The sequence below is a fragment of the Neofelis nebulosa genome, chromosome 3 (genome assembly GCF_028018385.1).
Source record: "Neofelis nebulosa isolate mNeoNeb1 chromosome 3, mNeoNeb1.pri, whole genome shotgun sequence".
NCBI classification, from domain to species: domain Eukaryota; kingdom Metazoa; phylum Chordata; class Mammalia; order Carnivora; family Felidae; genus Neofelis; species Neofelis nebulosa.
This window is the reverse complement of record NC_080784.1, coordinates 175,653,489-175,725,577: the sequence shown is the minus strand read 5'-3', so window position 1 is coordinate 175,725,577 and position 72,089 is coordinate 175,653,489. Positions and strand designations below refer to the sequence as shown.

Below are 72,089 nucleotides of genomic sequence, written 5' to 3'. Positions count from 1 at the left end.
CCTGGGGCCACAAGAACTTCTTTGTCCTTCGTGGACTCCCCCACAGCCCAGCCAATAGAGAAGCCGGCTCCAGCTCAGAAAAGGATTCTGCACTATGCAAGTGGAACGATACTGCTTAGGAAGGCAAGAGAATTTGTCAGGCTGAACAAAAACAAAACAAAAAACCCCAAAAATCTGCACAGAGGCTCATGCATTTAGACGCTAATATAAACTCCACAGCTTATGGGTTCTTTCATGTGTCCACCGTCCCTTACGTACCCAAATTACCCGTTTGCTTTTATTTTCCTTTGAAAGAGAAAAAGAGTAACTTCAATCCCTCCGCCTCCTCACGTCTAGATGGATCTTAAGATGAGATTTGGCTCCTCCCCACAATTTTGTGGTGGCTCAGGAGGAGAAGAAGCATGAAAGGGGAGACAAAAGCAAATAAAGATATAAAAATAAATGACCTGCTTTGACTATGTCCCCTTTCTTGGTGGAATCTGAAAACTTCCTTTATAGGTTCTTTTATGGCTGCTTCAAAGCTGTCTAAGCGGAGACACAGGTAAAGAGCAGAAAGGGACTGGGCTGGAAACCACAGTGATTTCCTGGGGAGAGAGTGCCCTTGGCTGGTCCATGGATCGTCATTGTCTCCTACCAGACACAAAGACTTCTCGACCTCAGATTAAACTTGAGCGTCAGAAGGGTCTGTTTGGAAGGATGCTTTGTATGTATTTCTTTTATTTATTGTTTTCAACATTACCTGCAGTTTCTGAGCATATGTGCCAAGATTTTGCAAGCGCAGAGAAAGAGCATTCTGGTTCTACACCTTCAAGGTCCTGGAAAACAATTTTAGCAACACAAACTGTGTTTGCATACTAGCTGAACAGCGCGGAGTAGCTAAACTGGTTGAGTTTCTACATACTTTTTAAAGGGCAGCGTTACTAATTTGACTTAAATGCTCAGCATGTTAAATCTAAACCAAATTCTTTTGCACGAAGTACTCTCTCAACACTCAATTGAGCATGGGAAAATTCAGATTTCTTACCTCTGTGACCTCAGTAATACTGGGGATTAGCAAAAAGTAGGACCGTACACAAAGAAATCACAAAGCTGATCATCTAAGAGTCATGGAACAAAAATGCTCTGGGAGTTTATAGTCTACCATTGCAGCCCATTTTGTTAGCAAATTGATCGTTTTGTCCCTAAATACAGCCAGATTGATTTATCTCGAAATCCGTCGCCCTGTTGGAAATAACCCCATGGGAAGACACTTGCTGGTACCTGTCTTGAAGTGAGAGATAGCAGATCTATGGGGTTTGGAGCTGAATCAGGGTGGTGTTAGCTTCTAGAATCACCCTGGCAGCTTTTGTGACAGGCTCTATTATCATGTGATAGTTTTAAAATAAAATTTTCTGATTAGAAAAGTACTGCAGTTTCATTGTAGAAAAACTAGAAAATACAGATGAAAATAGAGTAAGAGCCTTTTTATAACCCCATTATCAAAAATAATGCGCTCAACTTTCATATACATGATATCCATTTAAATCTTCTTTTTTAGGGGTGCCTGGTGGCTCAGTCAGTTGGGCGTCCGACTTCAGCTCAGGTCATGATCTCTTGGTTCGTGAGTTCGAGCCCCACGTCGGGCTCAGCGCTGACAGCTCGGAGTCTGGAGCCTGCCTCGGATCCTGTGTCTCCCTCTCTCTTTGCCCCACCGCTGTTCATGCTCTGTGTCTCTTTGTCTTTCAAAATTGAATAAATGTTAAAAAAAAATTTTTTTTAATCTTTTTAGGAGCGCCTGGGTGGTTCAGGTGGTTAAGCCTCCAATTCTTGATTTCAGCTTGGGTCATGACTCACAGAGTCATGAGATGGAACCCCATGTTGAGCCCTCCCCCCAACAAACCGGGCTCTGTGCTGGCACTGGGCTTGGAGCCTGCTTAAGATTTTCTCTCTCCCTCTCCCTGTGCGCCTTCCCAGCTCGCTCCCTCCAGCAAGCTCTCTCTCTCTCTCTCTCTCTCTTTCTCTCTCTCAAAAGAAAGAAAAATAATTTTTTTAATGTGAATATGGTGAAGTAGCAGTTGATTCAAAGTTTAATTCTAAAGTCAGCTTGGAAGGAGGAAAACCTTGCAAAACCATTCCTGAGCTGACCTCAAATCACTCAGAAGGTACAGCGTATACTTTTTATGGTTACAACCCTGGAAAGTGCTTCTTAAGCATACTAAGAGAATGGCTCAGCTAGACTGAAGGAAGAAAGGAAAGCAATATCTTAAAATAACCTGGGGAGAGGGATGGAGAATTCTAAAGTGGTCCTGCTTACTGGAAGTTTCTAGTCTGTTATGGTTTAATATTAAGCAACTGTAAACTTGATACATATTAATAGATTGGTTATTATGTAGATTAAACATGATAATGGAACCACACCTTCTTGGAGGCTAGATTCTACACTTAGTGCCAAAGATACACATATAATGCAATATGCTGCTCCCTCCCTCTCTCTCTCTCTCTTTCTCTGTCCCTCCCTTGTATATGAAAAAACTCAGGTCATACATACTGTTTTGGAGCCCACTTCTTCCATTTAGCAAGATATTTTAAGCATTTTCCAAGATAAATATTCTAAAACACGTTTTCTGTTTATAGTTACTGCTCGAAGTTTGTTTTAATATAATTATATTTCTGTTGCTTGCTATGGGAAGATGTAACTTATCTATTTGAACTCTGCAAATGATTTCCACCAGAAATCATTTGTACCTGGGAATCTAAACAAACTCTATGCTGCTCTGGCAGGGGGCTAAAGATCTGAGGTTGAAGGACATCTGTGTTTGAAGATGGAGTTCGCAGCAGGAAACGAGGGGACATCTCCACCCCAGCATTAGGATGAATGTTTCTGTTGTTAGTTTCTTACCACCATCTAAGACGCTTTATTTTCTAGCCACTTATTATAGCATTCTTATGCTATTTCTCCTTGAGAACAATTTTGCAGACAGATAGATAATCTATCTGCAACAGCTAGATAATCAACAAGCTACATGAAGCCAGACTAGGAGAAAAACTGAAGGCAGAGAAACAAGGCAATGATGGAAATTCCCAGAATGGCATGAAAGACATGAGCTTTGAAGTTGAAGAAGAGACTGTGTGAAAGTGGCAAATTTGAAGACCACAGACAAGAATAATTAGTAGGAATTGGTGATTAACTAGAGGTTAGTTAGGATAACTCAGTCATGAGGGCTGATCGTTATGATTGCCCCACCCCTCAAATCCGCAGCCTGAGAGGCCCTAAGCTCTCACCACGATTTTCTGCTCTTTCTGGAAGGCTGTGTCCTCCCAGCCATTCCTGCTCTGTGACCTCTGACTCTCCTATGAGCTGCTTCTGTTCGCACCGGATCAATTTCCAATATGAAACTCATCGCCCTCGTTCATTTCCCAAACTAGCTCTCCCCGCAGCCAACCTTTATGAGCTCAGCAGATGACCCAGCAGCAGGCCTTCCCCCTTGCCTGCCTCTGTGAAAGAGGATATTAAGGCTAATTATATCCTGTCACCCCTTGAATTCAGGGAGGCCATGTGGAAGTAGAAACCTGTTAGGGGTGTTTCCAGGAAAGATTTTACTTTCTTAAAAGAAGAACAGGGCCATCATTGCTAGACTTTCCCTCTTTTTCCTTCTTCCTGCCTCGATGCGTGAGCCCACAGCAGCTACCTGAGACCATGTGTGGAAAACGCGAGCAAAAAGCCCCCAGAATTAAGGATGACAGAGTGGAACTAGAGAAAGTTCCTGGGCCCCTGATGGTATCACTGAGCAGCTGAATCCATGCCAGCAACTACCTATCTCTGATTTTAAATAAACTCCCATTTATTTAAGCCACCAGGAGTCTGATTCTCTTACTACTTCACAGCCTAATACACCCCTAACAGTAGAGAAGATTTTTACTTGGGGGAACTAGGGAGGGAGAAAGTTGTACACTTTTGCTATCTTGCTTAGCCCACCTCCTCTCTAGTTCTCCCTTCCCCTGTCCCTTTAATTTCACCCTCTGGGCCAAAAAGCAAAGCAGGACGATCCCTTTGTCTCACATGCAGCATTTGTAAACACGAAGCCCCTTTTCACTTAAAATGTAACTTAGGCGTCTCTTCCTTCATTCCACAAATGTTTTTTTTTTTTTCAATAATATCAACTCTCTCCCTAAAAGGAATTTTGATGCCAAATATCCAGATTAAAATGTCCTCCACTTTCATCCATAAAATATAATGCATTTCTTAAAAGGATACCAGTGCTTACCCCTCTAGAGACTGAGAAGAGAACATTGCCAGTATTGATGAGGTCATTCTGCACAGCAACGAGAATCGATCACGGGGTTTTGACGCCATCTGAACGGAGAGCACTGCCCGTCAAAGGCTGAACGATCCGGTGTGCTCTCTCCCCACAGGGAAGGTCATTTCGGTGGGACTTAGTCAGCTAAGCGTGCTCCCCATGTAGTGCACATTCACTTCGTTTTATTTGTTGTTTTTAAGTAATCTCCATGCCCAACATGGGGCCCGAACTCACAACCCGGAGCTCAAGAGGCTCAGGCTCCTCTGACTGAGGCAGCCAGGTGTCCCCCCCTCATCCACTCAGAGATGACTTTGTAAACACTGAGAAGAGGCCCTCCACCCCGGCCAGCTTCCCCTACGAGCCTGCCCTGAGGCTGATAAGCCAGAAAATTCTCACCAGTTAAAAACGTGAGAGCCTGCCCCAGACTAGGCCCAGAACGTTCCCGCGCTCAGCCAGCAGGGGTCAGCTGCCAAGAACTTCCCAACCTTGGTTTGGGGAGCTCAAGAGAGCTGGTAGCTTTTTCAGAAATAATGTTTTGTGTGTTTTCTACCAGAAAGAGTTGAGACTACGAGGCATAAATGAGAGTGTATTTTGTTGTATAGGTGTTTTTAAATGTCTTTTTTTTTCCTCTCTGTGCTAACCCCACACTCTACCCTCATATATTTGATCCTTTATTAAACCTAGTCATGACTTAAAAAAAAAATACATTCGTCTAAATTAGCGTTTCTCAAGAGGGGTGATTTTTGTCCTCCAGAGGACATCTGGCAAGGTCCGCAGACGTTTTTGGTTATCACACTAGGGTGAAAGAATCCTACTGGCATCTAATAGGTAAAGGACAGAGATGCCATAAGCATGCCACAATACACAGAACGGCCCCAAACATCAGGGAATCATCCTGCCCAAAGTGTCAGTAGCACTGGGTTGAGAAACCCCAGTCAAACCCAAAGACTAGCAAAAATTAAAAGAGAGGGAGAGTTTAATTTTTAAATGTATTGATGCATTTTTAATATATCTGTTTTGTTATTAGTTGTCACTGCCTCTGGTTATATCTATTGTATCCTAATATAATAAATATATTTTTATAATCTTATGACATCCACTGGGTATTTAGAATCACTTGCCAATATTGATTTTCTTGCCTGCCTTTTTTGTATTACATTTTTGTTCTTTAGTCTTAAAGCAAAACCATCCCTTATCCTTTCTAAAGTGGAATCATTTATCCAGCCTTTTCCCCCCCTCTATCACAACCTGAGCATTTCACCTAAGAAAGACTACAGACTTGCCAATCAGTCAACACAATTGTTTGGCCCGCAACAGAGGGCCCACCACTGTGCTGCCTCCTTTAAAGCTGTTTCCACAGGCTTATGTCTTTACCAATTCCATGCTTGACAGAGAAATCATGTTTGGGGGGTGGAGGAGGGTGGGGGTAGGGGGGCAAGGAACAAAACTTTCCCACATACCATGTCCTCCTCTGACCCTTGTTATTTCAAATTCTTCAAATCTCATCTCCTTTTCCCTTCTAGAAACTTCTCTGAATTGTCTTTAATCAGCTCTCTCCCTTCAGAATTCTAAATGTATATTCTCTCTTCCTTTTAAACGGTGCTTAACAAATATACTTTATGATGGCTGCCATATTTTGGTCTGTAAAGTTATTAAACATTTGTTTTCTTTCCAACTACAGAAGCTCTTTTGGGGGACGGACCATGTCTCACCCTTTATTAAACCCCTGAGGTACCAAGCTATTATAGGGCCCGAACAAAAAGCCATCCAAAAAACAGTGTATTCGTAAATAAAATATAGATCATGGGTGTATATGCTTAAGACAGTATGGATATACTAATTTATGTCCTCAGACTCCTGATTTGGCAATAATGAGATGAAAAAAAAGCATCTTGTCTCCCTGAGAAAACTTTTCCTACGATAAAAGTCATGGGTAAGCTTGGCTGAAGTTCATATGACTAAGTCATGACCAAAAGGAAACTTGATCCGTGACCTTCAGTGAAATGCTCGATGTAGAAAATGTAAATGTGCTTAATGATTAGTGATGCTTGTTAAAAATTAAGTCTTTAAAAAATCTATTTATCTGAATTTTAAGGCTACACATACCTGGAGGTCATAGGTGATACCCTTCTGACCAGATTTCTGTTTCTAATACTTTTCTTCTAATGGCCTTCAAAGCAAATAGAGCAACTAAGTCAATGAGAAAAGCAACAGGAAACATATTTTCCATACATCTCTTGTCTAATTTCCTTTTAGACAAATCCTTGATCCTCAGACAAAAGACTTATCCCAAAATAACTTGATTTAAAATACCTCATTTCTGTAAGTTTCATAGTAAAACTATGTTTAGCATTCATATGGTATGAATGTTTATAACTTCCTTAAAAACTTTCTCTTTTGAGGGGTGCCTGGGTACTCAATCGGTTAAGCATCAGACTTCGGCTCAGATCATGATCTTGCAGTTCCTGGGTTCAAACCCTGCATCAGGCTCTGTTCTGTCAGCTCAGAGCCTGGAGCCTGTTTTAGATTCTGTGTCTCCCTCTCTCTGCCCCTCCCCCACTTGTGCTCTGTCTCTCTCTCTCAAAAATAAATAAAAACATTTTAAAAAATTAAAAGAGAAATAAATAAAAGTTTCTCTTTTGACATAAATGTATATCCTATTTGCTGCAGCCTTGGAGTTTGCCAGTTTATCAGGCACTATTTCTCTCTAAAATATCTTTGGGGACTCCAAATGGAAAAAACACAACAAAAGAAAACGTCTTATGGAACAGTCCACCATTAAGGAAAGAAGTACAAGGTGGGGCACCTGGGTGGCTCAGTCAGTTAAGCGTCCGGCTTCGGCTCAGGTCATGATCTTTCAGTTCGTGAGTTCAAGCCCTGCATCGGGCTCTGTGCTGACAGCTCAGAGCCTGGAGCCTGCTTCAGATTCTGTCTCTGTCTCTCTCGGCCCTTCCCCTGCTCACACATTGCCTCTCTCTCTCTCTTTCTGTCAAATATAAATACACATTAAGAAGAAGAAGAAGGAGAAGAAGAAGAAGAAGAAGAAGAAGAAGAAGAAGAAGAGGAAGAAGAAAAAGAAGAAGAAGAGGAAGAAGAGGAAGAAGAAGAAGGGGAGGAAAAAGAGGAAGAAGAGATCTGGAGCACATCCCTACTGCAGCCAGTGAGAGCCACGGTCCTTCCCCGAGTGCAGATGTTTTGAAGTAAGCATTGCTCCTCTCTTGTGCCCTCTCTTTTTTGCCATACTAGCTCCCAGTTTCATCCATTGGCTGACAAAACTTGAGCAGCTCATAGTGCTGGACCTGTAGTAAAAGGAAGACCTTCAGGCTGAATGTTAAAAATGCAGATTTTAGGACAGCAAAAGAACTATCAAGGAAAAGGTCAAGGAAATCCAGCATGAGGAGTAACAGACAATTAGGCATCAGTGGAAGAAGCCTTTTGACTTTGTAAAGGGCTTTAGAAACAGCACGACAGCCCAGCAAGGCTGACCTATGCCAGAGGACACAGTGGCCACAGGCAAGGAGTGACAGACATCAAGGGAGAAGGGCCCTTGCCAACGCGTGAAGGATGGATCTCGAGGACTGGGATGCCATGGGCCCGTGAAGAACTCAATGTCCCTTTCATTTAGAGTCCTCATTTCCAGGAGGGAGTTTCATTGTCCCCAGGGACAATTAAGAATATGAAATCATTTATTTTTCTTCAAATTTAAAAGCAAGCACCTTGAGGCGCCTGAGTGGCTCAGTCGGTTGGGCATCCGACTTCCCTCAGGTCACGATCACGGTCTGTGAGTTCGAGCCCCACGTCAGGCTCTGTGCTGACAGTTCGGAGCCTGGAGTCTGCTTTGGATTCTGTCTGTTCCTCCCCCACGCATGCTCTGTCTCTCTGTCTTTCAAAAATGAATAAACATTAAAAAATTTAAAAAAAATAAAAAAATAAAAGCAAGCATCTTTATTCTCCACATTCTTGTGTTCAACTAACATCTGTTAAGTGTCCTTTGCTGAAGACTGAAGCTGCAAAAGCAACAAGACAAAGGTTTCTCGTGAGAAGCTCACAGGCTCAGTGAGCTCGGTGAGTCTGGCTGGCTCAGTCAGGGGGAAGATGTGACTCTCGATCTCAGGGTTGTGAGTTCGAGCCCCACGCTGGGTGTAGAGATTACTTAAAAATACAATCTTAAAAAAAAAAAAAAAAAAGAGTTCACGATTTTATAAGGGCAGATACTGAATATTCCCCGTGGCCCCACTAGATCCATACACTACCCTGCCCAATGCCCCTGTGGGTTGACTTTCTGAACAGCATCAACCAGGCTTCTTTGGTCCCCCCGCTTTAGATAGTCTCAGTCAATGGGCAGCACAGTGGGAGGAGGGTAGGGGAGAAAATAGTAAAGCTTTTTATTGCCTTGGCTCCTTCTGCCCTCCCATGACTTGCCAGTGGTTGTACCCCCTTCCAGCCACAGCTATGACCTTCTCCTAGAGCCACAGACGGAGCCAGATCTTAGTAACCATTCTGTCTCCTTCAGCCCCAGGGCTGACAGTGGCTTTCCCCCTGATGTAGAGTGGGAGTGCCTCATTACCCCTTTTGGTTCTCCTTGATGTGTAAACATCCTCTCATTAAACTCTTTCATCTGTTTCCTCTAGGCTGATATAGGAGGCAAGCTGGACCACAAGAAAATGTCATAGAGTATCAAACCCAGGGTGAGGGTTCAAAGGAAGGAGTCATCAGTTCTGACTAGGAGATCAGGTGAGGCTGTGGTTTATAAAATCCTTTTCCTATTTACTCTTTCAATTGCCCATTGACATTTCCCTAGGGAGATGGAATCGGCCACATTATTTTCCAGCAACTGCAGTGGAAAAATCTAATGACACCATCAGGGAAAAGTTCAGCGGCCATGTGATTGACTATATAATGAAGTTCTAAAATGTATCTAAAAATGTATCTAAATGTATCTTAAAAAGTATCTAAAAATGGTACATAACATACTGGTGTGTCTGAAGGTTATATGCAATACACACAGAGGGTGAGGAAAACTTTTAAAATCCAACCCACTTTCTAGTTGACTAATAGCTAAGATGACTAATAGTTATGTATTCTCGCTAATGACTGTACTAATTAATATAATGTAGTATAATATAGTAATTATATATGGAATTACATGTATAGATATTATCCATAGTAATTACTTACCACATCACCATGGGATACTATTGTTCTTATGTCCATTTTAAAGCAAAGGAAACTGAGAATTAATGCCTCACGCAAAGTCAGAACAGCCTGTGAGTGACTGATTGGGGATTCCAAGCCCATTTACTTCCAATCTTAACCACTGTGCTCCCTAATAAAAAATTCCCTTAGGTTATACATTAGTTAATGTAGCATTAAATGCTATAAAAGACAAACTCCCAAATCTTAGCGATTATCCTGAAGAGTTATCTCACGCATCTCAAATCCAATTGGCAGAGGTCTGTGTGAGAAGGGTCTGCTCCATGTGGACAGTCAAGGACCCAGGCAGGTGAAGGCTCTGACATTTTCAGCATCTTCCTTCAGAGCTGCCCCAAATGTTGAAGTCCCAGTCAGCAGAAAGGGGAAGAGAAAGAGCGAAGGAAGCATTTTATGGATCAGGCCTGGAAACGCCAGGTATAAATTCTATCCATATTCCATTTGCCGACAATCCATTGTATGGCTGGGAAGTGGAATCCGGCTGAGTGTCTGGGAGGAAAGAAAAAGGACCTGATGAAGGGCTAGGCACACTCTGCTTCAGATTAGAACTCCCCATTTGAACAGAAGTGTTCTCAGATGACAGCAAGCTCTGAGTCTGATGACTTTGGAATTCACCTGAAGGTCAAGTGAATTCCACAATATTTAGTTTTCGCTACGAATATTAGATCAGCCAGGATCCTGTTAGAACAGCAAATACTTTAGGGCTTTCAAATAATGAGAACTTCAAACAATGAATTTATAAAAGGACTAGAGAAACTAAATATGAACAGTGAGACTACCCAGATTTTAGAGATATGGAGAACCGCCCCCAGGATGAGAAGGTCAATGGGATGAGATGTGTCGTCAGAGCCCCAAAGCTGGGACTTTCCAGTGGGAGATGCCCAGAGGGAGAGAGGAGCTAATGGGCAGGAAGTCGAGGTACAACTGTCATCAGAGACTTTACCAGAGAGAGAGAGAGACATGGTGGGGGGTGGGGGGGGGGGGGAGGGAAGAGAGTGAGAGAGAGAGAGAGAGAGAGAGAGAGAGAGAGATGGAAGGGAAGGATGCACAGACACACAGACAGAAATACCCTGGCTTCTCTTCTCCTCCTTGGCCCAAATCTTCCTTTAGTGTCGTCCCTTTAACTGAATTTATCAAGAAGCCAGTTGACAAGGTAGTCTGAGAACTGTAGGTCCCTGCATTAGAGAGCAGATCAGGGAGAAGGCAGAGAATGAATCTAAGAGCAAACAGGTAAGTAGTCAGCAATAATATCTAATCCCCTCCAAATACACCCTTTAAACCAGAAAGCAGACAAATGTACTGAAATTGTTTAGCTTATACCTATATAAATAAAGCAATATGAATACCTAGTTAATGAAGCAAAAATCTAATAAGACTGGGTTTTTTGGTCCCTGTGTCTCTGTTGTATCATACCTCAGATTCAGTCATTATCAGGGCAGATACTAAGCACAACTCTTTTTTAATAAATCAGAAACATAGAAAGCTCAACGAAAGGAAAAAGCCTATTTAACATTCATTCACTTACATATTAAGTGCTGGGCTCTCTGCTATGAGCTCGGTCAGGTCTAACACATTGAGCACCACCTCTGTGCCATTCCTGGCAGCCCACATTTTCTTTTGGTTGGTTGTCATTGAGGTATAACTACATGGTATCCATGCTTAAAAAACTTTTATGCTCCGCCTTTTTTTTAAATTTTTTTTTAACGTTTATTTATTTTTGAGACAGAGAGAGACAGAGCATGAACGGGGAAGGGTCAGAGAGAGAGGGAGACACTGAATCCGAAACAGGCTCCAGGCTCTGAGCCATCAGCACAGAGCCCAACGCAGGGCTCGAACCCACAGACCGCGAGATCGTGACCTGAGTTGAAGTTGGACGTTTAACCGACTGAGCCACCCAGGCGCCCCATCCGCCTTTTAATTTTAACTCCTCACATCCTACTCTCTGACAGTCTATCTTTCTAGGGTTCTCACTCCTGACTTTCAAAAATGCATCAAAATCTCCAGTCTTTTCTCTTTAAAAAAAAAAATAAATAAAGAGAGAGCCTAGTGGGGCTCCTGGATGGCTCAGTCAGAAGAGCATGCAACTCTTGACCCCAGGGTTGTACATTTGAACCCCGCGTTGGCTGTAGAGATTACTTAAATAAACTTAAAAAAGAAATCTCCAGTTCCTTTATCTCTTTTTTTCTCCAAGTTTTTCAACTACTACGTTTTCCCACATCTTTTCCTGTCATCCCAGAACCAATAGCCCAATACTCAACCACTCTTTTATTACAGTGAATGCGTTGTTTCTTGGTTTTCCTATTCAATGTGTCTGAACTGTCTTTCTAATCTGAATTTCTGTCTTTCTAGTCTGAATCTGCCATGAAGGAGAGACTCTTTCCACAATGGAAGCTGAAGGGGCCAGATACTTCTCCCTTCCTCCTAGAAATAGAAGTTGGACATACAAGGGTTAGTCACTTGGATGTTCCTGCATGAGGTCAACTCTTGACCACTGACGACAAATGGATAGCTTTGTACATACTTATGGCTGCAGAATCCAGACGAGGTGGGTCCAGCGGCAGGGGAAGGGTGTCCTGGTAGTAGTGGGCCACCTTGACAACAGCGGTAGCCGTTCCAGCAGGGAGTCCTGGTCATTCGTTCCCGTGTGAGCTGTCTGATCTCCCTTGAGTCCCACCTGTTTTTTCAGCCTGACTCTTTAACCTTCCCTTTGATCTATGAGCTATTCATTATATACTTAAGTTAATGTTTCCTTTCCGTTACTTTCAAGGGAATGACTGATGTATTTACCAACACCTCAACTCACATGTTCATTGTCATTCTTTTCATCTCTCGATAAACTCATAACTTGTGGTTATTGACTCTGCCCCCATGTTTTGCTCCCACATTCTGGCTTTGGATCATGCCAGGAAAAAAGAAATCACTCTTCAGACTGGAATAAATTCATGATCTGTAACTTCAGTCCTCGTCCTTCCCAGAATACTTGTTCTTTATCCCATCCCCCAAAGCAGCTACTTAAATTCTTAGCCTCCTCTGGTTCCCCTCCATCATCTGCCTTCCTCATTCCCAAGTGCTTCCAATGAACAACTCAGTCATCTGATTCGCAGAGGAAGCAGAAACCATGAGACATAAACCCAACCGGATAATCATTACATGAATGGTTTCAGCTGCAATCAGTATATGACTGTCTTATGCTTCTCCTTTTCACCTTTAGATTATTTTCATAAAAACAATTCCAAGTATTTACACAGACCACATTATTTTTTCTGCCTAGAGAATATGTGTATTATATATGTATATTATATATACATATACACATATATATGCATATGTATGTATATATGTATGTATGTGTGTCCCATATTTTTTCTCTTTGGTAAAATAAACTTTCTTTCCGTCTCTATTTATTTTGTGCTATAAATGGAGAAGTTATATTTGTGCTTTTACTACTGATGTCCTTTCCTGTAAGTTTATTTCCTTAGGGTATATCTCCAAAATAGAATTAATGGGTGGAAGGGTATGAATAACTTTAAAAAAATTTTTTAATTCATTTTTGAGAGACAGAGAGAGACAGAGCACAAGTGTGGGGGGGGGGGGCAGAGAGAGAGGGAGACACAGAATCTGAAGCAGGCTCCAGGCTCTGAGCTGTCAGCACAGAGCCCGACACGGGGCTCAAACTCACAAACCGTGAGCTCATGACCTGAGCTGAAGTCGGATGCCTAACCGACTGAGCTACCCAGTCACCCTGGGTATGAATAACTTTTAAGAGCCTGCTATATATTGGAAACTTATTCCCCAGAAAGAGGTAACTCTTCTGCAGTGAGAAAGCACATTTTGTTTCCTCACAGTGACCAAGTAGCCCTAGCTCCATTGAACATGCTAATTTTTATTAATTTTTGCTACCTTATTTTATATTCCTTCTTTCTATTGGCTTGTAGACACTGTCCATGAGACAATGCACTGTCTCTTGTTCTGGATGACCTTCAATGCCTACTAAATGAACCCTACCTGTTGATTTTTGCATTGATGTGCTGGCTATATCTGAATAGTAAAGCTTTTATCAGATGTTGTTGTCACATTTGTTTCTTCTATCCGGTTTGTCTTTTTCACTGTTCATTTCAGTATTTAGTATGCACACAAATTTTAGTCTGACTTCACGTATGTGATCATATGCATTGTATCCCTGGTCTTAGCCAATACTTCTTAAGCATCAAAGACTCAGCCCTCCTCCACAGCTGGATTAAATTTGGCATCCATTTTTCCAAGGTTTTTTTTTTTTTTTCTCGTTAATAGATTGGTATTAAATATTTAACTCTTTGATCCATCTGAGGTTTACTTCAGTAAATAATCTGAAGCACAGTTCCAAATGAATATCTCTCTCTACTATCCTGCTTGTCTGACAGCATTTATTAAACAGATTTATATCCCCCATGATCATTTTTTAAAACTCTTGACAATGATTTTCAGTCCAATTATTTTTTTAGTAGGCTCTATGCCCAATGTGGGGCTTGAACTCACCCCAGATCAAGAGTCGTATGCTCAACTGACAAAGCCAGCCAGGTGCCCCTCAACCCAGTATTTCCCATTGCTTCATTTACAGGAGTGAATTATTGTAGGAAATTCAGACCTGAAAAGCCTCTGAGAATCAGGAATGTGGGGATTCAAAAAACCAACTGATGGGCACATGGGGAGTTAGGGCTAAAAGGGATTTTCAAATTATTTGTTTCAATCCCTCCTTCCTAAGACAAATGAGGAAACTGAGGCATCAAAGAATTAAATATGATACAAATCACTCTGCTTCAGACTGTGGCAAAATATAGAGAATTAAAGCACATAAGCAGTAGTTAAGGAGATGGATTTCAGATGAAAAATGCATACAAGCATTAAAAATACCACTGACAAAAAACATACAGCTAATGATACACATAAAATGTATAGCTAATAATAATAACAAATATACAGCTAATAGAAATATACAACTAGCAATAACAGCAGCTTCTATTAATTGAAGATCTATTGTGTTCCAAGCACTATGCATCTCTCTCTCTTTTTTAAAGATTTTATTTTATCTTATTTTATTTTATTTTTGAGAGAGAGAGAGAGAGTGGGGGAGGGGCAGAGAGAGAGGGAGAGAGAGAGAATCCCAAGCAGGCTCTGCTCTATCAGCACAGAGCCTGACACGGGGCTCAATCTCATGACCGTGAGATCATGACCTGGGTTGAAATCAACAGTCTGATGCTTAACCAACTGAGCCACCCAGGAGCCCCACTATGCATCTCTTTTAAGCCCTATGACAACACTTTACAGTATATATTATTATTCTCATTTAGACCCCTAGTAAATTGCCCACAGTCTGCCACCAAGTGGCCAGAGCCAGCTCTCTGTTCTATCTCTCTCACTTGAAAGCTTTTTCCCACTATACAACACTGCCTCCCAGCTACCCAATGTTATAACACTGGGCATGCCAAGTGCCCGTGAAATCAAAAACTGCTTAAGTCCATTTGAAACTGGTTAAAAGAGTTATCTCAATTAGTAAAATTGTGTGATTTGGGACAAATCAAGTGAACACGTTAGAACTCAATTTACTCAGATGAGGGCAGCCGTCCTCAGTAGGGGACAACAGACAAGATAAACTTTCACATCACTTCTAGTTTTAAAATTAATAGGATTTGAGGGGTGCCTGGGTGGCTCAGTCAGTTAAGCATCCAGCTTTGGCTCAGGTCATGATCTCTCAGTCCCTGAGTTCGAGCCCCGTGTTGGCTCTGAGCTAAAGGCCTGGAACCTGCTTCAGATTCTGTGTCTCCCTCTTTCTCTCTGCCCCTCCCTGCTTGTGCCCTGACTCTCTCTCTCTCTCTCTCTCTCAAAAATAAACATTAAAAAAATCAATAGGATTCTAATTTCTGTCATCTATTTCTTGTTCTTCCACACATAATGAAAATAGCATATGTTTTTAAAAGCAGCACAATCCATTTTTTACTCAACATGTGTTTCTAAAACCATTTTACGGCCAGTAAAACCCCTCATAGAAATTCAGTTTATGGTAGCCACGAAAGAAACGAAAGATAATAACTCAGGAAATGTTTTGCAATTTTTCAAACTAGTGTATAATGTTTAAAAAGGAATTTTTTAAAGATTATTTTCAATACAGTGGTGGCATAAGGTGATCTGGGAGAATAAATACTATATTTAAAGTTAAAATGATAATAATCACAAATAAGGGCTTATTCGGTGAGTTAACAAAGGAACAAATTTAAATATATTGTAGTGGCTGGGTCAAAAGAATTGATTTATTAATCCCAAGCTACTGATGTTACAACTTCAACTATATTTTTAGTAATTAATGACTAAATGGTAATTTTTGTTCAGATCCTTTTTATAAACTGTAGTGTAGTACATATATTAAATGGAGGCATAAGCTAAATATTTGAGCAAACCAGAATAGTCCCCACAAGATTTTAGATCTAAATAGATTTTCCTTCTTTGAATAGAAATAGAATTCTGAAATATTTGCAAGAATATATAAGCTATTGCCAAGGACAAGAAACCCAGTCTTTCCCACCTACTGGTGTTATCACAGGCCAAGGGAGGCATCTCAGGGTAAGCATTTCTGTGGCTGTATCTTAGATCTTCCAATAAAGGACTCTAAGGAATTTCATATACTGATAAGAAATAGAAATTAGAATATAAAGGAAATGATTTAAAAAACTAAGCCAAGCCATATTATTAAACAAAAAATAGAAAAAATGCTTCCCTAGAGATTTCTAAAAATAAAATACTTCTGGCTGGCTAAGAATAGGTGTGAAAGACCTCACAAAGTACCTCTTAGTCATGGAATTCTATGAGCGTCTGGTATTTTTAAAAGTCTACGTTTGCTGTGAAAAAACTTTCACAACGTTGGACGTATTGCCAGAAGAGGGCACCCTTTCCCACAAAACCAAGGTCCGTTTGCTCAACTAACAGGTAAACCAACCTGTGGAGTAAAGCACTAAATTAACTTCGAGTTATCAGTAACAATGTTTTTTAAAAAATTATATTGCTAGTAATAAGTGTGGATGTATATGTATGTGTGTATTAATAATTAATAATAATAATCTATTAATAATTATTTTGACTATGTCTTGTCTAACCTTGGATAAACTTTCTTAGTTTAAGTTTGTCAATAGACAAGATCCTAGAAGGTTGATATTTTCCAGACCACATCTTAAACTACCATGCCTTGACCAAGGCCATGTGTATATGTATATGTATATGTATATGTAATTTAAAGTGTGAGAAGGAAAGGAACTTTTGCGTACCTGGCATGAGAACTCAGGAAATAGAAACATTCCATTAACTTGGAAGTTCCTTCTGCTTTTCTCTGCTTCTCTCTTCTTCATCCTTCCCCATCCCTATGGGAGCTGCTATTTTAAATTATGTGTTAATTTCCTTGACTTCCTTTATAGTTTTATCACCTACGTATTGCTTAATTTTGCCCCGCTCCCTTTTTTTTTTTGCCCTTAATGCAACTATCATACTGCATGAATTATTTTGTGATGTGCTTTTTTTGATCAATGTTCATTGTTTGGGATCTATCTGTACTGATACCTGTAACTGTATTTCATGCATTTTTGGCGCTTTGTAGAGTTCCATCCTATGACTATATCACAAACTATTGTTCATTGTCTATGCTTCTTTGGTCCACTTTTTATTTAGTTACTATTACAGGTGACACTGCTGGAAACTTAGCAAGAGCCTCTCACTACAGATGTACAACACTTCATCTAGGAAATTCCGCTGCCTGTTTTTGTATGGGCCCATTAAGGTGGAAATCATTTTTACATTTTAAATAGTTGAAAAAAGAAAGAGGAAAATATTTTGTGATAGGTGAAAACAATATGAAATTCAAATCTCACTGTCTACAAATAAAGTTTTACTGGAACATGAACACACCCATTCCGTTCCATGTTGTCTATGGCTGCTTTCCAACTACAGCAGCAGAGGTGAGTAGCTGTGATATCTTGAATATTAGCTACTGAGCACCTGGCATGAGTCTAGTCCAAACTGAGATATCTTGGCCCACAAAGCCCAAAATATTTACTATCTGGGTCTTCACAGAAGTTGGCAGACCTTTGCTGTAGATTATATTCCTAAACTGGAAGTGCTACAGCATAGAGTATGTACATTTTTAATGACACTTGTTTTCCAAGGTAGCTCTACAATATACCAATTTATATTCCCATTGCCAGTGCATGAACATTCTCAAGGTTCTCATAATGTGGACAGGAAAACTAGATAGGCTATGGAGATACAGAAGCTACGGTTCTGTGCGTATACGAGTTGTGGTACTCATTTGCAACACTTTTTAAAATTCTAAGCTGTTGCAATAAGCTATGAATAATTATTTTGCCTATATCTTGTCTAACCTTGGATAAACTTTCTTAGTTTAAGTTTGTCAGTAGACAAGACCCTGGAAGGTTGATATTTTCTAGACCACATCTTAAACTACCATGCCTTGACCAAGACCATGCATGCCCCGGGACTCCCAGGTCCTTCATCTAGAAAGATTGCATCTAGCTAAGACCATTCATGGGCCTCCTATAAAACCAGAATGGTACAACATGAATGGAATGTAACTGGCCCAAATGCCATGTGCATGTGCATTTATCCTTCAATCTTCTGCTTGTGAGATCTAGAATAAGCTATAGAGTGCTCAGGTCGAAGCCGTTCTCATCATAACTAATGTGTCTTATGTAGCAAATACGCTAACACACAGCTACTGAGCACTGGAAATGAGTCTAATCCAAACTGAGATGTAATCCAGTGTAATATACTCATCAGATTTCAAAGAGTTAATATGATTAAAAGAATGTAAAATCTTTGTTGTTTTTAGGTGCTAAACTTGGGTAATTCGCTATCCAGCAATAGAAAAGTAATACAGTAGGGGGAAAAAAAAGAAGAAAATGAGATATGTCAAGATACTCTTAAGTTATTTTATTAATTTTCTCTTAATATTTGTATTATTTTAATTCGCTTGGCCAACACTGAATTTTTTAATAGATATTAAGCATGTAATACAACTATTTTCAGACATTTTTAAATGGATTGTTTTAATTCTGGCAATGGATGGTGCTGGTAGTAGATGATAATAGGGAAGTATTTAATACCATAGAATCATACACTTAAAAATCATACACTTAAAAATGGCTTTCCACTCAGCCATGGAAAATAAAATTATATTTTATTTATACATTTTAAATAAAATATATTTTATTTATATATACTACATTATATTATGTGATATATATTTTACCACAACAAAAAAGAGTTGTTTTTTTTAAAAAAAAAAAAAGCTTTTTTAAATAGTTACTTTCACTTTCAGAGAAGAGAAGAGTTTTATAAGGTTGCAAAAAAGAAATAGATAACCATTAATGCAAGAAAAAGAATTTAGTTTTACTGTGATCGGAAGTCTTTGTGGCTTCAAAGATGGCTGCAAGGGGGCACGGGCTGGCTCAGTGGGTAGAGCACACAACTCTTGATTTGGGGGTTATAAATTTGGGCTCCACCTTGGGTAGAGATTACTTGAAAATAAAATCTTTAAAAGTATTAAAAAAAAAAAAAAAGACACAAACTATTTCCAAGGTCTGAATAACAAGTGTGCTTGTGCATGAGAATAGACATCACCTGTAATAATGTGACATTCCGGAAGAAAAATCCCTCACAAAGTGCCATCCATTGACGTTCTTTAAGGAAAAATGAACATTTTAAAACAGGATACTGAAAAAGATACTAGATATGAAGCCCACATTAACACAAGCTTCAGATATGGGAATTATTGTTGAGAACACAATATCTCAAGTTTGACAAAGGGCAGGATTTGTGGGTGTGGCCAATGCCCAACTCTCAGCTATTGTTCTGGATACAGTCTAGCCAGGCCTGTGTTCCCCAGGCCTTGCTGGCCACCAGAATCAGAACTTTGACTTCTTGAATGCTAATTTCTTTTTTTTTTTTAACTTTCATTTATTTTTGAGACAGAGAGAGACAGAGCGTGAACGGGGGAGGGGCAGAGAGAGAGGGAGACACAGAATCGGAAGCAGGCTCCAGTCTCTGAGCCATCAGCCCAGAGCCCGACTTGGGGCTCGAACTCACGGACCACGAGATCGTGACCTGAGCTGAAGTCGGATGCTTAACCTGCTTAACCGACTGAGCCACGCAGGCGCCCCTTGAAATGCTAATTTCTAAGTCCCATGCCATAAAACCCAATGGTCTAACTATAGTTCAGGTTTGGAGTGTTTGTGACTGTTCAGGTGTGTGAGTGTAAATCCATGAGAATGAAAGAATTTTTTTTAAGTTTATTTATTTATTTTGAGAGAGAGAGAGAGAGAGAAAGGGTGAGAGAATCACAAGCAGGCTCCACACTGTCAGCACAGAGCACTATGTGAGGCTCGAACTCACAAACCAGGAGATCATGACCTGAGCCAAGTCAGAGGCTTAACCGCTTAACCAACTGAGCCACCCAGGTTCCCCAAAGGAGCTTTTTTGAAGGTCCCCAGGTAATTTTGGTTTGGGAATCACTGAACTAAGAGGCCAATCACTTCTTTTTGTCAGTTGGACATCCCAAACAAATATCTGCAACTTGCGTGTCCTTTATTCTAGTGGTAATTTCTGGACTTCCCTTCTTTCCTCTCAGTGGCATTTAGGAAAACTGACCATTCCCTTCCAGAAGCACTTATCTCACTCACCTCCTGGGACACCACACTCTCTGGTGTTCTGGCTATGCCTTCTCAGGCATCTCTGAAGATTGGGGGGGGGGGGCAGAGCTTAGTCCTTGAAAGAAAACCAAGTGGGTCAAATTCACATACAGCCTATTTGGCTTTACCTCAAAGCTTCTTCAATAGAGATTTGTTGGTTTATTTAATACTTTTAATTTATTTTTTTAAGTAGGCTCCACACCCACTGTGGGGCTTGAACTCACGACCCTGAGATCAAGACTTGCATGCTCTACTAACTGAGCCAGCCAGGTGCCCCCAATATTTTTTATTAAATAAAGTTACTGTGTCTATAAAGAGTTATACATAATTCTAAAAGGGCTGTTATGAAAAGCAGCAGCCTTTACCACCACACCATTTCCAAAACACAAGTTCATTTAACTCTTTTTAACTGGTTATTTGTATTTTCTTCAATAATTCTAAATAGCATGCTAATAGAAATACGCGTTGATTTTTTTTTTTTTACTTTAAACATTATTTACTTATTTCCCACCATAGGAGATGATGATTTTACATTTTCTAACACATACACTCTCTCTCTCTCTCTCTCTCTCTCTCTCTCTCTCTCTCCTCAGTATCTCACCCTTCCAATGTGTTATAAGTTTGGTTAGATCAATATTCAGAGTTTACATTTTATGGCCATGTAACATGTAAACACTATTGACAGCTAATTCATGGATTATTAATTTTTCTTTCCTGTGCCACTTATCTCTTGAGAGTTTTAGATGCTTTTAAAAATTTTGTTTAAATTTCTAATACTTATCACTAATTTATCCCCAATCTTGTCTCCAGTTGAGTAAATCTCCCAGCACGTCCAAATACGTCAGGCACTTTATCACTTTCCATTTTTTTAAAGGCTTAATTTTGTAGAGCAGTTTTAGATTTACAACAAAATTGAGGTGGGGGGTGGTACCAGGATTCCTGATGTAGCCCCAGCCTCATATATCTTCAGTCTTTTGAAACCATATCTCTTGCTGCCTTCTGACCTGCACTAGACTTCATGCACTGACATCCGGGCCAGCTGCACAGAGGTCGCTCAGATGGCTTCCTTCAATATCACCTTAGGGATACCTTTCATCTTATTCTTGCAGATACCTGGTCCTCAGATCTCATGTCTTCCTCTCATTTGGTTCACTCCCTCATTTGGGCAGAGTGTTCTGAACTTCACTATCCCGTGTTTTAATGCAGGTCTTTCCAGGTGTACTTTGTCAGGTACTCAGTGGGCCATTCATTCTAGAACCCCATGTTTGGGAAATTTTCTTGAGTTATTTTTTCGATAATTTCCTTCCCTCCATGTTTTCTGCTCTCCTTTTCTGGAATTCCTAAAATACTCTAATTTCTTTACATGTTTTTTGTGTATTTTGCTCTACTCTTTTGGAGAGTTCCTTAACTTTTTCTTTCAACCATTCTTTAGGATTTTTTATTTCTATTATTAGGCTTTTAATTTCCACTATTTTCTCTAAATCCCCTTTTATTTTTTAATCATCATGTTATTACTTAATAAATTTTCATTACTTTTTCAAGATACTAATTTTTCCCCCACATTTTCTTTCCCACAAATAATCTCTTTCATATAGGTTATTTCCTTTCTCTTGTTTTGTCTCTGTCTCTCAAATTGGAGGATGCTTAAAATCTGGTGATTCTTAGCTATCTTCTCATACTTAGGAGTAGAGCACATGGGCACCTGGCTGGCTTAGTTGGTGGAGGCGTGCAACTCTTGATCTTGGGGTTGTGAGTTTGAGCCCCATGTTGGGTGTTGATACTGCTTCATGATAAAATCTTAAAAAATAAAATAATAATAATTTTGAAAAAAAAAAAGAGTAAAGCACAAAAGAGCTGGTTGGAAGTCTGATGTACTACATGGCTTCAGGGTAAGATGACTTAGCTGCCCATTCCATTGGGCTTCCTTCTCCTTGGACTGTTTATATTCTCCAGATAAATCTCCACCCTCTACCCCATTCTGGTAAGATGGATTGTCAAGAAACCTGGGGCGGTATCAATATTCAGCATATAAATTTTTACTTATTCTTCCTATTTTCACTTTGGTAACCTGATCCTAACCCATATCAGGGATTCTTCAGTCAAGAGACCCTCAATTTAAACATCAGAGTATAAACCTGCTGTCCTCTGCTGGTGTGTGTGTCAAAGGAACAATTGTCACTGGCATGAAGGGCAAGAAGTCTAGAGATCTAACTGCTTCTTTTTTCTAATTTCTAAAATGAAAATTTTTTTTAGTGAAAGAGAGAGCGTGAGTGGGGGGGAGGGACAGAAGGCGAGAGAGAATCTTAAGCAGGCTCCATGTGCATCATGGAGCCCAAGGTGAGGCTCGATCTCACGAACCTAGGATCATGACCTGAGCCAAAATCCAGTCAGATGCTCAACCAACTGAGCCACCCAGGTGCCCAAGATCTAACTGCTTCTTAAATACACTTTCAACTGATCTTTCCGATCTTAGCCCCATCTTTACTTCTGGAAGCATCCCTGTCTACCAATTCCTGAGTCTTTTGGGGTTCTGCCTTTGAACTGGATTGTTCCTGGCTTTCTGCACCAGTTGAGGATTCAGTGCTCTTAAGGCTGCTAAGTCAGTTACTTCCTTCCAATGGCTTCCCAGCCTCCAAAATTTGTTGCTGTCTCCCACCTCTTCCCATTCTCTTTGTCCGTGTGGGTTTGTATCTTCTTAAAATGTCCCTTTCTTTGCATCCTGGTATGGCTTTAGAAGAAGGAGAAGGAGATACATAGCCAACCTGCTATTTTTGGTGCAAAGTCTCAATCCAGGTCTTACTATTAATAAAACTTATATCTTAATGCTTATCTATGGGATTGATCCTGCGGTTTCAGGTTGTTTACCTTTCTGTTTTTCTTGTTCATCATAATAGTTCCTGCATCTAGCCTTCTGTGTATTAGATTTATACCCCCAATGTCAGAGAAAACTAAACCAGTCAATGTTTTAGCACATTCTTGTGAGACACAATAATGTTTTAAAACGTAGTTTTAAAGCTGAGTGTGGAACTTTTCCTGCATTACTAAAACAATTATAAAAAATTATACACACATACATGCGTACGTAACACGTAAGTGAATGCTAAGACATAAAGCTAAGCGATGGAACATTTGACATTCGGAAATGATAAAATTCACTGAAAACCTTTAATTATTTAGATGTCCAACTATATAATTATCTAAGCCTTTAATTTGAGAAGGAGCCTGTCTAGAGCAAATTACAGTTGTCAAGCCACATTTTAATAAGATTTCATCAACTCAAAGTAGGACATAGCATTTTTCAGAATGTGATCATTACCAGTATTCAAGAACTGTGGAAAAAAATTCATTCGTGCTTTTTTGCATAAGCTATTTATCTGTGTGCTAGTCAGAGGACATTTTGAAAAGCCAAACATGAAAAATTTAATAGCAAAACTTTTCAGTTATTTAAGGCACGTGGTGCCTGGAGTTGGCTGAGAAACAATTGGGGTTTTTGCCATTGAGAGGAGGCTAAAAGCCCTGATTGTCCCTCATCAAGCAGGTGATCCAGGGGAAAAGGTCATATGATCTGGGGACCTTTACTGAATTGTTTTATCTTCATAGGCTACAGGAAAACGTAGGCTGACTTAAAACCCAAACATTCCCGGGGCGCCTGGGTGGCGCAGTCGGTTAAGCGTCCGACTTCAGCCAGGTCACGATCTCGCGGTCTGTGAGTTCGAGCCCCGCGTCAGGCTCTGGGCTGATGGCTCAGAGCCTGGAGCCTGCTTCCGCTTCTGTGTCTCCCTCTCTCTCTGCCCCTCCCCCGTTCATGCTCTGTCTCTCTCTGTCCCAAAAATAAATAAAAAACGTTGAAAAAAAAAAAATTAAAAAAAAAAAAAAAAAAAAAACCCAAACATTCCCTTATTTCAGTCCTCTTCAGAGCAGGTAAAGGTCACTCTGGGATGGCTCAGTCAGCTTTGCTGTGATAAGGAATGGTCCCCTAAACCCCTCGTGGTTCACAGTAGCAAATGTGTCTCTCTTGGCCACATTACACGGCAGTGGCTCTGGGTCAAAGCCAGACTGCTTCAGCCAGACTGAACAGCAGCACCATCTGGGACACGTGGCTCAGTGGCAGAGGGAAAGAGAACCGCCTGAAAGATGTGGCACCTGTTAAAACATTTTTCAAATGGGACCCATGTCTCATGTGCCCACGTTCCACAGAGCAAAGCAAGTCACACGGCCAAGCCCAACACAGTGATGAGGAGGCGAAGTTTCTCCTCCAGCAGGAAGTCCCTGCGTGTTGTATGGTAAGGGGTCGATATAGATCTACAGTAGAACCTTGGTTCGCGAGCATAATTCATTCCGGAAACATGCTTGTGATCCAAAGCACTTACGTATCAAGGTGACCAACGTCATGATCAGCGTCAGCGATCATGTGATGTTCAGCGTCGTGTCCAACTCCCATATTGCAAGGCATCTCTCGTTTGTCAAGTTAAAATTTATTAGAAACGTTTGCTCGTCTTGGAACGCTCACAGAACAAGTTACTCTCAATCCAAGGTTATGAAAATAGTATAATCTCTACAGGTAGAAAAGACAAAGTGAGAGAGAGAGAGAAAATGAGAGAGCAAGAGCAGGAGAGAGTGAGGGAGCTTAACTAATTTAAGAAAGAAAAGATTTGAGAAAAGTTGAACAGTGATTAGTATAGGAAACTTTACAGGTTGAAAATTTTTTTTTTTTTTTTTTTTTACTTCAAAACAGTGGTACCTTAAGGAATTTAAGGTTGGATTATCCACCTTAAATAATGATTTGTCGGTTGTCCTTGCAACATAATTTATCGGAGACCGGTATTTCTTTTAACAGTACGCTCTTGGGACTCCTTTCTAACGCTATCCGTTCAAGAAGTACAAACTAAATTCCACTTTAATGCAGGTAGAATTAACAGACTGAGTTGAGAAGATTGTAGATCAAAATGATTTGGGTAAAAAAGCAAAACACAACGTATCAGCCGGCTTCATTCAGAGCACAGCCATTTACCCAGTGGCTACCCAAACAGAAACTGTGGGTCCTCTGGGTCCTGACTTAAAAAGCGAGACTCAATATTCAGTTGACAAAACAGTAATGTCTCAGAAACACCAGGAATTATGTGGTGCTCAGGAAAAAAAGAAAAAAGAAAACAAAATTTCCCTTCCTAGTAACTCTCTTAAATTCAACACTTTGTAGGGGGATACATTTTTTAGTCTAAGGCTTAGTCCCAAGCTGAGTGTACTAGCATTTTAGTGTTAGTGTTTACAGGGTGTTGAGCTTTTTTTTTTTTTTTTTAATTTTTTAAGGTTTATTTATTTTTGAGAGACAGAGACAGACCATGAGCAGGGGAGGGGCAGAGAGAGAGGGAGACACAGAATCCAAACCAGGCTCCCCTGACAGGGGGCTCAAATTCATGAACCGCAAGATCATGACCTGAGCTGAAGTCGGACACTTAACTGATTGAGCCACCCAGGCGCCCTGAGTTTTTAAACACAAACCTCTTAGAGAGTTTTACCCTCACAGACTCTGACAATGTGGTCAGGGCATCTCTGCATCTGACCAAGGCAGGAACCAAGACATGCAGCAGTTCGGTGACAGCACTTTCCTGAATCTGCTGGCTCATCAATGCCTGGCCAAATAGCCCAATACCTCAGGCCAAAGGACACGGCGATGCTTAACTGGTCACCCAAGTTCTAATGAGAATGAACCACTCTTTCCCTGGGATCTATCTCGTTGTGACAGGTTGGAGGTGAGGGGTAGAGGGCGATGTGCTAGACTGGGCACCACTGAGAAGGAAAAAGAGATGTGAAAATTTTGAAAGCAGAAGCTGGGGTGAGGGAACACAAACCAGGCCTGCTGTTCAATTTCTAGTGATCAGAAGGCCTAGGGGGAATTCACGTGCAAACAATTATTAAAATAAGTAATCAGAGAGGGGCATCTGAGTGGCTCAGTAGTTTAGGCCTCCGACTCTTGATCTCTGCTCAGGTCAGGATCTCGCAGTTCTTGAGATCAAGCCCCTCAAGAGCCAGCCTGCTTGGGATTCTCTCTCTCTCTCTCTCTCTCTCTCTCTCTCTCTCTCTCTCTCTCTCTTTCTGTGCCTCCCCTGCTTGCACTCTCTCTTTCACACTCTCTCTCAAAAATAAATAAACTTATTTAAAAAAAGTAATGAGAGGAACCTAAGCAGTTTCATGAATTTATTTAATGAAAATAGGCATAAATAATAGATATTTAAATCTTTTCACTGAGAAAGACCTTTGACCTCCAGCTGGTCTGCAGAAATAATTGCTCTGTTTAGGTTTATGGCCAGTAATGAGTACACTGATAAAGTCTATTGACGGATTATTATTCATTCTCTCATCAACCTTGAAGTTGGGGCACTAGGGAATAATGACAAGCATTTCATTTTCTTGCTTAAATTCAGAAATGCTGGCTCGTTTTAGAGAAAAGGTTTGTATGGGAGTAACTTGTATTATTATTATAATCCATCTTTTTTCTTACTTCACGAATATAAGGGAACCCAATGACTCATTCTTCAACACATACTTATTGAACATCTATTATGAACCAAACACTGTTCTAAGTGCTGGGGACTCAGACAAAAAAGAATTTAATTATAGCAGAGTAGAGAGACAACATTAAAATCAAATGTATAATATCATGGCAGCTACCGATAAACACTTCGAAGAAAAATAAAGTAGGATAAGAGTGGGGGAGATCCATTTTGGGAGAGGCAACGGTGTGCTGGTAACAGCTCTCACCACTTTCATCAAAGCTGACTACGAAAGTTTTAGGAATTCTGCTGGTCAGATGTTAAAAACAGCTATTATTATAAATTAAATTGTGCAACCTTATAAGTAAAAATACATTATAATAAAAGCAAAGGTAATAAATACTCAACACTCACCATTTATATTTATTTTTCTACTTGTTACTATCATCTATGCTCTTTATTTACATCTATTATATCTGTGTGTTGGAAATTTTCGTCCCAACTCTGTGTTTAGTGATGTCACGGTAGCTTGAAATCAGCCATGGCGGATATAATTACACCATGGAAATGGGCAAATAATACTAACCACGGTTTTTTCCTTTCTTTCTTTCTCTCTTTCTTTCTTTCTTTTTCTTTCTTTTTTTCTTTCTTTCTCTCTTTCTTTCTTTCTTCCTTTCTTTTTCTTTCTTTTTTTCTTTCTTTCTCTCTTTCTCTTTCTTTTTTTCTTTCTTTCTCTCTTTCTCTTTCTTTCTTTCTTTCTTTCTTTTTTTATTTCAGAGAGCCAGTTAAACATTTACCAGCACTTTACAGAGAAGAGTCCTTCCGATAAGGTGATATTTGAGTAGAAGCCCGAATTAAATGTGGGCATTGTCATCAGGATATCTGGGGGAGAATAATACATGGTCAAGTATCAGCACAGAGAACAGCCAGCATGGCTGTTGATTGCAGTCAGTGAGAAATGTGGCAGGAAATCAGGACAGGGACAGATTAAGTAGAACTTTGAAGCCTGTGGTAAAAGATACTTTTTATGATAAGTACAGTATGAGGCCATGGAAGGATTGAAAATAGGAGAGGCACACGTGCTGATGTCTATCACAAAGGAGCATCCTATTGTATGGAGGAGACTAGACCGTTCTATTAAGTGATATGTTCTAAATTTCAAGTGAATGCTGTCTGAGAATTACTCCTTGCTTGCTGCAAATCTCCCAGAACCGTTGATATTTGCGATCATGCTAACATTCAATCACAGGCAACATAGAGCATGTGGAAGTGACTATGAAGGCTCATTCCTATCCACACTCCTTCCTGGGCACACGGGTAGTCTACACATCCCAACACTCTTGCAATTAAGTGGGTTCATATGATGCGTTTTAGCTCATGAAACGTTGAGTTGAAGTGATGTGTCACTACCAGGCAGAAGCATCTAAAAGCCATTGTGTGGCCGCTACACTTTTCTCTTGTCTTCCATGGTAACTGCAGAGGCCACATATTGAGATGAAGGAAACCACAAGATGAAAGCATCCTGATCCCTGAGTGACTGGGTGGCATATACCAGCCACCAACTTACTCTGGACATGTAACATGAACAAGAAAAAAAAAATCATTGTATCTTTGTTTCACAAAGCCCTGAGATTTAGGGATTAACTTATTCCTTCAGCTTGACCTAGCCTATTGTGACTAATACAGAATTTCAAGTTCGCAGTATTTTGAATAATAGCTGACACTTGTTGAATGCTTACCCTATGCAAGGCACTACAGTAAGCATTTTATATGTATTTCCTCATTTAAGACCCACATCCCCCCAGTGAGATGGACACTATTACTGCTTCGTTTTACAAATAAGGAAATTGAGGCCAAGAGAGGTTAAGTGGTTTGCCCAGTATTCCCCAGAGAACCAAGATTCAGCCCTGACTCTGGTGCCTTCCCTTTTCCTACATAAGGAAAGAACACACAGCCTTCCGACTTCATCCATTTCTTTACCCACTTACCAGGCACCTACAGTGGTAGCCTCCTAGTAGGCAAAGATAAATAAAACACCTCTAGGAGCTCACAGTCTAGTGAGGGAGACATTTTGAAGAGCAGATTATAAAGAAGTGAATTTACAGGAAATACAGGTGACAGAGGAAGGTGCTGAGAGACTCCAGTCAGCAAAACCCAGATTGTGCAAAACCCTACAGGACAAACAACCCAGTTTATTCAACAAATAAATTGCAAGGAAATAGAGGCAGAACCTATAGATTAAAAGAGATAACAAAAGACTTACCAACCAATGGCAAGATTATCTGGCTCCGGATTCAAGCAAACTGTTAGCAAACAAACAAAAAGTGAAGGTACTTACTAGATACTTGAAAATTTGAATACTAAGTGCACATTTAATGATATCAAGAAATTTTTAACTTTAAAAAGTTTGGGTGAGATAATGGTTTCGAGGTTATTTTTAATGTGTCCTTACCTTTTAGAGATACATGCTAAAATAGTTATAGATGAAATGATATGATGTCGAGAATATCCTTCAACATATATAGGAGGGGGGAGTGGATAGACAGAACAAGACCGGCCATGGATGATCATTGTTGGCCTGGTGATAGTTACATGGGGGTCAATTTTAGTAAATATTTTAAACTTTCCAAAATAGAAAGTTTTAGAATAACTGTTCCTGGGTTGGGTACAAAGGAACTGTCAGTTTTAGAATCACTGACAAGGTGTTTGGGGAAGTTGGGAAAGCTTCCAAGGAAAACAGGACATCCACGTGTGAAATAGCTCTTAGGCAGCAGAAGAACACGCACAAACAAATCAAATTATTTTAAGCATCATCCAACATTATCAATGCCAGAGATGGTTAATATTTATTTTCCAACCACAGCTGGTTGCTAGCACAAGGAAACAGGTTACCAGAGTTCATGAAACTTCCTTCCATGGACATGTGCAGAAATGAGCTGAGGGAACAGGAGATTAAACAGTGGATTAGAAAGTCAGGAGACTGGGCAGTGAATCGTGGCTCTGTCACTGACCAGCTGCATGTCTTGGAGAAGGATGCTTACATTTTGGGTCTCTGTTCCCTCGTCTGCAAAACAAGGAGGCTCGAACTGTTCCTGCTCCAATTATTTTAACAGATGTTATTTGGGGTCCTGTGTGGGAATCACCTGCCCCAGGTCACAGCAGCATCATTATCAGAACTGAAGAGACTTCCAGTTCGGGCATCTCAGTTACAGGAGACTCTGGGGAAGTCCCTTGCACATAGAGTCCCCTGAAGCAACCATCTGGAAGAGTTCTGGCATAGGAGAGGGAAACAAAGGGCAAGTGAGACTGCCTGGTCTCTGACTCTCTGCGTCCTGAAATTTCTGTCCTAGCATGATTGGAAAGAAGGTTGGTCTGGGGGAGAGAATGAAACAACCCCAAGCAGGGCAATGTGCAGACAACCTGACAGATGGGGACACTCCATCTTCCCATCCATCTTCACTGTCATTTGCCTAAGCTCCAGTCTCTCAGGCCTTTTGGTTCAGGAGAAGGGCTACACTCCCAGGGTCTATCTGAAAAGCATTTTCCAGACTACCTCCTGCAACATTAACCGTGTCCTTCCCTCATGTCTCCACGTGTGTGCAGGGAAGACTCCCAGAGCAGGACAGCCCCCTAATGAGCATCCTTCTGGAATTTCTTTGTTTCCATCCCAACAATTGTATCAGTCTGTAATTATGTAGAAACTGGTACAATTATATGATTAATCTGTCTCTATAAACAGATATCATAAATCCTGGATATTTGTTTTCTTTTTAACGTTTTTTTTTTTTTTTTTTTTTTTGTTATTTATTTTTGGGACAGAGAGAGACAGAGCATGAACGGGGGAGGGGCAGAGAGAGAGGGAGACACAGAATCGGAAACAGGCTCCAGGCTCCGAGCCGTCAGCCCAGAGCCTGACGCGGGGCTCGAACTCACGGACCGCGAGATCGTGACCTGGCTGAAGTCGGACGCTTAACCGACTGCGCCACCCAGGCGCCCCTGTTTTCTTTTTAAAATTGAAATAGAACCTATAGAAAATGTACAATTCATAAGGTCAGCCCAGTGAATTATTACAAAAGGAACACATGTGGGCACCCACTATATGGGTCAATAAAACAGTCCAGACATCCCAGAAGGTACTCTCCTCCTTCTTAAAGTCACCACTTCCCCTGCCATCCATTGATTAATCTTGCCTCCTTTTTAAAGTTTTTAATTATTAAGATTTTTTAAAATTGAGATATGCGGGGCATTTGGGTGGCTCAGTCGGTTGGTCATCCGGCTTCGGCTCAGGTCATAATCTCACTGTCGGTGAGTTTGAGCACCGCGTTGGGCTCAGTGCTGACAGCTCAGAACCAGGAGCTTGCTTCAGATTCTGTGTCTCCCTCTCACTCTGCCTCTCCCCTGCTCACATTCTGTCTCTCTTAAAAGTAAATAAACATTAAAAAAAACTTTCTAAAAAACTTTATAAAAATTGAGATATGTACCATGAGTTTGTGTGCAGTGAAATTTACCTTTTAGAGTATGCAATCCTATGAGTTTTCATAAACAGAGCTGTGTTTATCACAACCTCAATCAAGATACAGAACAGTTCCCTCACCCCCAAATTCCCTTGTATCCTTTGTAGTCAACCCCTCTCCCTATCCCCAGTTCTTGTGACCAACTGATCTTTTTTCTTTCCCTGTAGTTTTACCTATCCTACCATGGCATATACATGGAATGGTCCAGCATTTGGAGGGATGGGGGTGGGGGACGGGTGGGGGGAGGTGGGAGAGAAGGCCTGGCTTCTTTCAACCTAATATTTGCAAGATTTGTTCATAATGTGTATAACAGTTGTTCATTTTCATTGTTGTATGAATCATAATTTAGTTACATTATTGAGTGAACATACCACAGTATTATCCAATGTATTGTTGATGGACATAAAATTGTTTCTAATTTGGGGCTATCAGAGATAATGCTGCTAGAAACGCTCTTGCACATGCCTTTTCATGCTCACTCTATGCATCTTCTTCATGGTTTAGTGATCCCAAAGTAATGAAGATGTACTCCTACCTTAGTTTCTAGAATTTTCATTTTACTTTTCACACTTAGACCTACAACTGACCTGGAATGCGTAGTATTTGTATGTGATATGAAGCAGGGGCTCAAGTTTCTTTTTCCTTTTTGCCACCTAGATATCCAGTTGACCACCACCATTAAATAAATAAATAAATAAATAAATAAATAAATAAATAAATAAAAAGGCCTTTCGCCTTGCTCTACAGTGTCACCTCTGAAATAAGCTGTCTATGTATGTGTAATTTTGTTTCTGGACTCTCCATTCTGTTCCTCCGTCTAGTCATGTTAATCCTCCCACTGTGTTCTTCTTTTTCCAAAATTTTCTCATTTATTTGTGACCCTCAGCATTTCTACATAACTTTTATGCTCCTATCTGAGTTTACTCATCCTTGATCCCAGCACTGACAAGGTGCCTGCGCACACTAGGAACTCATTGAATAGCTGTTGCGTGAATGGAGGTGACCTCGGGAACTTTCAGGATGATGATAAAAACTTTCTCGCAGGGGCGCCTGGGTGGCGCAGTCGGTTAAGCGTCCGACTTCAGCCAGGTCACGATCTCGCGGTCCATGAGTTCGAGCCCCGCGTCAGGCTCTGGGCTGATGGCTCGGAGCCTGGAGCCTGTTTCCGATTCTGTGTCTCCCTCTCTCTCTGCCCCTCCCCCGTTCATGCTCTGTCTCTCTCTGTCCCAAAAATAAATAAAAAAACGTTGAAAAAAAAAAAAAACTTTCTCGCAAGCCTGGTCTCAGCAAAGCCCTCCCCACCCCCACTACCCCGGGCACCCCTCTCCCCCCCACCCTCCACTACGCTGGCCCCCCCTCCCACACTACCCCCTCATCCGGCCCAGCTCCTCCTCCCCCACCCTCTCCCCACTCCCCGTCCACGCGGAGGCACTCGGCTAAACTGCTAAGAGACTGAGCTCATCACTTTCCTCCAAAACACACCCTTCCCAGCAGCGCGTTCTCCCAGCCCCGCCTCCGCCTCTCCCGGCCCCTCCTCCGCTTCTCTCGGCCCCGCCTTGGCCTCTCCCGGCCCCGCCTCCGCCTGGCCTGGCCCCTCCTCCGCCTCTCCCGGCCCCGCCTCCGTCTCTCCTGGCCCCGCCTCCGCCTCTCTCCGCCCCGCCTCCGCGTCTCTCGGCCCCGCCTGGGCCTCTCCCAGACAGGCCGGAAGGGCAGTCCTTCCCCACTGGACTGCTGGCAGCGCCTGGAAGGCAGCGGCGGCGGCTCCAGGAGGCTGCGGTCTCGGCATGGACACCCGGCTGGACCAGGAGACTGCGCGGTGGCTGCGATGGGACAAGGTGAGGGACGACAGGGTGTGGGAGCGTCGGATGGAGAAGTGGGGTTCCTCTGCACGCCCCAGGAGCCCCCACCTTTCCTGCGGGGAGTGCGGGTGCCTGAGCTTCCTTCCCTCCGGCCGCTCGCAGCTGCAGGGCCCACGGCCGGTGGAGAAATGGAGGTGGAGTACCGAATTATGAATATGCAGATTACGATCTGCTACGACCTGTCATAGGGAGACACCCCCTTGAGGCCACAGCTCGCTCCCTCAGCTGCCGGGCTTCCTCCTTGAGGAAGTGGAACCCACCGGGGCATATTGATGCAAGGCGCGGTTGCAATACATCCACACGAAGTAGAGCCACTCACTGGTTGTATTACTTAACAGATTCAAGGAAAGGGGGGCGGTATGCAGAGAGCCGGGGCGAGGTCAGTCCTCCGTCCCAGGTCTGACGTCCCGGGGAGCCGGAGAGAGGGCAGGGTAGCAAGCACCCAGTATAAGGTGGTTAGGGCGGCGGTCACTAACTTTTCCCCGGGCTGAACTCTAAGTGGTTATTTAAAAGATGCCCCGGGAAAAGCAAAGGAAAACTTGGGGCGGAAATCCCTCTGGGTGTGAGCAGGGTTATAAAGTAAAATGATTTGGCAGCAACTCAGAAAGACTAAGTTGTTTTTCTCATCAAATGCGGGAAGACGGAAGAGGAGGAAGCTGGGGTGGCCAGGCCTCCTTGTGTTTGGCCTGCACGTGGCAAAGCCGGGGCAAGCCCGGAAAAGTTGTCCCGGGACAAAGCCAGCCCTCTGGCCGTCTGGGGCTCCAAGTTCGGGAGAGGGAGAGCGAGCCGGAGCTGATCTGAACCCGGCGGGGCTCTGGGGCCGCGTCCAATTGGGGCGTGCCCGCGTGCCCGCGTCACTCGGACCGCTGGCTCGTCCTTTAGTAGTACGCTGTGCATCCCCAGAGACCCAGAATCGTTCCGTCCAGCCTATTCCTTTTGCTCCAGGGAACTTTGCAGGGACCAGTATTCCTATCCACCTCTCCCAGGTGCTTGGTTGAGAACGTGCGTGCTCCTGATTGGGCCCGCCTGGCTTTAGGCGTTTTCTTCTGGTCTCCGACTTTGTTGGAATGACAGAAGGGAACTCCTTGAGCACAGCACCGCTAGCTTTTCTCCTGTTCACTCTCTTAGGTGCAGGAGCAAAGAGACCCCGCAGCAGACAGCACCTCCTCCCTTCTTTAACTCTCCTACTTGCCCCTTGGGGCAGGCTGTTTGTTTTCCCGGGAATGTTCCTTCCTCTTCTGCTGAATTTGTTTCTCAAGCTGTTACTCCTGTTTCTGGCCTGAACTTACATGTGATTTATGTAGAGCGGCCTTCCCTGGCAACCAGTGATAAATTATGTCTCCCTAATTCGTCTGCATTGCTCAAAGCAAAACAAAAACCAAACCAAAAAAAAAAAAAAAAACCCACAAAAACTTGTTTGTAAGTGTATTTGTTTAATGTCTGGCCCACCAGGGCTGACTTCGAAGGCAGGACATGTGTTGGGTGGCACGACCCTGTTCTAGGAGGGTCCAGCACTTGGTACGATCCTCTGCTGTCCTGTTTTGAAATTCACTTGTTGAACAAGGAGTCCCGCATTTTCATTTTGCACTGGGCCCAGACAAATTATACAGTTGTGCCTGTCCACTCCTCCACTAACTTACATGGGTTTTAGAGCCTGACACAGGGCACTGGTCTTAGCAGACACCTAAAATACTCGTAGGGTGAAAGAAGGCAGATTGTAAGCTCTGTCAGCAGGGGCCAGGCCTTCCTCCTTCCCCGGGGCCCCTGTACTTGAAATGTGAGCACATCCCGCCCAGGATGCTATTGGCAACTCCTTGGGTGGCTTTTCTTTTCCTGGAAAGACAGCCTGGTAATTCTTTAGGGAGGGGAAAATGTTTCCATTTGTGATAACTTCGTAACTTGAGGTGGGTAGAATCCTTTTAAAGTCATAATTGATCATGTGTTTTAAACCCATGAAACATTCTCTTTGAAGAAGTCAAAACCTAACTTCTGCAAGATCTTGTATCCGTATATGGAGAGAGAGTACTTCCCTGGGTAGAGGCAAAGGGGATGTTATCCTTTTTAGTTTTTAATTTCTATGGCTCCTCTTGCTTGTTTTTTCCTGTCTCAGTGTCGTCCTTGGTTTGAGACAGACACCGGGTGGGGAACATCCTGCCCACCAAAGGCACTGCAAGCCCTCTGGTCTGATTCCCCCACGTTGTATAGCTGACCCTGTCCACTCCCTCCCTCACTGGTGCAGAGGGCCTGACACAGCACACTGCACAAGGCAGGCACCCTCTGCATTTCCACTGTGCTTTCATCCCCTGTGTCTCAGCTGTCAGCTTTAGTCACACTCAGGGCCGGCTCTGATCTCTGCCGCCCTCTTGACTTTGTATTCTTCTCTCTCTGCCTCCTTTGGTTTCTCTCAGGCTATTAGGTCTTTTATGGCTATCAAAGGCCAGGTGGCATTTTCCAAATCTACCCTGTACACAGGGGAATCACTGGATATTGGGTGTGACCTTAAAGTCTGTGTTTTCTCATTCACTCAGCAAATATTTATTGAACCTCTTTAATGTGCCAGATCTGAGCCCTTCCTTGAGGGCACCTGACAATCTGATTGCTCAGATGGTGCTCTAGGATCACCAGCTATCGCTCTTAATCCAAAAGGTGGGGTTTTACTTGATCCTAATCAAGGTAGAACAATATGGTAATGTGGGCTCCATTCCAGAAAGCAAAGGTTTTATTGCAATAGCATTTCAAATTTTAATGGCGTGGCATATCTTGGCTGCATGTTCATTTAGCTGGATCGTGACTGTAAGATAAAGTGCTTACTCTCTTGTTCCTCTGAAGTCTTACTTTAAAAGCCTGATGTGGAATTAATGTGATTTTCATTTTCCTCCATTCTTAATATTTTCTGCAACTCTTGTACAAAGAAAATAGGGCAATGTAAAATGAACTTAAATGGTTCCTATGAGCATCTATTTGAAACAGTTCATGTAATAGAAAAGGCACTAGGTCAATGTTCAAGCAAGTCACTTAACCTCTGAGGATCCCCATCGACGAATTGGGCTTTTTGTTATGTGTCTCTTGCACCCACTGCATGCGTCACATTTGAGAGAATTGTACGAATTATGACATGACAATAGGAAGTTTTTTTTTAAGTTTATTTATTTATTTGAAAGAGAAAAAGCTTGAGCGGGGGAGGGGCAGAGAGAGAGGGAGAGAGGCAGAGTCCCAAGCAGGCCCTTCATCGCGGGGCTCCAACCCAGGAGTCATGAGATCATGACCTGAGCTGAAGTCGGACGCTTAACTGACTGAGCCACCCAGGTGCTCTAGTAAGGTTTTGATTTAAATTGTATAATCTCACAACTCTGTGGGAAAATTTGAAGATATTAGGGAAGAAAATGAACTAAATGCCAAGCAGAGAAAAATGTTTTACATTAATTTGATGTAAAGTACCTCCAAACCACCTTGTAAAGGAGGTTCTAGACTGTTCCCATTTTACAGATGAGGAAACTGAGAATTCAAGAAGCTAAGTAGGCTACCCAAGTACACAGAGTTGGTATGTGATGATGTGACTGGCATTCCATTCTGGGTGTTAGATCACAAAACCATGTGTTCATTCCATTTCTCCAAAAGCACTTGCCTTGATGGGCAAAAAAAATAACATAAAGGAGAAAACGGGGCTCCTGGGTAGCTCAGTCAGTTAAGCGTCTGGCTTCCGCTCAGGTCATGATCTCACAGTTTGTGAGTTTGAACCCTGCATCAGGCTCTGTGCTGACAGAGCGGAGCCTGGAGCCTGCTTCGGATTCTGTGTCTCTGCCCCCTCCTGCACCCCTGCTCATACTCTTTCTCTCTCTCTCAAAAATAAATAAACATTAAAAGAATTTAAAAAAAAAAAAAGGAGAAAACTATTTTCTTATACTCACAACACTTCCGACCCCAAATGTGTGGTTTTTCCACAGCAAGTTAATTTCCAACTCTCCATGGATACCAACTGGGCATCCTACAATGTAACTCAATTCCGACACTAACTACCCAGAGTCAGCACAGACCTCCCTCTCCGAGCTTAGGGGCGCCGTCCCACAAAACTACCCCCACTTCAGATGTCAGTCCAAAGCCCCAGGTTGTCACCTGGCCAACCAGTGATAAATCGGGTTCCCGAGACCCCCTCCTCGGGTTTGATAATTTACCAGAACCACTCACAGCCCTCAGGAAAGCACTTTACTTACTATTACCAGTTCTATTATAAAGGATACAACTCCGGAACAGCCAAATGAGAAAGCTGCATAGGGTAGGGTGTGGGGGAAGGGCTGCAGAGCTTCCACGCCCTCTCCAGGGATGCTGCCCTCCCAGCACCCCAAGTGTGCAGCAGCCTAGAAGGCCTCAGAATCCAGTTGCTGAGAGTTTTTGTGGAGGTTCTGTTAACCTAGGCGTAATCGAATCATTGGCCACTGGTGAGTGGACTCAATCTCTGAGCCCACCAATCCCAAGCTGGTTCCCCTGGCAACCAGCCCCACCCTCAGGAGTCACTCTATTAGCATAAACTCCCGGTGTGGTTTGTAGGGGCTTATTGTGAATAACAAAAAATACTCTCACCCCTGCCTCTCAGGAAATGCCAAGGGTTCTAGAAGCTCTGTTCTAGGAGCCAGGGACAAAACCAAAATAGTATTTCTTATCATATCACAGTATCACACATTATAATTTTTAAAAAATTGAGTCATGGTGTTGTACACCTGAAACTAATGAAACATTGTGTTTAACAATAAAAAAAAAACTTACTCATATTTCAAATTGCAAAACTGAGAAGCCATATATATATGGCTCTTCAAATATATATATGTATGTGTATATATTTATATGTATACATATTTATATATATATATGTATCTTTTCAGATATATACATTATTCCTCTATAGGTTCAATCATTGTGGGTTTTTTTTAATATATATTTCAGATTTTTTATTCTGCTATTCAGCTGGCTGTGTCTGTTGTATACATTTCTGTTTTGCAGAATCCTTTAACTTTGGAGTCAGTGAAACAACTAATTGCAGATGGGAATAAAGAAGAACTAGAAAAATGCTTTGGAGCCCGAATGGAGTTCGGGACAGCTGGCCTTCGAGCCCCAATGGGAGCAGGAATTTCTCGTATGAATGGCTTGACCATCATCCAGACTACACAGGTACCACATTTTCATATTTCTTGGTCATTCTTAACACATCCCCAGCATTAAAAGATAAAACTGAGGCATGTTAAACATTTTAAGAGTTGGTTTCTGTTTGAATTGGTCAGTGCCAAACCGGAAGTAGTTAGCATCCCACTGGCAGGGGCTGGAAGAAAGACTTACATAGGAGAGGAAGAGGCAAGGCAAGGAAATTCGAGGATTGGGAGTGGTTGCCTTATTTGGGAATGTCTTGCAGGCAGTTTGTGATTAGCTGTCCTTAGGTTTTAATTTCTTAACCTTTAGGCATTTACAGGCTTGGCCTTTGGTTTGCTTCTATAGACTACTAAGGCATTAAGCCTCCTCAGTCTAATGGCCTTGATGTCTAGTTAATATAACCCCAGGCTCCTTTTGCATTTGAGGGACCTAATTTGTTTTAATTATGGCCGGGTCTTGTGGGTTTGCCAAGGCACAGGGACATTTACTCAGTAAAGTAAGGCTTGTGCAGTTGGTTAAAGGGGTAACTTGTTTCAAAATTCATACAAAACTCATACAAATTCAAAATTCATACAAAATTCATACAGCCTAGGTGGCTCAGTCGGTTGAGTGTCTGGCTTTGGCTCAGGTCGTGATCTCACGGTTCATAAATTCGAGCCCAGCATCGAGCTCATTGCTGTCAGAGCAGAGCCCGCTTCCCTATCCTCTATCCCCTCTGTCTTTGCCTTCTCCCCGCTTGCGCTTTTTCTCTGTCAAAAATAAATAAAAACATTAAAAAAATTCATACAGCCTTCCTTTCTTCCTTTCATTCAGCAGAGATTTATTGAATGCCTACTCTGTGCCATGCTTTGGAGATATAACAGTGTGACTCAAACAGACAGATTCCCTCGTGGAACTTTCATTCCAGTGCAAATCCACCTGCTAAACTGATGACTTTTATGGTTTTGTAATTTTTGCAATGGTGGAGCAGGTGCAAGCATTGAAAAACGTTTCTAACTACCAGAATACCTGGGAGCTGATTCTATTTCATTTTAATTTGTAGTATAGGTGGAAATTACTGCTGAGTTCCTTTGCCTTCATTTGTGAATTTTACTGTCAGAGTCTACACCCAACTGCTAGGAATAGACATGAATCCTTTGATGAAACAGAAGAGCTCCCATGGAGTACCCAGAGTTTTGTTTATGAGGGAAATGAAGAACAGATTATTCTCTTTCTTCAACTACATATGCTTGTTTAAAAATGAAGGTGGCTTTGGGGCACCTGGGTGCCTCAGTCGGTTAAGTGCCCGACTCTTGATTTCAGCTCAGGTCATGATCTCACAGTTTGGTTTGTGAGATCAAGCCCTGTGTCGGCCTGTGCACTGACAACGTGTAGCCTGCTTGGGATTCTCTCTCTCCCTTTTCCTCTGCCCTTCCCCCACTTGTACTTGTGCACTCATGCACGTTCTCTCTCTCTCTCAAAAAAAAAAAAAAGAGAGAGAGAGAAAATGTAGGTGACTTTAACTCTGAAAGGTAAAAAGGCTAGAAAAAATGGCTAATGATTACGTGTACCTTACAGGTATCTCCCAGCATAAAAGGCAGACTTGAGCATGTTCTAGTGAAACCCAAATAAGGAAGTCTTGTGTAAGGGTATGGACTTATGCCATGGGAACCCTGGCTACAAATTTCTGTAAGCCATAGGGCTCCCTGAGATCTTCTTGGAGGGAAGGCTTAGAATGGAGCGAGCCTGGGAATCCTGTTCTAGTTTATGGTTTGCATGGGATCGTGCCGCTTGGGAAAGTCACCCTCTGCTCTAGGTACCAGGGCTGTATAACTAATCGCCCAAAACATAGCGGTTTTGAACAACAACCACATTTATTTTGCTCACACATCTATAATGTCGGGACAGCTCATCTCTGCTGGACCTGGCATCCCTTGAGCCAGCTTAGAGACTGGAATCACCTGAGAGCTCATTCAAGCACACGTGTGCAGTTACTGCTGACTTTTGGCTGAGAGCTAAGCTGGGGCTGGAACGTTCTGTGTGCCCCGGGCTTCCTTACAGTATGGCTTGGAGAGCAGCCAGTGACAGCATCCAGAGAGAGTGTGCACAGGTGGAAACCCTATTGATTTTTATGACCTAGCCTTGAAAGTCACACAAATTCACTCCCATCATGCTCTGTTTGTTAGAACGACTCAAGGCTGTTCCTGTTCAAGGAGAGGGCACATAGATACCCACCTCTCAATGGAGGAATGTCACTGTCCCATTAGAGGAGCACAGGGAATGGGATGTATGCATATGGCTATCTTTGGAAAGTCCAATTGGTTACGTCTCCATTCGGCTTAATTGCTGGGGGATTCTAAGGGATTCAAGATGAACTCGGAGCCTTTTCTTCTACATTCATCTACATCTAGTTTCTGAGTATGATGAAATCTATCCTCAGAAAGGCCTTAGGCCCTGTCTCACACATCGTCTCCCCTAGGGGAATTGGCCCCTTCTGAGAGGAGACCTTGTGATTGTTAAGAATCCCACAAAACTGAAATGAGGAGACCCTTTAAAGGTCCACTGATTCAACCAGCCACCCCCTGTGATAATTTCTTCTACAGTCCCCACCACTTTGACCTGATTATCCAGCCTACTCTGGAACATTTATAATGGGAGACAAGGATGTTTAAATGTACGACAGTTTTATGACATCAGCAGGTACATTTTTAAAGTCTTAGGAGTGGTTTCAAAATCAGAGAAAGAGGATTCCCAGGACAAACCACTCATAGTTTGAGATTTTGAAAGTGTACAGCATTCCTTTATTATGTCCCTTGATAACATTTCAATTCTGAAAACCTCCCTGATCCCACACTGAGTCCTCTCTAGAATAAACTTTCCCTCTTCCCTTAGCCATTTTCTCGAATCCTTAGTCTCAGCTGGCCCCAGTGTTTTTTGTTTTTTGTTTTTTAAATATTTGTTTATTTTGGGGAGAGTGCAAGCGGGGGAGGGGCAAGGAGAGGAAGACAGAGGATCCAAAGTGGGTTCTGCACTGATAGACTGACAGCATCGAGCCCAATGTGGGGCTTCAACTCATGAACCCAGGAGATCGTGACCAGAGCTGAAGTCAGACACTCACCTGACTGAGTCACCCAGGTGCCCCAGCCTCAGAGTTTTTTTAAAGAAGTTTGGTGCTGTGAAGTTTCTGGGCTTACACTGAGTGCTTTTTGTGCCCTTAAACACTGGGGCCATAGGACAGGGGTTGAGTGGGGCTGGGGAGAGGGTGCTGTCGCTGATGGAAGCCTTAGAAGCATCTGAGTACCTTCTGGAAAACCCACAAAACCAACGCACATGTGTCTTTATTTCCTATATCACTCAAACTCAGAAGATCAGCCCAACACAATATTTTGGGGGAAAACTGAAGGCATTCTCAACTGGTACTGCTCTGGCCACAAAACTGTGAAGTATCTCCCCTACCAAAAATAAGTTATATTTATTTTTAAAAGACTTCCTTCAAGGGAGGGGACCAAAAAAAAAAGACTTCCTGCAGTCGAAGTGAAATAAGTAATATTCTTACCCAGTCAGCCAGAGTTCTATTTGTTCTGTAATAAAACCTTTTTTGTCCAGTGATATAAACCTATTGAGTTCAAAGTTCACTGTTTTCTAATCTTTCATATTTCAGATCGATGTGAGGTTATTGCACACACTGAGATACAGGAATTGCATGTTCCATTAATTGTAGGCAGATGATAATAGCCCAAACTCTGCACAATTTTTATGTGTATAATTGGCTATGCCATGCAATTAGACTGATAAAAGTTTGGCTTGCTAGAAAACAAGATCACGGGGCGCCTGGGTGGCGCAGTCGGTTAAGCGTCCGACTTCAGCCAGGTCACGATCTCGCGGTCCGTGAGTTCGAGCCCCGCGTCAGGCTCTGGGCTGATGGCTCGGAGCCTGGAGCCTGTTTCCGATTCTGTGTCTCCCTCTCTCTCTGCCCCTCCCCCGTTCATGCTCTGTCTCTCTCTGTCCCAAAAATAAATAAAAAACGTTGAAAAAAAAAAATTAAAAAAAAAAAAAAAGAAAACAAGATCACAAGTAGAACAGGTTTAGACCAGATGATTGCCAAAAGCTTATAAAGCATATTAAGTTTCTTTGACCTTCTGATGTTACCGAGTAGGCTGAAATGTCTGAAACACCTCCCTGTCCCCAGACATTTTAGAACTAGTGTAAAGGGAGGAATATAGACTTTAAAGGAAAATAATAAAAATAATGTTCATAACAGCAAACACATAGTGCTTACTTGGTGTTGGATTGTCAGCACTTAGCATATTAATTCAATCCTTAAAACAGCCCTTTGGGGTAGGTACTGTTGTTTTCGTAGAAAACAGAACAGGAAACTGAGGCACCAAGCGATTAAGGGATTTGTCATTTGCTCATAGGTGGCAGAGTGGAGTATGAAGCCCACGGATGCTGTGTGTTTTGAACCCCTGCACTATACTGCCTGCAACCAGACCCAGGCAGAAATCCAGGCTCTGCTATTCATGTGTCCGGCAAGCCTCCCTGAGCCTTAACTTTCCCATCCATAAAATGGGATTCCTTGGCAAAACTGATCTGGGGGTTACCGATAATAGATACTAAGTATCTAGTACAGTACCTGATACGTGTAGTTAGACAATAACTGAAGCTGTTAGTTTCTTATTGTTCAGTGTGTTTCATTATCCGTGGGATATTTTTTAGGGATTTTGCAGATACCTGGAAAAACAATTCAGTGACCTGAAGCAAAGAGGTGTTGTGATTAGCTTCGATGCACGAGCTCATCCACCAAGTGGAGGCAACAGCAGAAGGTATTTAAAGATATTGAAGAAGCCTTTTTTGGTAGTGTATTTGGTGGGTTTGTTTTTAATCACTTTACATTCATTTGTCAGCTACATGGCTTAACTATAAAAAGGAGTCCATTCTGCCTTGCAACTTTAAGAATTCTGCTTTTTCATTTAAGGGAATGAGATTATTTAGACAATTTAGAAGTTAATATGTATCTAAATGAAAGACATTTTTTTAAACGGGCAACATTATTTCTCCCTCTTGCTTTCTTCCTCTTATGTCATTTTTTTCCTCCACTATTCATAAGCCGCAGGAGCTTCTTCCCATTCTTGAACACCTGCTTTAAGCTGCATTCTTTTTTTTTTTTTTTTTAATTTTTTTTTTTTTGGGACAGAGAGAGACAGAGCATGAACGGGGGAGGGGCAGAGAGAGAGGGAGACACAGAATCGGAAACAGGCTCCAGGCTCCGAGCCATCAGCCCAGAGCCCGACGCGGGGCTCGAACCCACGGACCGCGAGATCTGACCTGGCTGAAGTCGGACGCTTAACCGACTGCGCCACCCAGGTGCCCCAAGCTGCATTCTTATATTGTTTCCAAACCACTGAGACCCTCTTGTAACCAAAGGCAGACGATGACGGTGATGAGGGGAATAGCAATTATTTGAGTGCTGAATATGAACTAGGCCCTCAGGTGTTTACTCATTTCATTGTCACAACAGCCTATAAAGTGTACTTTTATCTCTGTGCTCTGAGATCATGACGTGAGAGAAGGAGCCACAATTTCAGCGTAACAAAGCTGACACCAGCGGTCAGCAAACTTTACTTCTAAAAGGTCAGTAGTAAACGTTTTACACACCGTAGACTGTACAGTCTGTCACAACTACTCGACTCTGGCGTGGAGCACAAGCACAGGCATAGGTTATACATGCTGAGTGGGCATGGTGGTGTTCCAATAAAACTTTATTTACAAAATGGGCTGTAGATTGCCAACCGCTGCTCTCGACTCCCTTTTTTACTTGAACACTTCCCCTATTATGATGAATTTTTTTGTCACTCCAGAGTAAGAGTATTAGTAGTTTCTGAGGTTAGAAGAACATACAAATATTTAATATTGATGAAAAGTCTCCATAACTTTAGATAGTGCAGGATGAGTTCATAGAGTCCTAATCTTTGTCCATCAGGAGTTTCTAATCTAAGAGAGAAGCATTGACAGGAACCAATGTGCAGCTTTGAGGAGGGGAACATAGCCAGGGCATAAGATTAGATGACACCAGCCACCAGACTGAACTCAGAATGACATAAGATTTTTGCTTTTAAGCTGCAGGCTCAAAAATGTGTTTTTTGTCAACAAAGCAAGAGAGAAACTGTAGCCCTGTATTTGTAAGAGAGTGATGTAGTATCAGCCAGAATATCAGTTTGTCAGTTTTCACTTCGTGAATTTACAGTTAGAATTAGGGCATAAGCATGCGCTTTCCTGGTCCCAGGGGCAGGTCACATCCTCCAGCCAGAGCGCACCCAGTGCACATATGTGGCCAACGGTGCCTGGTTAGCTTCTGAAATTGCTTCATTTTAGGCTGACTATCCTGCTTCTGGTTGATAATCCTTCAAACATGTTCACGTTATCAGTGAAGTTACAGATATCTCTTGCTCTGGCCTTGGAGCCATATCATTTCCTTGAAGTGACTGCCATATGAGTTTATGGTTCACGTCTCAGTGTTTGATGGGATGGAGTGGAGCTCAGGGTCGCTCTCGATCACCTACAACATGCAAGATGTTTAGAACTTGTAGCATAAATGTTAAACCAATACCTGGTAAAACCTTCATGATGAGTAAATGGAAACTTCTTAAAGAGCTAGAAATGATTGGTCTCAGAATTTTATGTAAGAAACTGTTTATTTATTCTTTAATCTTCCAATTTTAAATATCTGGTGGGAAACATAAACAGTAGCTGTCAAGCATATGCAGAGAACACATTGGATCTCTCTTGTGCAGATCTGTAACTTAGTTTGTATATGTAACGTATATGCTGAGTGTCTCCCTTGCTCCTTTTAAGTCAGCGCCTTTAAAAGCAGCCAGAACACATGATAAACATGTCAAGTCACTTCAATTCTAATAAATGAAGTTTAGACTTAATTCAGATTTTTATTAATATTGTTTTCGCTGAGTTTTATTTTTTATGAGTCTCCTTGTATGGAGCCTTTATTTTTTTTCTAACTGTCAGAATCATTTTTGTGTTTCTGTGGATCCTAAGAATTTTAACACTTGAGTTGTTAAAGCACAGAGATCTCTTTGTGCCCACCCAGCTCCAAGAAGAGTGTTGGATAAGGCTGGTCCTCAAGAAATACTTGGGGAGAGAATGAATATATATCTGGTTGCTTAATCCTGTAACGGTATAATGTAGTTCATTGGAAGAAAACTGCTCAGTTATTGTGATAAAATATTTCACCGCAAGCTGGAAGAAAGATTCAATGCCCAGTTCTGTGTCCTGCCCTAAGCTAGCCACCATGGAAGATGAGAAAAATGTCAGTGTCAAAGATTTAAATCTTCTTTTACCCTCTTGCACTGTTGGTGGGAATGCAAACTGGTTCAGGCACTCAGGAAAACAGTGTGGAGGTTCCTCAAAAAGTTAAAAATAGTACTACCCTGTGATCCAGCAATAGCACTGCTAGGAATTTACCCAAGGGATACAGGAGTGCTGATGCATAGGGGCACTTGTACCCCAATGTTTACAGCAGCACTTTCAACAACAGCCAAATAATGGAAAGAGCCTAAATGTCCATCAACTGACGAATGGATAAAGAAGATGTGGTTCATATATACAATGGAATACTATTTGGCAATGAGAAAGAATGAAATCCTGCCATTTGCAGCAATGTGGTTGGAACTGGAGGCTATTATGCTAAGTGAAATAAGGCAGTCAAAGAAAGACAGATATCTTATGTTTTCACTCATATGTGGAATTTGAGAAACTTAACAGAAGACCACGGGGGAAGGGAAGGGGAAAAATAGTTACAGAGAGGGAAGGAGGCAAACCATAAGAGTCTCTTAAATACAGAGAACAAACTGAGGGTTGATGGGGGGGGGGGGGCGGGGAGAGGGGAAAATGGGTGATGGGCATTGAGGAGGACACTTGTTGGGATGAGCACTGGGTGTTGTATGTAAGCGATCAATCATGGGAATCTACCCCCAAAACCAAGAGCACACTATATATACTGTATGTAAACCAACTTGACAATAAATTGTATTAAAAATAATAATAATAAAATAAATTAAAAATAAATTAAAAATGAATCTTTTCTTAAACGAGTGCATGGAGCCAAGATGTATATATGCCATATATATGTGTGTGTGTGTGTGTGTGTGTATATATGTATATACATATATATATACACACACACACACACACACACATCACATGCATACTCACATACATATGTCAATATGCTTTATGTTTTATGAGAACATCTAATCAAATGCTAGTCTGTGTGGCTCATGCTGGATTGTGATAACTTCAGACTGGGATTTCTCAGCCTCTGCACTGTTGACATGTGACTTCATACTGGGTTGGGTAATTCTTTGTTGGGGACTGCTGTGTGCATTATAGGATGTGCAGCAACATCCCTGCCCTCTAGCCTGCTGGTAGCACGTACCCCAGTCCCCAGTGACAATCAAAAATGTCTCAGACACTGCAGACGTCCCACGGGGGCAGAATTGCCCTCCGCTGGGCTCAGCCCTGGCTTAGCTGCTGTGCGGCCTTTGGACATGGGATGACTTCTCTGGCTTTCCTTGGCCTTAGTCCCATGTCTATCAAACAAAGGAGTGGAACGAGACGACTCCTAAGATTCCTCCAGCTTGAATGTTCTATACCAACGGAAATATAACAAATGAACCTAAAGAAGTAGGCGGGCATTCATTTCCTGCTTCACTGTCATGCACAGTCCTGACAGCCCTGTTCTCCTTTCTCCCCCATCACACTGCATTTCCAGATTTGCCCGACTTGCTGCAACCACATTTATTACCCAAGGGATTCCTGTGTACCTCTTTTCAGATATAACCCCAACCCCCTTTGTGGTAAGTATCCCTTTTGTTTATAATTTTCTATCACGGGGTCAGGGATGGGACATGGCTGCATTTTAGTCTTTGGGCTTTGGGTATTTATGTGACAGAAGAGTCCCTTGGCATTTATCAGACATTCTCTCATCTCTCTGGATATGTTTTCCCACATTCTAGTAATACTTGTATGGTGTTCAACTTTCAGTATGTCAGAATTGATTTTTTCTTTTTTTTTAATTTTTATTATTTTTTTTTATTTTTTAACATTTTAGTTATTTTTGAGAGAGAGAGAGACAGAGTATGAGGAGGTGGGGAACAGAGAGAGAGGGGGACATAGAATCCGAAGAAGGCTCCAGGCTCTATGCTGTCAACACAGAGCCCAATGCTGGGCTCAAACTTGTGGGCCGTGAGATCATGACTTGAGCTGAAGTCGGACGCTTAGCCAGCTGAGCCACCCAGGCGCCCCAGAACTGATTTTTTTCTAAGTGCGGTTTTCCTTTAGTTACCATTAAAAGGATATTTTAGCTAGTTAGCAAAATATTTTGTTGGTCATCTGTGTTTTCATTTGATTTGTAGTTGTTTTTCTCACTGGCACAATGTCTCGGGTCCCAAAGGAAATGTCTTGGGTCTAAATCTGAATTTACCTCAAACTGTGCCTTACCCCGAATATTTTTGAAGTTGATGCGCGTTTCGTTCTAAACGCTATTCGTGACCAGGACAAGAAGCATGCTTGGCATATTTTAGTAAGATTTTATATATATATATATATATATATATATATATATATATATGTATATATATATATGTGTGTGTGTGTATGTATATATATGTGTGTATATATATATGTGTGTGTGTATATATATATATATATATATATATATAATCCTTAATATAGCAGAACCTAAAGAAAAAGACAATAGGGACTATGACAACTGTTGTTTTTAAGTAGCTAGAACTTTTAGGAACAGGGCCAGATGCTGAGAATATGCATTTTCAGAAATTAAGCCAACAACATGCTTAGAAGGCAGTTATTTACATGGAGTGGAGAAGAGAACGTATAAATACAGAAGGCAGCCCCACAGTGTGGTGCTTCCTGTCTCTAGTGAGCTGACAGGTAGGTGTATCACCTCCTAGATTGTAAATAAGCCAATTCACACGCAATGTCCCATGCAAACGTAGCTCAGATTTCATGTTTTGATGGAAAGATTGCAGTGTGTTCAAGCATCCTTGGGCTTCTGTACTATGTAAGTGTTAACTGCCATGATTTTTATATCAGACACGAATCATAGGAGTGTGTCGTGATCATTTCCCCATGCTGTAGAGTGGTTCTCCTTTTTTCTTTGCTTTGGGGATGGAAAATAACTCCTAAAGGGACAAATGACCACAGAGATGCTTGCTGGGAGGCTGGAGGGGGGCAGATGGTTAGAATCTCCGGTTGCCTGTGTGTAGGAAGTCTCAAAAGCAGTATCATAGGGAGGCTAAGCCAGCCCCTCTCCCCATTTGGAGAAGTAGTCTTGTAAAGGTGGGGGGCTGAGTAGAAATACAAGAGAAGGATTTCTAACCCTGGAGTAGGACATAAGTGAGCAAGCTACGGGAGCAGTCTCCATTTCTTCATTTCCCTCCACCGTTTCCTAAAAGCAAATGGGAAAGAAGAGAAAGCCATTGGAGGGGAGAAACTGAATCCAGACACTTCTGTCCCAAGCAGAAGGCTTAAAAGAATGTGAAATGAAAGATTAGACCTTTTTGTTTGAACAGTTTTCTCGCTCTACCAAGTGGAAGACAGAATGAGAAGAAGGCACCTAGGAAAATCCCCACGTGCCTTGTTAGGGTGCACATCCTAGAGTTTTGAGCCGTGAGTTCGCGCTAAGGGAAATATAAGTATACTTGGGTGTGGCACAAAAATATTGAATGATGCGTTATTTATGTTTATTAAAGGAAACATTGATACAAATAATATACGATAAACACACTAAGTATATCCTGTTCTTTGTTTGAAACGGTTCTTTTTTCCTGCCTGCACAGCCCTACACAGTGCTGCATTTGAAACTCTGTGCTGGAATCATGATAACTGCCTCCCATAACCCAAAGCAAGATAATGGTTACAAGGTATTCATTCTGGTTTTTTTTTTTTTTTCCTCTCCACACCTGTATCCTTCTATGTGCATCCTATACCTTTACGGTATAGGTAACAGAGGCTTTATTTCCATTGACCCTAAGCCGTCTGGATATGTTCCTACATCCTCCAGGTCTACTGGGACAACGGAGCTCAGATCACCTCTCCTCATGACAAAGGGATTTCTCGAGCTATTGAAGAAAATCTAGAGCCATGGCCTCAAGCTTGGGATGATTCTTTACTTAATGGCAGTCCACTGCTTCATGACCCAAGTGCTTCCATCAATAAGAGCTACTTTGAAGACCTGAAAAAATACTGTTTTCACAGGTAAATGGATTGTAAATTCACCTCAAGTGAGTTGAAATTTGTGATTCAGCCAAGTTCTATCAGTTTTCATTAATTTTTTCTCTTCACTCGGTATATCTTCTGTAGCTGTATCTGGTTTTAGAGGCCGTAGGTCAGGGGTTGGGCATTTTTCTTGAAAGGACAGATAATAAATTTTGTTGGTTCTGTGAGCCATTGTATTATTACAACTACCCAACTGTTGTGGTGGTAGGAAAGCAGCTATAGATGAAACACGAGTGAATGACAACAAACATAGCTCAGTTAAAAAAAAAAATTATTTACAAAAGCAGGTGGCTGACATATTGGCCATACTTCGTACTTCAGTGACCTCTGTGGTAGAATCATAGATACGTATATATATACATACATCTACACACACGTGTATATATGCATGTGAGTGTGTGTATGTGTATATGTATATAAAAAAAAACCTTGCTGAAACATGGCAAAAGGAAACACTGATGTTTTGTATCTTTCCAGAAATTTTCTGTGCATATGCTAGCATATTGTATGTGTAGTGTGTTTCAAAACCATAAACAGGAATATAGCGTGCGTGTAGTTTGTTCCGTGCCTTTCTCCCCCCAGTTAGTCATGGATACCTTCTGTGTCAGCCCCTACTAGTCCTGAGTCCTCTGCTGTAAGGGATGCTGTACACATTGATTTAACCCGGTGGCTCAGAGACTTGATACGTACAGTTAGGTAAGAAGCAGGCCAGCTGAGTAACCGTGTGGTCCTTCTGTAGCATGCTGTGCGTCCCACCACTGCTGACTGTCCTCCAGCAAGAAAGCACTGGTTTTAAAGAAGCATAATTTCTAGATCGTCTCTAATATTGTATTTGTTGGACCACTGGGACCAGTTGTAGCTGAAGGGAGTGGCCCTACAGGCTGGGTGTTAGCATGTGCAAATGGAAGTCCAGAGCGGCCAGATCGCCTGATTTGTTCTCCGTAAGAGAAATGAGAAACCTAAATTTTCCATGTGAAATCTCCTCATTTTTAAATACTGGCGACCATTTTGCAAATGGCGTGTACGAGGGTAAGGGTTTCGAGTTGTTTGCTACTCAGAGCACTGGCGGCTCGCCTCGGCACAGTTCCTGGAGAACCTGTGTGTGCGCACCTGTGCGTGTGCGTCATAGGAGACATTTCTGGCATCAGCGTTCTACGTGCATTTACAAAGTTGGCAATGATTAATAAATTGCTCTCCAAAAATGTTATTCTAATGGACACTCCCACCAACGTTATCATAACAATATCAAATACAATGATGGAATATATCGAGTATATCTTAGCAGTGTATGATCCACACATCTTACCCATACTGAGTATTATCAAATTTCTTATTCTGCTAGATGAAAGGAGTGTCTGGGGGCGCCTGGGTGACTCAGTTAAGCGTCCAACTCTTGATTTTGGCTCAGGTCATGATCTCCTGGTCCTGAGAGCCCGCTGGGAGTCGGGCTGTGTGCCCTCTGCACCAGGCATGGAGCCTACTTGACAGTCTTTCTCTCTCTCTCCCTCTGCCCCTCCCCCACTTGCACTTGCCCTCCTGTTCTCTCTCTTAAAAAAAAAAAAAAGTAATATTTTATTTGGATTCTTTAAGTATGAATAAACTATTTTTTCATATCCATTTAGCCTATATTTTTCTATGTGTTTATTCATTTTTTTTGCATCTGTGAAACCTCTTTGCTTACATAGAAAACTAGTCTTCATTTATTTCAAATATTGTTTTCCATTCTGCTCTTGTTACCTTTGGACTTTTTTATTGAAACTTTTGGATGAAATCTTATAAAAAATTGATTAAAAAGTTGACTTTTTAATTTATGAGTTCTGAATTTTATGTCAGATTTAAGACTTTCTCTACACCAAGATTATTTTTAAAAATCCCCTTTTTTTCCCTGGGACTTGCATATTTACATTTTATAATGTTTAAATCTTTTCTTTCACTGGTGATTTTTAATTGTGCCTGAGACACAAAATAAGAAAGCAGATTGGGGCTTTTTTTTTTTTTTTTTTTAAGTTTTGTGGTTATATCAATGCATTAAATTGAAGAATCTGTCTTTTTTAATTGGAAATTAAAAAACTGTCTCTTTTAATTGGAAATATCACCTTTATCAAATAATTTCTTTTTTTTCTTTTGAAGTTTATTTATTTGAGAGAGAAAGAGGGCATACCAGTGGGGGAGGGCCAGAGAGAGGGAGAGAGAGAACCCCAAGCAGGCCCTGCACTCTCAGCACGGAGCCCGACATGAGGCTTGAACTCACGAACCTTGAGATCATGACATGAGCTGAAATCAAGAGTTCGATGCTTAACCGACTGAGACACCCAGGCGCCCCTATGAAATAATTTCTAACAAAAATTGAGTGCTTATATAGATAACTTCTATAGGACTTTCACTTGTGCTAATTAATTTAATCTCATTTTAATCCTCACAGTAATGCTGAGGGTAGGTTCAGGTGTATTATCATTTTATAGATGAAAAACTTGTGACACAGAGAGGTTAAGTTAATAACCAACAATCACACAGCTTATAAGTGGCAGAGCTCCTAAATTCAGAGTCTGTCTTCAAAGCATGTAAACGATGAAGCTTCTCATATATATTTTCTATGTCAAATTTGATCTACTTCTGCTCTCTATTCTGTTCTTCTAATCTGCCTTTTTATATCTAGTTCTAAACCCTTCTAATTATGATAGCTTTATAATTCACTTTAATATCTGAGTGATTTTTTTCAGGTTTGTTCTCATTAGTCTTTAGCATATTTATTTTCCTGGATGCATTTTATTTCTTATTTTAAGAGAAGACCTTGTGCGTTTATTCACTTTCAAAAGAAATGGACAATAACCTAAGATTCCAGCAGTCAGAACACTGGAATTTTTCTAAGTCTTATTTTTACCTTTCTATTACCTTTACTTTTGATATTTACTGTTATTCTATTTTAAGTCTCCGGAGCCAGGCAGTTTGACCAATAGGATTGTTACTTGACAAAGAAAAAACATTTTTATACATCCCTATATAAGATGTTCCATCACATTTTGTTAAAAGGGACATTTTGAAAACCATTTTGAAGCTAGTTAAGAGTACTTGGAACTGAGGCCCTAGCACAGCCACAGGTGGGCACCCACGAGCAGCTGAGTCTCTCCTGGAACCTGAGCCCAGAGTTCTTTCTTTAATCCCACTCTAGGTGCAAAAGCTATCACATAAAACAGACTCTGAAAGTAATCAGATTTACTGGAAATAACTACAGAGTAAAATTTAAGGCATGAATATGTTGGGAGTAGGGTATATATTTGGGAAAGAGTGAATAAGTTTTGCTCTTTTGAAAAACTTTTTAATGTTTATTTATTTTGAGAGAGAGAGAGCACGCACAGGGCAGGGGCAGAGGGAGAGGGAGAGAGAGAATCCCAGGTAGGCTCCGTGCCATCAGCACAGAGCCTGATGCAGGCTATCCCTTAACCCCGTGAGGCCATGACCTGAGTCAAAATCAAGAGTTGGACACTCAACTGTCTGAACCACCCAGGCACCCTGCTTCTTTTTTTAAATGGAATTAGATAGTTGTCTTACATATCTTTATTACATTGATTTCTTCCTTTCTTAGCAATCTGGTTCCTTAATAGCAAAGTTTCTAGTTTTGCAAGCCATATTTAAATATTTTATCTGTATTTTATCCTTTCTCATCATATGTTTAATCCCAGGAGTGTGAACAGGGAGACCAAGGTGAAGTTTGTGCACACCTCTGTCCACGGCGTGGGTCATGACTTTGTGCAGTCGGCTTTCAAGGCTTTTGACTTTGCTCCTCCTGAGGCTGTTCCTGAACAGAAAGATCCCGATCCTGAGTTCCCAACAGTGAAATACCCGAATCCTGAAGAGGGTAAAGGAGTCTTGGTAACCTAATCTTTTTTGTCCTAAAACTTACCTCTTATATTGAAACTTCTTACTATCAAGTAAAATAATTTTTATGTATTTTTTTTAGTTTTGTAAAGTTTTATTTATTTAAGAGACAGAGAGAGTGAATGGGGGAGGGGGCAGAGAGAGAGAGAGAGAGAGAGAGAATCCCCAAACAGGCTCCACACTGCCAGCACAGAGCCTGGCGCAGGACTCGAACTCACAAACCATGAGACCATGACCTGAGCCGAAACCATGAGTGGACACTTAACCAACTGAGCCAGCCAGGGCACCCCTTTTTATGTGTTTTCATTGTGCTAAACAAAAAAACCAACTTTATCCTAAGAAATATTTATATCTATTAGTCATCCATTTCTTATAGGAACCTTCAAAACACATATCTTAGCATCAGGATGTGAGAGCTGAAATTGAAATGATATTTTAAATTGAATTGAATTAATGAAGTTAAAATTTAGTTTACCCTGATTTCTTAATGTTAAAAAGAAACAGTAATGGAATGAATATTTATCACGTTTTTTATTCCTTATTATTTTTATTCTGGAATTTTCCTAATATGAAGCAGAATTATTTAAATTATGGTTCCTTTAGCCTTTTTTTTAATTTTTTTTTTTAACATTTATTCATTTTTGAGGAACAGAGAGAGACAGAGCAAGAGCAGGGAAGGGGCAGGGAGAGGAGGAGACACAGAATACAAAGCAGGCTCCAGGCTCTGAGCTGTCAGCACAGAGCCCAATGTGGGGCTCGAACCTATGAATCATGAGATCATGACCTGAGCTGAAGTCAGATGCTCAACTGACTGAGCCACACTGGCACCCCGCTTTTAGCCTTTTTAAAGGTTAACAGTGATATTCAGCAAATTGGCTTACTTTGGTTTGTTTTGAGGTTGATCACTTGGCAAGGCCTAGAAACATCAGTCCAGCCACACATACGCTATTAAATGTGAGGTGAACCCCACGGGCAGGTGTGGGTCGTGTGTTGATGTTCCCATTATCTGACCTCTGGCTTAGGAAGTAATTCGTGATCAGCCAAGACCAGCTCCAGAAATAAAACTCAGCCTTCGTTTGGGGAAAGTTTTTTTTTTTCCTCAAGAACTGAATGATTTTAAAGACGGCAATATGCTCAGTTCTTGACTGAAATAATCTTTTCTTTTCCTATTTTTTCAGACCTTATCTTTTGCCTTGGCTGACAAAACCAAGGCCAGAATCATTTTAGCAAACGACCCGGATGCTGATAGACTCGCTGTGGCAGAAAAGCAGGACAGGTACAATTGATTGGGATTACCTATGTAGTAGCAAACATAACGGGTGACATCTTGAGCAGTTAACTGCTCCTGGAAATATTTACTGTTCATTGTACACATCATCACCTCACTGAACTTCCTGTCACTGAACCTCTAACATACAGCAAAATGCACTTCTGGGGCCCACACGATGATTGGCGACCAGAAGGCAGAGTAAACAGCCCAGGGTGTATTTGGAATTGAAATTACTATTTCTGTTCTCTCGTTTCATCATCAATTTTATAATTAATGACTCAGTTCCTAATGCCGGCAAGTACTTTGTTTGGTGCTGGATTTACAGGTCAGTATTTACTGAAGGGTTTGCTGACGGAGCTGTACCTTCAAGGAAACGTTGAATTCAGGTCGAGCGGACCAGAGAGGAATAGCACTGGGGTAACCAGTGTTTAAGACAAGTTTGGCCATAGAGTTTGTGCAGAGGAATAGGACGTAAGTGGAGGGGAAAGATGAAAAGCAGGCAGGGTCCAAGCAGTTTTGGAGGTCAAACGGCCCACGTGATGTTTTGGGAGCAGCGAGCAAGCAGGTTTAATTCTAATCACTTTCTAGAAAGTTAAGCAAGGTGGTACATGCTAAAACGCAAGATGTACTGCTAGCCACCCGACTACGGAGAGGAAAATGAATCACACATCTGTTCTGTGGTGTCCTGACCATTTTAGTGCAAACTCACTCTTGAGACACACTAGGATATTGACCTCTCAGAACCTCAATACTGACCAGACCGAAAATTGAGATTCACACACTATAATCCTGTGGGGGGCAGGGGAGGAACGGGGGCAGCATATTTCTGTCATCTTTAAAGCCAAACCCTTTGACAAAGACAAATAAACGTGTTATGTGTCATCGCTCTTCAAAGATGGGATGTTGGAGCAAACCGATTGAGACAGAGTAGCTGCTCAGATGTTTGTGGTGAAGTGACACTTTTTGACCAGTTATTTAAGCAAGAGTGACAAGAACACTGTTATAGAAACCACTTTGAGCCTCGTTTGGCTTAATTGTCCTGTCCCAGTCACTTCAGTGTCTGTCTTAAGATCACAGCAATGCATTGGTTGTTCTTTCTTTCAGCGGTGAATGGAGAGTGTTTTCAGGCAATGAGTTGGGGGCCCTCTTGGGCTGGTGGCTTTTTACTTCTTGGAAAGAAAAGAACCAAGATCACAGTGCCCTCAAAGACATATACATGTTGTCCAGCACGGTCTCCTCCAAAATCTTGCGAGCCATTGCCTTAAAGGAGGGCTTTCACTTTGAGGTAAGGTGTTTCTGGGACTCGCTCTTAAATTTCTTTTTCTCTGTAGAAGGTCTAAGGCATTTCTTTCTCTTTTGGGTTATCCCTTTAGGAAACACTAACTGGCTTTAAGTGGATGGGAAACCGAGCCAGACAGCTAATAGACCAGGGGAAGAATGTCTTATTTGCATTTGAAGAAGCTATCGGTAAGAAGCGATAATAGTGATTGTAGCATTAGTTAATATATAGAATGCAAATAAAAGGGATTTGGATTTGGGTTCAAAAAATTAACAGTAGAACAGGAACACACTGGCGCTCAAAGAGCACTGAACTGTCCTACCCCAAAATTGGCATCTCAGACATGCTTTCAGCTGAAAAGAATATGTCTTTAAAAGCCAAGCCATTAATATAAGAAAGTGAATCCTTTCCCTGGATGACTGAAAACAGTGATGTTCTGCCCATGAATGCTCGTAGCTCAGGAATCATGTATTTGGAGGAGTTGTGGTATTTCCTCAACTGTGGTGTTGATCTCCAGGTCTGATATGGTTCACTCCTGTTCTAAAAATGCTGGGCAGACATCTGTCCAGAGGAAGAGACAAGGCCTGGTTGTAGGGCTTTCATCAAAGTGACTGTCACCCAAAAGGACAGCCTGAGTCAAGTCAAAATGACTGGGAAACGCTCGTCAGTTTACGTAAGGAAAAAGGGGAGCTAGGTGTAGAAACTTGAAATTCAGATGTTTATGTGAGGGATATTTTAGCTACATGTTTAGTAAAAGCTATTATACCTTATACTTATTATATAAGAAGATTCACCTATTCCCTGCAGCACAGATGCTCACATATTATTTAACAAATTAATAATAGCTCAGCTTTTGCTTTTTCGTCACAAATGTCAGTCTTATCTTTCTATAGCTTTTTATTAAAAAAATGTTTTCTTCAAATATTTATTGCGTATCAGTTAAGAAATGGATGAACACTGACCTCAGTCTATAGCACTTTGCATCGATCTAGTTAGTAACCACACAAGAGAGCATAGGCTAGGTGTCAAGGTGAAGGATGTAACTCACAAGAACTATTGGAATTCAGAGAAGACAGAAGAAGCATTGACTAGAGCACCTGGAAACTATTTTGTGTGAGCTGGAGGAGTTGGGGCTGGACCTAGGGAAAGAACAGTTGATCTAGGAGGGAGAATCTCCTTATAGGTTATTCAACCAGTACATCTTGAAGGCCTGCTATGCACTAGACATTGGCCTGGATTCTCGAATATAAAAATGATAAATGAGGGGCGCCTGGGTGGCTTAGTTGGTTAAGTGTCCGACTTCTGCTCAGGTCATGATCTCGTGGTTCGTGTTTGAGCCCCGCATCGGACTCTATGCTGACAGTTCGGAGCCTGGAGCCTGCTTGGGATTCGGTGTCTCCTTCTCTCTCTGGCCCTCCCCCACTCATGCTGTGGTTGTCTCTCTCTCTGCCTCAAATATAAACATTAAATTATTTTTTAATTTTTTTTAAAAAATGGTAAATGGGAAGCATTCACATGAGATGGGCAAGTTGCATATAGGTGTGTGCATGTACAGTGTTGTAAAGGAACTCACTCCTAAGCGTGTGTGTATGACGCGTGTTTCTCTGCAGGATATATGTGCTGCCCTTTTGTTCTGGACAAAGATGGGGTCAGTGCCGCTGTCATAAGCGCAGAGTTGGCTAGCTTTCTAGCAACCAAGAATTTGACTTTGTCTCAGCAGCTAAAGGCCATCTATGTTGAGTAAGTGTCTATTAATTCTGTTTAACTGAAGTAATAGTGTTAAATATTTTCTTATGGTTCTACGTGTGAGATACTAATATTCTTTCTAATGCTCTTTGGTTGTGAATTCTATTTCTTTTTCTTTTTTTAATGTTTATTTATTTTTGAGAGAGAGAGAGAGAGAGAGAGAGAGAGAGATGGGGTATGAGCAGGGGAGGGGCAGAGAGAGAGGGAGACACAGAATCCAAAGCAGGCTCTAGGCTCTGAGCTGTCAGCACAGAGCCCCACACGGGGCTTAAACTCACAAACCGTGAGATCATGACCGGAGCTGAAGTCGGACACTCAACCGACTGAGCCACCCACGCGCCCCATGTATTCTATTTCTTATGAAACTAAATAAAGAATCATCTTTTCTTTTGATACTTAACCATGTAATGGTAATTATCATTCATGATTGCACGAATCCTTAACAAATGAGGGCATCAGTTGCAGAAATAGCTAACTTGAAGAATGTGATTTTAAGTATGTAATGTCAAAAAAGATTAAAGGTGTTCATGAAATCTCTATTTTTAGAGAAATGACCCAGGTCTGCCTTTATAAAGTGCAAAAGCAGCCCGTGGCAACACGTTGCAGTAAGACTCTTACTTACAAATACAGGCTAAAGGCCAGGCAGCAGTTTGGCAATCCCCGGGGTCAATTGTTGTACCTCTTTTTTATGCTAAATTATTCCTTTGAAGGTACTCATGGCTATTTGTTTCATTTGGTTTAAAACATACTGGTTGACAAATGTACAGTGTGGAATTATGCGTTCCTCATTTTGCATATTTGTATTTCCTTAACTGAGATATAACTGACTTTAGTTTCAGGTATGCAATATAGTGTTTCAATATTTGTATATATTACAAACTGATCATCACAGTACATCTAGTTAACAGTCGCACCACACGTAATTACAAATATTTCTTCTTATGATGAGAACTTGTAAGATCTATGCTCTTAGCAACTTTCAAACATATAGTGTAATATTATTAAATATAATCACCATGCTGTATTTTCCTTATTTTATTCTAATAAATTTTTTATTTAATTTCTAAAATTATTTGTGTTTGTTTCCATAGGTATGGCTACCATATTACCAAAGCTTCATATTTTATTTGCCATGATCAAGGCACCATTAAACAATTATTTGAAAACCTTAGAAACTATGATGGGAAGAATAATTATCCAAAAACTTGTGGCAGATTTGCAATTTCTGGTATTAGAGACCTTACAACCGGCTACGATGATAGCCAACCTGACAAAAAAGCTGTAAGTAATATCTTTTATCAGTTAAACACTTCTCTATTTACCTTCTATTATACTTGGCATAGTTTGACTTATTGAATCATGGAGTTAGTTGAAGCTGATTTTAGGCATCCAGGCATTATTATAAATAAGCTATCAAAATACATAGAAAGAGTAGGGCAGCCCACCCTGGTGTCTCTGAATGAGTAGATCTGGGGCGGAGGCCAAGAATTTGCATTTCTAACAAGTTCCCTGCTTGTTATATGCTAATATTACTGGTACACACTTTGAGAACCGTTGTTTGCTTCCTGGTTAGTTTCACCCTATTCTCTGAATGTCTGGGAGCTGTTAGCTATAAAGCATGAGTTCGCATTCTTCACATCATGTGGATCTTCCACTGGAGTCAAAAGAAGGCTCAGATATGGCCGAAGAGTATTGCTAACTAATGGCAGGAGATAGGAGGAAGAGAGTAAGAATAGCCTTATGAGATATTAGACATCTTGTTAGTTACCTTTTTTTAAAATTTTCATCTGCACACAACGTATTTTTTAAAAAGAAGTATTTCTGGAAGAGTCCTGATGAAACATGACAGCTCCAGCCCCTGCCATCTCTTTGCTCTGCTGAGACAACCATGTTCCCTCTCAGTTGTTTCTCCTGGTATTTACCACCAGATTTTTTTTTTCAATGTTTATTTATTTTTGAGAGACAGAGGGAGACAGAGTGCGAGCAGGGAAGGGGCAGAGAGAGAGAGGGAGACAGAGAACCCCAAGCAGACTCCACATTGTCAGTGCCGAGCCCGACATGGGGCTCGAACCCACGAACCGTGAGATCATGACCTGAGCCAAAATCAGACGCTTAACCCACTGAGCCACCCAGGCGCCCTTACCACCAGATTTCTAAATAATGTGCTCATATGGCGATGTTTTGACTTCTCAGCATTGTACTTTATTAATTTATTAATTATGTAATTTATTAATTATGGAGGTAAGGATTTAAATCTTACGTTTCTTACATTCACTATTCCACCTTCTCTCCTGTCTTCACAAACACATATGCCACAACATTTGATGAAATCAGATTCCGTGCTTGTATTATTATGACTAGTAACTATTGTTTCCTGCTTAGCTAAGTAGTGTACTTTGATTAGTTTCCCCTAAATTGTATAATTATTTTTCCTATAATTAATAGTTGCTTTGTTCTTTTGTGTGCTTGGATTTTTATGTAACTATCACCAGTCTTTCTCACATCCTTCACATACCTCTCAGTAGGGTTTTCCACATGGTCCAGTGCTGTTTTATCAGTTCCGTGTTGTTTCCAGCAGCTTCTGTCCTGATCCCTCCATCCGGGCAGGGCCAACTCCTCTATGTGTTGGGTACACACACGTCATCCTGGGAATGTCCTTCACCACTTACCGAGTCAGGTCCTTTGCTCCTGCACCCCATGACTTCTTCTTCCTATATTTGTTTTCCTAAATCATATCCTCTAGTAGATTCCTTAAACAAAGTGAATAGGAGGTAAATTTTGAGAGGCATTTAAATCTGGAAATATCTTATTCTACCCTCACATTTGACTGACTAGCAGTTTTGAAAGCAGCAGTGCTCTGTCATTTTTTAGTTCCCAGTATTGCTGTGGAGGGTCTGATCTTTCAGGAAATAGTTGAGGCCTGCTGTGAGCCACATAAAGGGATGTTGATGCCATACTGATTCAGTCCGTTCCATGCAGCTTGTTTTTTCTCTATGGGAAGATTTCAGGAATTTTCTGCTAAAACTCTGAGTTCTAAAATTTCAGTGATTTGCTTTAATATGGGTCTTTTTTCAGTCATTTTTCTGGGTAGTCGGTGGGTCTCTGTTGGTCTTTGGAGTCATTTCTGTAAGTTCTGAGTAATTTTCTTAATTTTGTGTCAAAGAAGAGGGCTGCATGGTCATTTCCCAAGTATTCTCTTGCCCTGAGTTTCCGGCCTCCCTTTCTTGTTGAGTTCTTAGTTAGAGGCTGGCTCCCCAGGACTAATGTTCTCCTTTCCTTGTTTCTCTCTTTCTTACTGTCCATCTATATCTTCTTGCCCTACTTTTTGGGAGATTACATCAACATTAATTTTCAGTGCTTCTGTTCACAATTTTAGCTCTTATTGTCCAGCTTATTAAAAATAACACCCTGAGGCTTCCAGCTGACTCAGTTAGTGGAGCATGCAACTCTTGATCTCAGGGTCGTGAGTTCTTGAACGTTGGGTATGGAGCCAACTTAAATAAAAATATTTTAAAAATAAAAATAACATCCTATTCTTGTTTTATGTATATAATATTTTTCCTTTTTTTAAATAATGTCATGATTCAACGGTTCTATGCATTACTTGGCTATCATCACAGTAAATGTACTCGTGACCCCCTTTGTCTGTTTCATCCATCCCCCACCCACCTCCCCTCTGGCAACCACCAGTTTGTTCTCTACGTGAAGAGCATATATTTTCTGATGTTGTTGTCTCTCTTTTTCTTAGTTCATTGTTTTGTTCCTTAAATTCTCCATATGAGTGAAATTATATAATATTTGTCTTTGTCTGTCTGTCTTAATTCACTTAACATTATACCCTCTATGTTGTCCATCCATGTTGTTGCAAATGACAAGGTCTCATTCTTTTTTTTTTTTTCTTAAGTAATCTCTACACCTAACATCGGGCTCAAACTCATGACCCCGAGATCAAGAGTCACATGCTGTACTGACTGAGCCAGGCAGGTGCTCCAACATCTCATTCTTTTTAAAGGCTGAATAATATTCCTGTGTGTGTATGTGTGTGTGTGTGTGTGTGTATCCACACACATACACCCTTGGACTGCTTCCATATCTTGGCTATTGTAAATAATGCTGCAGTAAACATTGGGGTGCATATATCTTTTCTTTTTTTTAAATTTTTATGCTGCAATAAACATTGGGGTGCATATATCTTTTCTTTTTTTTTTTAATTTTTATTTATTTTTGAGAGAGAGAGACAGACAGACAGAGCGTGAGTGGGGGGAGGAGTAGAGAAAGAGGGAGACACAGAATCTGAAGCAGGCTCCAGGCTCTGAGCTATCAGCACAGAGCCCAATGCAGGCTCGAACTCACGGACGGCGAGATCATGACCTGAGCCGAAGTCGGACACTTAACCGACTGAACCACCCAGGCGCCCCTGCGTATATCTTTTCAAATTAGTGCTTTCATTTTCTTTGGGTAAATACCCGGTAGTGGAATCATTGGATCATATGGTAATTCTATTTTTAATTTTTTGAAGAATGTCCATATTATTTTTTATATTGGCTGCACCAATGAACTTTCCTACCACCAATGAACAAGTTTTCCTTTTTCTCCACATCCTTGCTGACAGTTGTTATTTCTTGTCTTTTTTATTTTAGCCATTTTTATAGGTGTAAGGTAATATCTCATTGCAGTTTTGATTTGCATTTTCCTGATGATCAGTGATATTGAGTATCTTTTCATGTGTCTGTTGGCCATTTTTATGTCTTTGGAAAAATGTCTATTCAGGTACTCTGCCCATTTTTAATCTGTTTGTTTTTTAGTGTTCTGTAAGTTCTTAATTCATGTTCGATATAAACTGCTTATCAGATATATCATTTGCAAATATCTTCTCTCATTCAGTAGGTTGCCTCTTTGTTTTGTTGATGGTTTCCTTTGCTGTGCAAAAGCTTTTTATTTAGGTGTAGTCCCAATGGTTTTATTTTGCTTATGTATATAATATTTTATCTCTCTTAAGTATAGGCATTATAACTTTTTAAAATGTAGACTTTTTTTCCTGTATTGTCTTTATATCTCCCAAGTTATTTTTTTTATTATTATTCGGGTTTTTTGGATTTTGTCTTTAAGCTGTCTTTTCCCAAAGTCTGGTAATCCCTCATTATTTGGGGGCACTCAAAAACCGATCGGAAGTTCTACGTACATGAGCAAACCTTGTCAACTGACAAACTTTGCTCTCAGGAGATTGGGTGCCAAGTTAACTTTTACATGGCAGGCTCCCTATCTGGGGAAGCCTAATTCTCACCCTGATCTCTTGCCTAAAGGCTGTAAGGTGGGTGACAGCGGTGGAGAGTTGCCTTGGAGTCTGGAGGGAGGACGGCTGGTATTCAGGTTGTTGACTCTGAGTTGCTCTCTGTTTTCACCATATCCTGCCCTTCTACACCAGTGCCTGGTGTACCCAACTCCTGAGCCTTTCTTGTTCAATTATACCAGAGAATTAAGCCATCTCCTATTAAGGTGGCTGCCTGACTGTGTGGGCAGAGGGTGAGAATCTGGGAGGGTCTGATAGGTCTTTTCACATCCTTTCTTTGTTTCCCACCTGCCTTTCACAGTGCCTGGTGCCACCAGATAGTGAGCTCTGCCAGGGTTCTGCGAAGTTGACCAGGGTCTTGTTTGTTCCTTGCAGGTGCTCAGCTGTCATTGTCCTGTGTTCCATCAGGTCAATTCTGCCCCTTCATCTGTTTTGTAACTCCCAGGATTCGTTGGCAACCTAATTAACTACTGTTTTTCTTTTTTCTCTTTGCCCTTGTGTTTTATATATTCACACACACACTTCCGTCATTTTAGCTGAGTATGGGGAGCGATCAGCTATGAATACATCTGCCAGAAATGTTATATTTAAAAAGATCTCTTTATATAACTTTTTTTTTTTTTTACAAAGTAAAATAAGGTCTAGCTTATTGTGGGTTTTTTGTCACATATTATCAATCTATTTAAATCAATTTCTCATGAAATGATATGTTTCCATGTTAGTAAAACTTTAGTAGTTTTGGGGTGCCTGGCTGGCTCAGTTGGAAAAGCATGAACTCTTGATCTTAGGTTGTAGATACGAGCCCCACATTGGGTGTAGAGATTACTTAAAATCTTTAGGGGCACCTGGGTGGCTCAGTCAGTTAAGCATCCAACTCTTGATTTCGGCTCAGGTTATGATCCCACAGTTTGTAAAATCAAGCCCCACATCTGGCTCCATACTGTCAGTGTAGAGCCTGCTTGAGATTCTCCGTCTCCTTCTCTCTCTGCTCCTTCCCTGCTCACTCTCTGTCTCTCTCTCTCAAAATAAATAAATAAACATTTAAAAATAAAATAAAATCTTTAAAAAAAAACCAAAAACTTCAGTAGCTTTAATTAACAAGACTAGGGAGGTAAAATGCAAGTATACAAGTTACTTAATTCCACAAATCATTTTATGATTATTATTATTTAGTATTTAATTCAGAAGAAGAATTTTTTTTTTTTTAATTTCCTCGAAAGTATCCTTTTCTCTTAAACCAGTATATTTGCTTGGCATTTATTTTCTTGCCTATACAGGGGGAAACTATTATTTGAGCCAGAACAGTTCATGTTACAATTTAAATGTATAAATTGTAAATTTATTCCTAGGTTCTCCCTACTAGCAAAAGCAGCCAAATGATCACCTTTACCTTTGCTAATGGGGGCGTGGCCACCATGCGGACCAGCGGGACTGAACCCAAGATCAAGTACTATTCGGAACTGTGTGCCCCCCCTGGAAATAGGTATGATATCCACGGCAGCACGTGTGATTGCTGTGCCTTAAAGTTCCTAATTGGTTCTGCACAAGTGCTAAGTAAAACCTTTTGCTTTGCCAGTGTTATGTACTTTAATTAGGAATGTTGTTTCAAAGCCTGCAGCAATACTGTGATATTAACAGCTGTTTGGAGCATCCACGGACACAGGAGCTCATTTTTACTTACTTATTTCTGTCCTACCTTTCTTTGTATGGGGAAATTTCATTCCAGATTTCAGTAATAGTAATACAGTTTCCTTTTTCTAATACTTTAATTTGAGACTAGCACCAATGAGTTTTTCTCTTTTTCTCCTTGTCTCTGATACAATAATTAAAAAAACATTTTTTTTAATATTTATGTCTTTTTGAGAGACAGAGTGTGAGCTGTCAGCACAGAGCCCGACACGGAATTCGAACTCATGAACCGAGAGATCATGACCTGAGCCGAAGTCGGCCGCTTAACCGACTGAGCCACCCAGGCACCCCAATAATTTACATTCCACTGTACATCCTTGAACAAATATCTTTGAGTATCTATTGTGCATAAGTCTATGCCGGGTTCTGGGGAGGATAAAGAGCCATAGCAGAAAGAGTCTTGCCTCCAAAAAGCTGACGGTCTGGTAGCTTCAGGGTCATGTTTTTGTGACCTTGGTAAAGGGTTTGAGTTTACTTTGCAATACCATAACATCTTAAACTTTACCAACCATGGTGCATGTAGTTAGCTTGTGTAAATGTGACCCTGCACGCTCATTTAACCCCCAGGTAACTAGCACTTCTCCATTCGGAGTAAAGAATCAGGAAAAATTGTTTAAAGACTAATTAAGTCAGTACTGTGCAATGGAAATAAAATGTGAGTCACATAATGCAATTTGAAATTTTCTACTAGACACATTTTTAAGTAGTGAAAAGAGGGGCGCCTGAGTGGCTCAGTGAATTGAGCGTCTGACTTCAGCTCAGAGCATGATCTCACAAACCATGAGTTCAAGCCCTGCATCGGGCTCTGTGCTGACAGCTCAGAGCCTAGAGCCTGCTTCAGATTCTGTGTCTTCCTCTCTCCCTGCCCCTCCCCCATTTGCACTCTGTCTCTCTCGCTGTCAAAAATAAATAAACATTTTTTTAAAAAGTTAAATAGTAAAAATAAACAGGTAAAATTAATTTAGTAATTTATTCTACTTTACTTAACATGAAAATATTGTTATTATACCATATATAATTTATATAAAATTAATGAGATATTTTACTTTTTATCACATTTTCAAGATCCATTTACTATTTTACACTCACCACATATCTCAATTAAAATGCTTGATTTTTTTAAGAAACACTTGTTCTATACAATTGACCCTTGAACAACACAGGCTTGAACTATGAAGGTCCACTTATATGTGGAATTAAAAAAAATTTTTTTTTTCAATGTTTGTTTATTTTTGAGAGACACAGAGAGACAGAGCGTGAGTAGGGAAGGGCAGAGAGAGGGAGACACAGAATTCAAAGCAGGCTCCAGTCTCTGAGCTGTCAGCACAGAGCCTGATGCAGGGCTTGAACCCACGCACCGTGAGATCGTGACCTGAGCCAAAGTCAGACGCCTAAGCAACTGAGCCACCCAGGCGCCCCAATATGTGGATTTTTAAAATAAATACAGTATAATATTATAAATGTATTTTCTCTTATTATTAATAACTTTTTTAGTGTATTGCAAGAATACATGTAACAAACAAAATATGTGTTAATTGACTGTCTGTGTTATGGTATGGTTTCCAGTCAAAAGGAGTTATGGTATGGTTTCCAGTCAAAAGGAGTCTATTAATAGTGAACTTTTTGGGGTGTAAAAAGTTATCCATGGATTTTTGACTGCATGGGGGGGTCACTAATGCCCTAAATTCCAGGCTGTTGAAGGGTCAAATGTATTAAGAGTTCATAAAATTTACCATTGAAAAAATAGATTTGGATACCTAAGTTGTTCCAAACATACTTCAGTTTTCCAATAATTGAATTAAATGGCAGCTTATTTTTTTTTTTAATGTTTTATTTTATTTTTTGAGAGACAGAGAGAGACAGAGCATGAGCGGGGGAAGGGCAGAGAGAGAGGGAGACACAGAATCCAAAGCAGGCTCCAGGCCCTGAGCTGTCAGCACAGAGCCCGATGCGGGGCTCAAACCCATGAACACAAGATCATGACCTGAGCCAAAGTCGGATGCTCAACTGATTGAGCCACCCAGGTGCCCCTAAATTTCAGCTTTTAAATTTGAAAGTCAGTTAATTAAACTTAAATTCAGTTTTCAGTCCCACTAGTCACATTTCCAGGGCTCAGTACTGTAGTCAGGAGCATGGATCTGATGTTTCCCAACCAAAGCCTTGCTCATTGCAGAGTTTTTCTGATCTTGTGAATCCAATTTGCACTATGTGGAAATAAAAGCAGAAGAAATTTTCTGAGCATCTTCAGTTGGCCAGCCAGTAGCAGATTAAATGTAGCAAATTAGAGAGGTGGGGGCAGAATTATTAGTGTTAGACTTTCCTCGGACAGGAAGAAATGACTGCTGATAGCAAGGAAAGAAACATTAAAACAAAACAAAAACATAAAACATGGACACGGTAACTCAGAATGTTTACTGCTTTATCATAAGGGAAATAGCATTCCACTTCCAAATGGGCCCTGAATTTTCTTCTGAATAAGACCCAGGTCAACAGTTAAAGTCATGATAATGGCTCTTAAATATCATGATAGTCCAATATATTTAAAAAGTCATAGACTGTGTCCTATATTTTGCTACAAATTCCCATTCAAAACCTTTTTGTGCTGAAAGGGCAAAAACTCAGCTAGTAAGCAGCTTGAACAAACACATAAAGCTTCCCATTTTCTAAGCATTCTGTATTACCAACATTTGATTGTAATATTGTGCAAGTATCACTGTTTCTGTGTGTGTTAAATAGTAAGCTGTTTGCTACTCTATTGGGTATGAGTTTTTCCAGACATTTCTTTGTAATTCTCATTCTCACGTAATGTTTTCATGTTTCTATGCCTTTCTTCTGAAAAAAAAAAGGGACATTAGTCCAACTTAAAGATCCATTTTCTCTATATATTAGTTCCTTCCTTGTCATTTCTCTGTGAAGATATAATAATTTGGAAAACTTTATAATAACAATACTATTTAATGTTTAAGGATCTGGTATTTTACATTTTTCACATGGCTTATTGGGTGGACTTAAATTCAAATACTAGTTTACAAATTCCTGAGGACACTTAGAAAAATTGTCCTTTTATTATATTCATCAAAATGCTGTTCTAATTTACTAATTGGGACATTGGGCACTAGGTCAGTCCACGGATATGCTATCAGGGCTCAAGCAAGTTACCAGCATACCTAACGTACAAGAGCAATAAAGCCATGGCTAAGGTTTCCTTACTGTCTGATCACCTTAATATTATCGCTGTATTTTATATCATCAATTTCATTTATTCATAGAATTCCATAGCCTACTCATCCTTTAGAATGGAAAATCCTTTTCAAGTTTAAGTCCTGCTTAAAATATTTTTTGATCAAAATATTTTTTGATCGGTAGATGTCTTTTGTCCAACTTTTTATTTTGGAAATTTTCAACGAATGCCCACATACTTTTTGCCTAGACCAAGGGTTGGCAAACTTTCGGTAAAGAGCCAGATAGTAAATATTGTAGATTTTACAAGCCATATAGTCGCAACTACTCAGTTCTGCTGTTGCTCAAAAGCAGAAAGAAGGAATACACACAAAGAAATAGGTGTGGCTGTGTTCTAATAAATCTTTATTTATAAAAACAGGCTGTCAACAGACTGCCAGCCATAGTTAGCTTACTCTAACCTAAACAGTCGCTAACATTTTGCAATATTTGCTATCTCTCACATATATTATTGTATATACAGGTTTTGTACCTGTATTGTATATGCAGGGTTTTTTCCTGAGCCATTTGAAAATAAGCTGCAGACCTCAGTACAACTGAACAAGGATGCTCTAAGGATGTTCTAAGGAATTCTTGGAATTCCTTGGATACTGGAATCCTTGGATACTGGAATCCTTGGATACTTGGAATCCTTGGATACTGGATTACAATATCACAATTTAGGTAACAATTATATCAGGCAAGCTTCTAACAGAGAAACAAAACCAGTAGGAGATATACACTGTACTTATATATTTGTGTTTGTGTATTCACTGGGGAGTTTAATTTTAGGTATATTGTTTAAAAAAAAAAACAGTAGTTGTTTAGTTGTGTGCCTTCCTGAGAAGTGTTGTTTTCTTCAAAACACATTTGTGGAGAAGGAAATAACAACCAATGTGATTCATGTGTATTTATGAAGCATAATTACCTTGTATGTTACCAGTGGGGGTAAAAATAATTTTAATGATAGCTACATTTATTGAGGTTTTTGGGCCAGGTTCTGTGCTAATTGCTTTATATAATTTATCTCAATCTACACAACAACTCTCTTGAGAAGATAAAGTCTTTATCCCAATTTTACAAATGAGAAATCTGGGCCTCTGAGAGGCTAAGAAGGGCATACAGCTAGTTGTAGAGCCAGAATTCATGTCTGCAATAAAATGGATTGTTTTAGTTGTACCGAGTAGCTCTCACAGTGTACAAATGAACTTAACTAATTACAAGAATTGCCATTTCCATTTAGATAAAGTTGCATATATTAAAGACAGTCGATTATGAAGTAATGTAAGTTAGAATTGAAGGATTTGGTTTTTTCAATTCAGCTTTTTGGTTTAAAGTCCTTCCAGTAAACGCACCGTGCTAGGAGCCTGACCCTAACATGGGCTGCTGGAAACCTGTCTAATCACAAATTCATTTTATCATGATCTACCTTCCAATTGTTTGCATGTAAATGAGTGTTGTCCGCATGCTTGAAAGTTTGGTTTCCTTAGAGGGAACCAGTTCCCTGGATTTTTGCTTATACTTCGTTGTGACCCTGGAGGTAGAATAAGGAGAAAAGCTGGGGGAACTGAGTGCCTGGTATGTGATTAGCAGGCCCACTAGGAGGCTCCCATCCTCTGCTGCTTAGCTTCCAATATTCTGAAGACAAACTGCTTCGGGAACATTCCTATCCTGGGAGACTGAGGACTTAACAGAGGGGTCGTTGGTAAAAGTTTAACAGGATTGAATGACAACTGAAGTTATAAAAGTTTTCTTTGCACTGTTAGGTACAAAGTTTGCAGATCCTATAGGGATGCTAAGGCAAAAACTGTGCTTCTTAAAAATTCTTGTAAGAAATGCAAACGGACGATTTTATTTCTAGTAGAGACCTTGGGAAAGCCTTTGGGGGAAATAATGGATATTGTCTCATGGGTTTTGTTTGTTTTTTTTTTTTTCTGTCCAAGTCAACAGATACATTCCCATGCTTAAGTCACTGGAGTTCTGTTTTGTCTGATTTAGCCTTCCTCTTAAGGTTAAATTTCAGTGTTACTTGACCAATGCAGGGAGAACTTAAAATATGCTTTGGAATAATCCACTGACCTGGAATTTCCCCTCTTATCTTCCAGTGATCCTGAGCAGCTGAAGAAGGAACTCAATGAACTAGTCAGTGCTATTGAGGAACATTTTTTCCAGCCACAAAAGTACAACCTGCAACCAAAGGCAGAGTGAAATATATCAACCATGGGCATAATTACAATCAAGCTACCGGTGATTAATTAAGCAATATTTTTGAGGACCAAATGATTTAAATGGTCACTCTAAGTATTTATATTTTTTTAATAGGCCTACATTCCTCATTGTTCTATTTTTTTTACCTTTAAGACGAATAAAGAAAAGATGGCCAAACCCAAGAAACCAATTAAATTTAATTCCTATTAAAAGGTTAAGCCTGGGCATTTCCTGAATTAAAAAAAATGAAGATTTTAAAAATAGCAAACTTTCAAAACTGTACTGTAATTCATATGCTTTAATTAGAATAAATAACAAATGTGTCTTCTTTATCATTCTTTTTATGAATAATTAAAATCACCAGAAAACCTATTCAATTACTAAATTCTGGGCTGTCATATCATAGGATAACCACTTTTTAGGTATATGTATATTTACATTTGTATCAATTGCTTATAAAGCAAAATATATAAACAAATTGAATGTCCTGTTCATGTTTAGGGAAAAACAGGAACCTATAAAGTGGAGCAAAAGATACTTTAAAAAGAGAAAATTTTTCATCTAAAACTTTTTAGTTGTAATCCATCATTGTACAGTGTTTACATGCTAGGAAAAGACAGCCTTATCATCTTTGTTCAGTACACTAACATTCATTTTATCTGTTTAAATCTTGAATTTAAAAATTGGTTATTTGAAACTGCAAAGTTCTTTATTGTACAGTTGTTTGCTTTGGTACAAGTTAATGTAATTTTTGGGACTGAGGCACAAAGACTATAAGCTTTAACTATTTGCCTGACTTTGCTTTTTTTGCTTTGATCATATGTAATTAAAATCTAAAACTATTAGATTTCCTTTTCAGGTTTATATTTAACCTGTGCCTTCTATTCTTCTCATAACCAATGGCCTTAAAACCATCCAAAATTACTCCCTTTGAGCCCCCATGAGTCAGGACCAAGCTGTTCTTCATATACTTTGTATATTTCATGTGGTTTTCTGTTTTTAAAACAAATGATTCCCCATTATTATTATGACTAACCTAAATGCTTACTAAGTTTCAGAACGATGAAAAATTACAATCCTATTGGCATTTTTTCTAAAGTAAAGGGGAAAATGTTTTTACGTCTTAGTGATACATAGTTTGTGCCCTATCAGAACTTTTAAATCTGTAATATTCGATATATTCTGTCAGCTGCTTCATTGTAGCTGTTATGTATTTTTGTTTTATAGTGTTTTATAGTCTCACACTGCACCCTAGAAATAAAGTCTGTATCCTCTCTACAGTTTGTGGAGCTTGTAAACTATACCCCATCATGGAGTTGGTTTCTGGAAATAACAAAGATGGTGGAGACCCACCCTACTGTGATGATGCTCACAGTTTGGGGGGGCTAGTGAGTAACCGTCAGGCTTACACATTCTCTAATGGAGTCATTTGCAAAGCACTCGGGGTTCAGAAGTGCGAGAGGGGGATTCCTTCTGCCCAGAGAAAGCCTGGAGGAGAGGTGAATGACTGCTTTGCTTCTGGGGATTGGGGAGCTAGGAGCTGGGGATGGAGGAGGGCCGCCAGGCACAGAGCACAGCACCAGCAAAAGTAGAGAAGTGCTGGCATGTGTGTGTGTGTGGGGGGGGGGGGGGGGAGGGGTGTTTCGGGTGGTGAAAACACACCCCGGATGTACACTTTAGGACAGACCCTCACTTCTCTGCCACTCACGTGAGCTGCTGATTAAACTGGACCTGGAGGGGGGGGGGTCCCCCAACTCTATTTCTCACTTGTATTTCTAAGAAATAACACACCATGGGGGTGCCTGGGTGACTCAGTTGGTTAAGCGTCTGACTTCGGCTCAGGTCACGATCTCACAATTCTTGGGTTCCAACCCCGCCTCGGGCTCTGTGCCGGACAGCTCAGAGTCTGGAGCCTGCTTTGGGTTCTGTATCTCCCTCTCTCTCTGCCCCTCCCCCACTCACGCTCACTCTCTGTCTCTTTCAAAAATAAATACATGAACATTAA

The 72,089-nt window shown here is 40.9% G+C and overlaps 1 protein-coding gene across 1 annotated transcript; it reads left to right on the top strand.

Moving 5' to 3' along the window:
• The first annotated feature begins 32,894 nt into the window (after positions 1-32,894).
• PGM2 (phosphoglucomutase 2) lies at positions 32,895-71,364 on the top strand. The gene is made up of 14 exons (XM_058722873.1): positions 32,895-33,052; positions 38,072-38,239; positions 42,911-43,017; positions 46,980-47,064; positions 49,069-49,152; positions 49,293-49,486; positions 53,188-53,377; positions 54,562-54,659; positions 55,758-55,938; positions 56,027-56,120; positions 57,543-57,672; positions 58,770-58,959; positions 64,318-64,451; positions 69,982-71,364. The coding sequence occupies exons 1-14, from the start codon at positions 33,002-33,004 to the stop codon at positions 70,082-70,084; spliced, it is 1,809 nt and encodes a 602-aa protein (XP_058578856.1). The 5' UTR covers positions 32,895-33,001; the 3' UTR covers positions 70,085-71,364.
• Positions 71,365-72,089: the final 725 nt, after the last annotated feature.

Coding starts and splice junctions, on each gene's coding strand:
- PGM2 (XM_058722873.1), top strand. CDS start 33,002: ATGGACACCCGGCTGGACCAGGAGACTGCGCGGTGGCTGCGATGGGAC. Junction 43,018..46,979: donor AGTGGAGGCAACAGCAGAAG/GTATTTAAAGAT, acceptor CTGCATTTCCAG/ATTTGCCCGACTTGCTGCAA. Junction 55,939..56,026: donor AGGAGGGCTTTCACTTTGAG/GTAAGGTGTTTC, acceptor TTATCCCTTTAG/GAAACACTAACTGGCTTTAA.